The sequence below is a fragment of the Equus asinus genome, unplaced genomic scaffold, assembly GCF_041296235.1.
Source record: "Equus asinus isolate D_3611 breed Donkey unplaced genomic scaffold, EquAss-T2T_v2 contig_197, whole genome shotgun sequence".
Taxonomy (NCBI): Eukaryota; Metazoa; Chordata; class Mammalia; order Perissodactyla; family Equidae; genus Equus; species Equus asinus.
Window position 1 is genome coordinate 1,084,701 of NW_027224846.1, and position 57,175 is coordinate 1,141,875.

At 49.8% G+C, this 57,175-nt stretch overlaps 1 long non-coding RNA gene across 1 annotated transcript; it reads left to right on the forward strand.

Moving 5' to 3' along the window:
• The first annotated feature begins 3,837 nt into the window (after window positions 1–3,837).
• Window positions 3,838–30,043, forward strand: LOC139043289 (uncharacterized). Its single transcript, XR_011500385.1, has 4 exons — window positions 3,838–4,167; window positions 7,493–7,588; window positions 23,402–23,466; window positions 29,817–30,043. It is a non-coding gene; the product is annotated as an uncharacterized lncRNA (long non-coding RNA).
• The last annotated feature ends 27,132 nt before the right edge of the window (window positions 30,044–57,175 follow it).

A 57,175-nucleotide genomic window follows, 5' to 3' on the forward strand; every position in this document is an offset into this window, starting at 1 on the left:
AAAGGAATGCTATAGGGAGAGAAATTCCAAGATAATGGTGTCTATTGTGTTCTCGGTATAACAAAGGTCAAGGAGCTCTAGCCTTACCTCTTTTGTTCATCTTCTGTATGCAAGGGAATTAGTTTTTTCTTAGAAACAAAAATTACACCTTTTATATCACTTAAATATGGGTAGGGTAGAACATATCCTCGATTCGCTCCCTCAAAAGCAGGCACTTGTTGATAACTTTCAGTGACCTAATTTCCAGAGGTTTGCAGATATAGAGATGGCCAAGATATAACCTGTCACTGAAGCTTCAAAATTACATTTCTGCCATCCAATTTATTGCACACCTATCTCCTATTCGTTCCCACTTCTATTATTTTTGTTCAGATTTGAATAACATCTATTTTAACAAAATAACTCCCTAACAAGTCTTCCTGTCTTCTGTCTTGAATCCCTCTCACCTCTCACCCATTCAATCACACCCATTCATATTTCTATTATTAAATCCATCCACATAATTTCCTTGCTTAAAATATCACAGTTATACTCATCTTCTTCTAGACCACTGATTCTCAAACATTGGTGCATGTTAGAATCACCTGGATGGCTTGTTAAAACAGGTTGCTTCACCCTGCTATCAGGGTTCCTGATTCAGAAACTCAGAATTTACAATTTTAATAAGTTCTCATGATAGGCTGATGCTGTTGGTATAGGTACTACACTTTGAGAACCATCATTCTCGATGGAATCCAAACTCCTAGCAACATAGAAAATGTGCATGATTATCTCGCTTCTAACTACTTTTCCTGTAGCACCTTTTTTGAGAGGAGTTGTGTAGTGAGGATAAAAGTACACATTTTATTGTAGATCTGTGGTATTGTAGGCAATTTGCTTGATATATCACATAATATATCTTTCTTTAATTCTTACAGAATCGTTTGAGGTAGGTGGACAGTATCAACACATTTAGCAGAAGAAAATAATTGAGGCTTAAAGAGCTTGAATAACTCACCTGGGATCTTGAAGGTAGTGAGGGCTGGGCTAGGATCCAGACTTAAGAGCACGGGGCCAGACTAGGGTGAGGGGAATGAAAAACCAGAGGTGCAAAATTTAAGGAAGCACTCACTTTCATGTGCCAACCCTGCCCTTGAATGACCCTGAGAGTGAGTGCCTCCATAAATTTTGTACCCCAGGCACCTCACCTACCTTTCCCTAGTCCTGGCCTTACTCAGTACTGTCTGACTCCAAAGCCAGTGCTCTTTCCATTACATACCTTTTGCTGACTTTAATGTTCATCACAATCTTTTCTCTTAAAAAGTTGTCATACTCTTAGAATTACAGGATTTATAGATATTTCCGTATTTTGATATTTTTTCTCAAGAGGAATTTCTGAAGATTTAATTTCATAAATTTAATTCATCACTAAAAAGAATTATAAACCAATCTCATTACTGAAAGCCTAAATCCTTAAATAAAATATTAGAAAATATAATCGAGCACATTAAAGAAATGGCACACTACACTCAATTAGGGCTTTTTAAGTGTTTCAAATGGAAAAACTTCAAAGAACATTCAGCTTATAGTGAGGCAGAAATGAGTTCAAGACAGTCCAAATATTGGTATAAATTTTATATTGAATTATAATCAATAAAAACAAACAACAAAATTCCTGAAGCTTTCCTTCTTTTTAATTTTGTGGTTTAGTTCAAATTGCGTGAAAATTATCTGTTTCCTGAAGATTTGATGAAATTCCCATGTGAACCTATCTGGACGTAGAGCCTTTTTGGGTGGGTAGCCCTTTGAAATCTTTAAACACTATTAAAACCTTAAAAGAAATCTATCTTCAATTCTCAAAATGCTCCATTATCCTCGTACAAGTGCATGTAACACATGCTTTCTCTTCTTCCTGGGGCATCATTCTTTCCTTCTACATCTATCAACACCTGTCTTTAGACTGAGCTTGAATCGTCTCACCTGAGTAGCATTCCTTGTCTTTGTAAGGCTTATTGACTCCTTATGTCCCTAGTACATCCTACTTCTATTTCTATAATCACTTTTTATACTTTATTGGAATTTTTCTTTACTTTCCTGCTTATATCATTAGGCTGGAGATGTTCGACGGAAACGTGGTTTATTTGAAAGAGAATAAGATTTGGAGTTAGAATAGTATTGAAATTTGGGCTCTTCCACTTATTAGGGGGTCTAACATTAATCAATTTCATGCATAAAAATTATTAAAAACTTGGAAATAATGTAAGAAGATGACTGAATGTCCTTTCATTGGCATACCATAGCATCGTCTAACCAGCCAACCTAAGGCTTATTCATTTATCTAGAACAATGTATCTGTTTGACTTTATGATTTACTATTTGGTTAGAACCCAAACATTGTGCAGTTATATGTTAATCTGTAGATTTCTGTCCAGGAGAAAGATAAAGCAGAGATTACAGTTTTATTGACCTTTAGGATCTTAACCATTTTCTATATAACCTAACAACCTTGATCTAACATTCTTTGGTTGATGTTGTGTTGTCAAATGTGCTTTTACTGATAAACTATATAAACCCCTGTTTCCCAAAAAGGGTTTGTGATTCTTGGAACCACTTTGATCATCTCATTGATTTCCACAGTACTTAGTTGAATAAAATATTTGATAGAAGTTTATTTTGTATTTTGGAGGGTCATGGGCTTAACTTTTAAATATTTATAGTCACAGTAAACTCAACTCCCAGAAAAAAAAGGTAATGATGATAACGTCTACCCCCATAAGTATTTTTATGGAAAAAAATGAGTACATATGTATATTCATGTATTGTAGTCACTCAGTAACTGGTATTTGTAGCTGGTATTACTTCCTCCTAACATGGTGTATTGCACCCAATAGGCACTCAATATGTTTTTGTTGAATATACATATTGGTGAATACAAATACAGTTACCTATTGAATAACTAATTGCCTGATTATCAACAATGAGATGGGACAGAATAACCACACCTTGATCTTCAATAAGCCTAAATTTCTGGGTGTTAATTGACATTAAAATGCTGTGTTTCAGTCTGTTTTCCTAAATGTGAGCTACGTGATTTTTAACTTAAACTTTTTATTTTAAGGTAATTGCAGATTCTCATGCAGTTAGAAATAATACAGGGATATCCTGTGTACCCTTTACCCAGTTTCCTCCAATGGTAACATGGCACAGAACTCTAGTACAATGGCACCACCAGGATACTGACACTGATGTTCATTGCTGAAATCTTCCATTTCTTTGCTGAGGCTTTCTATTTTTTCATTTGACTCAAGTGTCTTCAAAATTGCTCAGATCTTCTGGCCCGTCTTTTTAATTGGGTTGTTGATTTTTTTGTTGTTGTTGAGATGTATGAGTTCTTTCTGTATTTTGGATATTAACCCTTTATCCGATATATGGTTTGCAAGTATCTTCTCCCGGTTGTTAGGTTGTGTTTTGGTCTTGTGGATGGTTTCCTTTGCCGTGCAGAAGATTTTTTTGACTTTGATGTAGTCCCATTTGTTCCTTTGGTGTTTCGTTTGCATTGCCCAGTCAGACGTGGTACTTGAAAATAGGCTGCTAAGACTGATGTCAAAGAGCAGACTGCCTATGTTTTCTTCTAGACGTTGCATGGTTTCGGGTGTGACATTCAAGTAAAAGCCGAGGGAGGAGGCTGCAGTTCCCCGAGAGCGAGCATAGCGGGGACCCTGCGTCCCTTTCAGCGCACCTTCCCGTTCCGCGAAGGTCCGAAGCGTGTGGGCGGGGCCGCAGGAGTTCTCCCAGGAGGGTGTCCCTGTCGCTGTCCGCAGTCCACCGCCCAAGGGGGGGCGGGGCAGCGACCGGGGAGCGTCTGGGCGGCGGCGCGCGCGCGAGGAGAGGAGCGCGCGGCTGCTGGGCCACCGTCCGGGGAGGCGTCGGCGGCGAGCCGCGCCTGCCTGCCCAGAGCCAAGCCCGGCGGAGTCCAGCCGCGCTGTGCTGCTCTCTCCCGGGCCGGGCTCGCTCGTCCGTTCCCCCGGCGTCCGTGGATTCCGCTCCGTGTCCCCGCTGGGCACAGCAGCCCGGGCCCTCCACAGCCATGGCCGCTAGCCTGAGGAGGCCCTCCTTCAGCTCCCGCTCTTCCTGCTCGCTGGACACGGACGACCAGGGCGCCCGCGAAGATGATTCCATCTGGGAGAGGTACCTGGGGGGCGTGGGCCTGGGGGCTGGTGGGAGGCGAGCGTGTCCCTGAGGAATAGGCTTGTGCGCCGAGAGGTGCCCGTCAGGTCGAGGGACAGCTGTGTGGCGCGGGGAGCGAGGGGGTCTCTTCGTGCGCTTCAGGCGTTTGTGGAACGGGCGGTGTGTGCCGGGCACGGGGCCAGCCTGGGGCTGCGGTGCCCGGGAGTCGGGCGCTGAAGTGGCACCCGTGGTCTTGGCTTCTTGGAAGGACAGACGCGAAGTCGATAAGGACACTGGTCTCGAGGCGTTCTGAGGAGTGCAGGTCTCCCTCTTTTCGAGGCTACGTTCCGTTGGGGTTTTCACGAAGCCTGTCGTGGGCCTGAAGCTCAGGCCGGTTCAGGGGAAGTGGCCTGTCGAGGGCCACATAATATTTGTGTGCAGAGCCAGTGCTTTCCAAAGGCCTTGACTGTGCAGAAGTCTACCTGTTAGGGGTGCAGTGGGGGCTGTCCGGGGAGCGTTGTGAGCACAGGTATGTGTCCCACACTTGAAAGTATGGCAAAGAAAGCATGAGGCTCGAGGGTGCTCCGTTCGTTCCCTCCTTCCACAGAAAGTCTGGAGAGTTGACTTTGGGACAAGTCCTTCCTTTCCTCTGGTCGGCGCGTGTTCAGTGGTCTGGACACTTGAGGAGCAAGACTGACAGGGTGTTTGACGTACTGGACCTCACAGCCTAGTTGGAAAGGACAGATAGGCGGCAACAAATTACCTAGGAGTTATGTGAAAGCAATTTTGTGTTGAGTGTTGAGAAATACGGCATTTCCTGTTAGACTTTGTGACTTAGGCAGTGATGTTGAAGCTGAGAGCAGATGCCTAAAAGAAAAGGAGGACTTGTGCGGGAGAGTGTTGGGACAGGGCAAGGGAGGAGTGTGGCCTGTCAGAGGAGCTGAAAGAATGCCCTGGAGACTGGGGCCACCGCGTAGGGACTGTAGGGTGGGGAAAACAGAACTTTTCGATTGAGGCTGGCGCTTTCTGTAGGTTTTTGGAGGCTAAGCGTGGTGATTCAGAACGTGGACTCTGGAGCCAGACTCTGTCAAATGGGTCCTGGCTGTGCCACCTATGGGCTGTGTGAACTTGGGCAAGTTACTGTACCATTCTGTGTGTCAGTTTCCTGATCTGTAAAACAGGGATGATTATCATACACACTCCATAGGTGAGTGTAAAGGTGAGAGGATATTTCATATCCGTAAAGTACTTCGAGCAGTGTCTGGCCTTTAGTAGGCGTTAGTAGTGGTTGATTAAAGAAATGGATAAACGCATACATAAGTAGTAAAGGCTTGGAGGCTGTCCCTGGTGAAACGTGTGAACTGGAATGGATTACAGCCAACTTTGTTTCCTTTCCAGCTTGCGGTGGCTACTGACCGCATCTGCAGCACTGTGGAATTAGAAATAATCTCCCTCGACTTGGCTGCTCTTGGTAAAACAATCTAATGCTGTCCAAATTATCCCAGGGAAATCAAAGCCTTTTCAGTAGCCTAGTAGGGTTAGGCTTATTTAATATGTATTGTTTATATTGGTTTGTTTAGTGTTTGTTGGTTACCTTTTTTTTTTTTTTTGCAAAGCTGCTGGGTTCAAAAAAGCAGATTAGCTATGAAATGGTTCAGACCCAGAGCAAAGTAGAGAGTCGTGTAAGCAGAGCACGCCTTTCCTTGACTCCCTGTTGAGAGCTTTTGTGATTCCAGCTGCTCTCTGCCTCAGACACGGTGCCCTCTGCGTGTGCAGTCATCTAAACAGTGCAGGGTCTGGGACTGTGGAGAATCCAAGGTAGTATAGTCATGCTTTGCTTAACAGTGGGGATAAGCTCTGAGGAGTGTGTCGTGGTCAGGCAATCTCAAGACTGTGCCAACACCACGGAGTTCCTAAACCTGGATGGCAGGGCCTCCTACACACCTAGGCCATAGGGGACTAATCTGATGGGACCCCCGTTGTTGACTGAAACGTCCCGATGTAGGGCATGACTGTACTTCCCAACTCCAAGGGCACGGAAGTGTAGCCTGTGGGGCTTTTGAAAAGCACAGAGACGCTCAAGGCCTACTCTGGACCCACTGACTCAGAATCTACTGGGATAGTTCCCGGCTTTAAAGACCAGACGTAGTCCTCCTCTGCAGACATCTCCTCAACGGTTTTTCACGCTGGGTTTTCCCTCATCTGAGAAAACAGGCCAAGAGATTGTGAGGATCCATAATTAGTGTTTTAATACATTTGGCAGGACTCAGTGTTTTTCACGTTCTGTGATACTGGGATCTGCATCTTCACCGTAATGTGTTAAACCTTTAAATCTTGTCCAAAAGTCGTGTCATTACCTAGAGAATCCTTCTGTGAATTCCAGGCAGATTGCCATCTTTCTGCTTCCGCCTCCTCACCTTGAAAATGGGGAGAATAACGGTAACCTGCCTTTTGGATGTGAGGATTAAATGAGACAGTTGGTGCAAAGCAGTCGGCACAGGATCTGGCACAAAGTGAAGCCTTCAATAAATTATGATTACAGTAGTTTTGATTTCCCTCCAGTCGGAACATGATTTAGTTGAAGTTAGTGGCTGTGTCACAGCTGTGTCTCAGGCTGGTGTCTGCCGCCCTGAGCTAAGCCATACAAATCCCTAGAATAACTTTTCAAAAGCCTGTTAGCCTCTTGAGGCTCCTACACTTCTTTATTTTAATTTATTTTATTTTATTTTATTTTATTTTATTGCAGTAACAGTGGATTCTAACATTATATAGCTTTCACACCCTTCTGTTCATGAGAGCAGTGTAACACAGTGGATGGCAGATGGCAACGTAGCGGTCATAGGACATGAGAGCTAGGAGGAGACACTCAGCACCAGCCACAGATAAATAGAGGAAGTGCTGGGTCATACAGCCGGCAAAGGAGATGGACTTCTTGCCCGATACATAGTTGGTAGCCATCTTGGGGACGGTTGGGAAGACATACGTCAGATCCATAACCGAGAGCTGGCTGAGCAGGAAGTACATGGGTGTATGAAGCTGGGGATCGGCACAGATGAGGAGAATGGTGAGGGTGTTGCCACTCACCGCAATCAGGAAGACCACCAGGGTCAAGAAGAAAAGAAAAAGGTGGGTGAGGGAGTCATCAAAGAGGCCTTCAAGGATGAAGTCTGCCAGAGAGGTCTGATTCCTCTGCCGCATCTCCCCTTTCTGTGTCCCTTGGGTAACAGGAAGTGGAAAGGAAGAATGATATCAGAAATACTGGGGCTCAGTATACCTCATAATATTACCTTTTGATCTACAAAAGAATTTTTGAAGAAAAATTTTTCTATTTCTAATTATTCAACAGGTCAAATTGTTGAAGTACCCATTTAGAAAAAGTGAGAACTTCAAATTTCTCTTCACAAACATGGTCACCCTGAAATTCTGGAATCTACTGGCCCCCGTAAGTGTCAAACTCCAAAACAATAGTCTCTCCTCTTTAAGAAAGAAATCTATACACACTTATGTATATATTTTATAAGTACATATACGCACAAATACGCTTTTATAAAATACGTAAACACATGTATACAGTTTCATATTTTTGTAAACATTTGTACTTTTATCCTTATGTATACAACAAATTTTCTATATATTATATTTATATGTATAAATAATACATGTATAGTATTTTTGCTTATTATAACAGTCAGAGTTAACTAGAGAAGTTGAACCACTAAGAGATTGATACATACGTAGACATATACATTTAATGGATTGTATGGAAATTTGGCCTTGTGCAAGTATGAAAGCTGGTTAAGCAGTCTGTGTGAGGCTGTTACCTTTGTGTCTGATGCTGGACATTGAAGTCCCTGTGGCAAGCAGTCATGAAGGGAAGATGGGTATGAAGTGTGGTAGATCAATTGCAGGCTGGAACCCACATGCTTCAGCTGTAACCCCGCAACATGGACTGAAATTCATGTCATTTCTTGCTGTCTCTGGAAATTGTGGTATGGTTATCTTGTGGAAGTCAGGGACCTTCTTCATGAGGCTGAACACACACACCTGGCCCAGAAGTCACAGATGCTAAAGGAAGGTTGAGGGCAAGGTAGAGCCAATCTCAGGCCCAGCTGCTGCTTCACAACAATGAGGTGAGCCAGCAGATCGCCAACTTTACATTCTGTAAACAACACAGCAGCTGCTTCCCTTCTGCCTCGACATCTCCCTGAGAATCTCTCCTGTGGCCCCCCTTAGCCAGAAACACACAAACATTGGAACTCTGGGAAATGTAGTTCATCCTAGCCCCATTGACACATTACAAAGCGACCAGAGTCCATCCCATGTCAACTTGGTACACATACACATCTCCTTAAAGCACACTTAATCATGAAAGAAACAGGACAAAGTCATCCTTCTGCCTAACACGTATAACTATCCTGCATACAACCAAAATCATGCCAAATATTCATAAAAAACAAGGAAGAAATGCCCATTACTATCATCCACAGAATGAGTCATCCTATCCAAGTGCCAACCCATTCTGTGGATGTCAGTTAGGACTCCTCCTCAGTCACTCCTGTTGATGCAAATGGACCCACTAACAAAGTAGTCATGGAAGACATGATGGAGGCTACACATGGGCTCAGCAACATGGGCTTCCACTCACCAAGGTCAATCTAGCTACAGCCACTGTTGGGTGCCCAACCTGCCAACAGCTGGGACCAAGATTGAGTCCTTGATATGGTATTACTATCCAGGAGAACAGCCAGCTACTTGGTGGTAGAGTGGGTCAACTGGATAACTTTCATCACAGAAGGGACAGTGCTTTGTTTTTATTACAATAGACACTTACTCTGGATATGGGTTTGCCTTCCTTGCGTACAGTGTTGCTGCCAAAAAACCACCTGTGGACCTATAGAATGCTTTACTCACCATAGTGGTATTCCATGAAACATTGCTTCTGCCTAAGCAACTCATTTCACAGCAAATGAAGTGTGGGAATGGGCCCATGCTCATGGAATCCACTGGTCTTAGCATATTCTCCATCTTCCTAAAACAACTGGTTTAATATGATGGTGGAAAGGTCTTTTGAAGACTCGGTTATGGCAACAGCTGGTTGGAAACACCACATATGGCTGGGACAATGTCCTCCAGGATGTAGTAAATACTGCTAATCTGCATCTAATTTCTGATGCTGTTTCTTCCATCAATCAGGTTCTCGGGACCAGGAATCAAGAGGTAAAAATGGGAATGAGTCCTCTCACTAGAAAATTTATAATTATGATCCACCAGGAAAATCTTTGCTTCCTGTTTCTGCACTTTTAGGCTCTGCTGGGTTAGAGGTCTTTGTTCCAAAGACAAGTGTTTTTCTACCAGATGACACAACAATGATTTCATTTACTGAGAGTTGAGCCTGCTATCCTGCCACTTTTGGCTCCACATATCACTGAATCAACAAACTAAGGATGTACTATATACTGGCTGATGTGACCGATCCTGAGCCGCAGGGGGAAATTCAGTTGCTCCTACACCATGGAGATAAGGAGGAGCATGTCTGCAATGCAGGAGATTTTCTAGGGAGCTTCTTTGTGGTGAAAGTCAGCGAAAGCCCATAACCACCCAATTCAGACAGGACTACTAATGGTCCAGATCATTCCAGAATGAAGCTTATGTCACCCCACCTGACAAGGAAACTGACCAACTGTAGACTAAGGGAATATGGAATGGGTAGTGAATGAAGGCAGCTATAAACACCAGCTATGATCATGTGAGCTGCTGCAAAAACTAAAATTTTAATAGTTACAGGCCTTTCTTCCTTGTTTTGATATGAATATTTTGTTCAAATATATTAACTAAATATTTTTGTTTTCATCCTCTCCTTCATCACCATTTCTAACATACGCTATAACAATATGGTTAGCTTCATATCTCGGTATTTAAGTTATATGACATAAAAGGAGGGGTATGAATCAGATAGGAGTAAATGAATTTTGCCTAAAAACAAAAAAAAGGATTTTGTATCCTCTTATGGGGAAAGGAACAGTGTGTTTTGTATCCTCTTCTTGGGAAAAGGTTAACATGTTTTTCATTGTACATGGAAACCTTTATCATGTTAGGTGGAAGGAAAACTCAGTATTGTCTTTATTTGGAAGTTAAGTATAGTTTAAAGAAATATGAATGGGTGCCAGGTTGAAACATAACAAAGCCATTGTACTTATGTACCTAAAAACAAACAGGATATGTGTCCTAGGTAGACTTGAGAGCCTTCAAATTACAGATCAGGCTGACAAAACTAAGATTATAATATTTAATCAACCAACTCTCCCAATCAGCCCTGTATCTAATTCTCATATGAATACTTCTCAAAATGAGAGTTGGTCGCCATGGTGAAGCCTAGTGCAGAATACTAATCTACACTGATCCTCAAAATATCCACTCTATCCCTCTTTGTGTTTTTCCTCCTAAAAGTCTCCCTAGCTCTCCGTGCATTCCACACCATCTACTTAGTTTTTAAAGTGAAGAACTCAGAGCTGAACGTATTCTTTAAAGTGTGATTTGACCATAAGAAAGAAGCCACATCTATTAACTCTCTCCATATTAATGCCACCTAGTATCATCATTTTGGCTGTCATCTCACACTATTTAAAATTCAGCTTCTTGTGGACTAAGGGCTCAACTTTTCTATGTTCCTCCTGATCACTCCAGCCCTAAGCAGACATCCACACATTTCCCTTTTACTAAAGTATTCATATATTTCCTATCTCTTTCCTCATTTTTTTTCCCATCTTTCTCTTTAAATCTCTGTAGCGTAACTTTTCCATCATCTGATTCATGTCCTCTCTCTTCCTGCCCCAGGTAGCTTTTCTAGTAATTTCCCATTCCGATTTGTGGCTCTCAACTGACTTTTTTTCCTCTGCCTCATCAGGCAGCTTTCCTCATGAACTGACCAGTATCACCGTCAGATTTAACGAATGAGGACATAAACTGACATTGTCAGGGTGTGCCCAGTTTCTAAAAAAGATTTCATGGATTCCTGAAACACCAACATTACCTTACCTGAAATTTCCGCTGCAGAGACTCGTGGGCAGAACAAGTATAGAAGTGAAATGGAGAGGGCAGGATAGGCCCGCGCTGACTCACACATTGGCTATCGGTCATCCAAACAAGTCTTTTCTGAGGTGCTCATCAGACTCCCTTCTCTAACCCTGGAAATCTCTATTTACTGGTGGAATGGCATAGACTATATTGTCCTCCACAGTCAGCACTGATTATGCTAACTATCCTAGTGACAGACCATCATCAAGAGCAACAGTGCATGTAATTCTGTAAGGCTCTTGCAAGGTATGCTCAGGTTTTGAGCTCCATCAGCACACGTCAGGATAGATTAAGTAACTGGACTTCCTTAACGTCTACTAGTTGGGTCTTTGAATCATGCAAATGCTTCTGCTGCCTCTAAACCTATATTTCAGATGCCTCTCCATTCCAAACTGGCCATGCAAGCTTAGGCAATAAGAATTTCAATTAATGTTACCTGATTAAGAAGCTACATCTAACACCAGCTTAATCATCAATGGGCCTAGAGTCAAAAGAAAATCTGTTTTGTGTTTTCTGCTATTTTGAATCGTTGAAGGCACTCTCTTCTTAGCTTTATACCCCCTTTTCTATTTAATAAAACCAGAATTTGCCTTTAGCACTGGTCTTTTTAGAATTAGCCCCTTCATGACTCCGTGAATGTTTTCTTAGCAGGAATGAGACTTGGTCTGAAACAAGGCAAATGTGAGGGAAGAGGAGTACTGTCTGTGAGAAATGAATCAAGCCCTAGTCCAGATGACCTATGATGATGTCACCTGAGGCAAATCAAAGACACTAAGTAGATGGCATCAGAGATTCCAACCCAGAGGACACATCCTGAATCTCTTCTGAAAACCATTACTCAAGATGCCAATTACACTTGTTGTATGCACGGAGATGAGCATTCCCAAAGGGCTTTCTTGGACTTAGTCTGTAGAGGTCAGGAGAACTAGTTATCTCGATGAACGTGGCTCTGAAGACAACATGGGGATATCTTCTCTAAGGGTCAATTAACCATGGAGAGAAATATTCCCTAGAGTCCCTGGCTTTTTTCCATCTTGGAACCAAGTTCTCTGTATTCTTTTTCTACCCAACACTTTTGAGAAGACAGTGAGAAAGATCTAGCCTCTGTTACCCACAGGACACTTTTGAGGTTTCCCCATGTGCCATATCATAGAAGAGAAGTCAAGGAATGGAAGCAGGAAGTTACTGCTAGCATTCCTCACTCTCGCTGTTGGTCATACTCCAATTTTATAGACTACATTAATATAACATGTGAAAAGATTTCAGATACAGAAGTAAAATAACATCATTAGCTATCAGGGAAATGCAAATCAAAACTACAAAGAGGGATCACCTCACTCTGGTCAGAATGGCTATAAATAACAAGACAGGAAACAACAAATATTGAAGAGGATGTGGAGAGAAGGGAACGCTTGTTCACTGCTGGTGGGAGGGCAGACTGGTGCAGCCACTGTGGAAAGCAGTATGGAGTTTCCTCAGAAAATTAAGGATAGATCTACCATATGATCCCACTATCCCACTGCTGGGTATTTATCCAAGGAACTTGAAAACACAAAGGCACAAAGATACTGGCACCCCATGTTCGTTGCAGCGTTATACACAATAGCCAAGACTTGGAAGCAACCTAGGTGCCCATCAAGGGACGAATGGATAAAGAAGATGTGGTATTTATACACGATGGACTACTACTCAGCCCTAAGAAAAGATGAAATCTGGCCATTTGTGACAACACGGATGGTTCTTAAGGGTATTATGCTGAGTTAAATAAGTCAGGGCGAGAAACTCAAATTCCATATTATCTCCCTCATAAGTAAAGGATAAAAACAATGACAAACAAACACATAGCATTGGAGATTGGATTGGTGGTTATCATAGGGGAAGGGAGGAGGGGGGAGGGCATAAGGGGTGATGAGGCTCACATGTGAGGGGATGGACTATAACCAGTTTTCTGGTGGTGAACATCATGTAATCTACACAGAATTCGAAATATATTATGATGTACATCAGAAAATAAATAAATAATTAATTTTAAAAAAAGAAACGTGACAGCTGCATCATGGTAAAGTCAGTTGTTCTCTTTGTCTGTCCACTTTACGTTACACCTAGTGGGACATCAATTGACCAAAAAAGGACTCGCTGCAAAGAACACCAGAATGCCTGAGACTTCCGTGCATCTATACATCAGAAGGTTGGTGGGCTAGAGCAATGGAACTAGGGAAGCAGCCCCCTACCCCTCCCAAGGCAGTGGCAATACAAAATGTGTATGCTGCCCGTGGTGGTTCTGGTGTCTTAACCTGAGGAGCACAGCTGCATGCATCAGCAGCCTGAGGCTACAGGAGCAGGCATGGTGCTTGTTGCATAGCCCCTCTTTGTCCCAGCAGTGGTGGGTGGTGCACACGATCTGAGGCTTCAGGACACACAGCAGTGCCAGCGACCCAGCTCCCTCTCTCCCTCTGACAGTGGCACTGGTGTTTCCAGCCGTGGGTACAGCATCCACAGCACAGATCTCCACAGCAAGGGTGGTGGTGCTCTGACCTGAGATTTCAAAATGCTCACCAGCGCGGGCCAGTGACCAGAGACTGCAGGAAGAACAATGACATTCGGTTTAGCCCTACCCCACCCCCACGATGGTGGGGGGCGCCCATGCCCTGAGACTGCAGGCAACACAGCAGTGCCAGTGAACTAGCCCCCTCCCTTTCCCCAGGCAGCAATGACTCTGACCCTGGTCTTTCAACATCAAGGTCTGCATTCAAAATGCAGATACCACTGGCAGAGGCAGTGGTGCCCTGATGCGAGGTTTCAAAAATCACACTTACCTACAACAACAACCAGAGGCTACAGGAGGAGAAAAGGTACTTCTGGCTTCACACCTACCCCTCCCACAGCAGTGGAAGGTGGCATCTTCAACCTGAGGTGTCAGGAGCCACAGCAGAACTTGTGACACAGCCTGCAGCGGCAGCACCTCTGACACGGGCTCTACCACCATTGGGGGCTGCATACCGGACCCTGGGCCCATGCAACACCCATAAATCCAATGCCCCTAACCCATGTGTTTCTCTGGCAGTTCTCTTTGCCCAGGCAGATATGCTTCTGTCTTGGGTGGCTGTTCCAGTTACCTTTAGCTAGTTAACAAATTATCCTGAAACTTGGCAACTTCCAATAATTGTTTTATTTTTCTCACTATTTTGTGGGTCAGGAGTTTGGGAAGGGTTTAGCTCAGCAGGTCTTCCGTGGGGACTCTCGTATTGTTGCCATCTGATGGTGTGCAGGCTGTGTCATCACCAGGCTAGACTGGGATGATCATCCAAGATGCCGTTTCTTCTTCTTTGTCCTCTTTTAAGCCTATTTATTTTTATTTTCAGTGATTATGAAGACACATATCTATTGAAGCTTCAGGTCATTAAACCAATGCACTCCAAATTCATTTTCTCCTATGCTGGCTGTGTCCACCATTCCCTCATCCCCTCTAACTTACTCTGTCTCTTTCCATTTGCCTTTTTCCCTTTAAAGTTGGAGAGAGGAATCAATTTTTCTTCCTTTGGTCTTACTTCCCTTCTGCTTTCACACACCTCTCCCTTCAGGACCTCACATTAGAACTCTCCACACACCTCTTCTCTTCCTGTGTGGCCAGAGCATAAGTGAGATGGGGGATACGAATCAACCTCTTTTGTTCTGGGTCCACCCCTTCCTGCCATGGCTGTTACTAGGAATATAGGACAAGTGGTTTTCCTCAGGGATGCAATCTTTTCACAAGAGGGCAGTGCTTATAGGCTACACAAAAATTTTCTCCTACAGAGTCATATATCTGCTAATGTGTCCAAACTGAGGATCATTGATAATATCCTTATAGAGAAGCCCTAAGCGTCTCTGTCCCACCTGCAGAAACAGAATCTTATATAAGAGTCAGTTTAATTTGAGAAATACCTAGACTTTCTCTATATTTTACTAGGAATGAGCCAAGTTTCCTAAGTTTGTATGCCAGGAAAGGGCAGGGAATAAATAATCTGTGAGGTCTTTCCTCTTCATTAGATTCTGTTTCACTAATGATTTCAGGAACAATAGAGTTGGGCTTTCTCTTTTTTCCTACATTTAATCAAATTGCACTTGTCCTATGTCTGATCAACTGTTAATGTCATGATGCTGCCACATTTTGTTTTGCTCATGAGTAAGATGGAAATTCACATACAAGTCCCATTACTCCTTCACGTTGTCAACATTTATATCAGTTGCCATATGAGTTAAAGTCACTACTTCTGCAGGTAGAATTGCATCTGGAGAGGAAAAGATGAAGTAAGTCCGTATAGGTCTGAAGTTGGACCTCTTTTTGCTCTTTGATGTCTTCTGCATCTGTCTGCCTTTCTATTCTTTTCTTAGTATTTGTCTCATATCTCTCTCATTCTCTGACCCTCTCTTGGGCTTCCCGCGTTTTTTTCTCCACAAGTTTTCAAAATGTAGTTCAGAAACATTTTTATCACTGTATTTGTTTTATGTATATTCAATGTGCCATGTGTAGCTGGAACTGCTGACATTGCTCCAGGATAAGTGAAGTCTGGAGAAATTTCAGCCTCACTCAACCTACTCACTTATGTATCCTCTCTTTCTCTCACTCTGTCATCTCACGTCTTTGCTACTATTTTCTGATTCCTGTCTTTGTTTCTGCTCTTACCCAAGAGCCCTTTAAGAAAGTGACCATTATGTTACAAATGATTAGATTTGTTCCCTACTTTGAGATATTAAATGAAATGCTTATGTGGCCTAATACATTAGATCCCAAATCTGACTGCTTGCTTGCTGAGCAACTGAATTAGATTCTCTAGGTTAGAAAGTGTGATCTATTTAACTATTCATTTTGTCAAAGACAGAGGAAGTGTGTTATAGTTTTAATTATTTCATCTGACCCCTCTACTAAATCCTAATACTTGTAGGAGTAATATGGGTTTAAAAACATTTTATTAAGTATACCATATATTCAGAGAACTGAACAAATCATAAGGGTACAGCATGATGAATTTTCAGAAAGTGAATCCATAGGGTAACCAGCACACAGATCAAGACAAACAATGTCACTTGCCCCCCAGCAGTTCTTATTATTCTGCTTTCCATCAGTGTCCCACAGGGGTAACTACTATTTGACTTTGAATACCATAGCTAAATTGAGCCTGGTTTTGAACTTGATAAATTTAGAATTGTACGGGCATACTCTTTTGTGTTTAACTTCTTTGGCTCAATATTTTGCTTCATGAGGTTCATTCCTGCTGTTGTGTTTAGACATTTGTTCTCGTTACTGAATAGATTTGCATTGTGTGCCTATCCCACAGTTTAATTACCCACTCTAATATTGATGGATATTTGGATAGTTTCCACTTTGGTCTGTTATAAATAGTACTCGTATGAAAATTCTAGAACAAGACCTTGGTGGCCAAATACTAGCATTCCTGTTGGCTGTATTCTCATTCTCAGCTATAGCAGATACTGACAAAGTGTTTCACAAAGTGGTGGTTGTTGTAATTTACTCTCCAACCTGCAGTGTATGAGAAATCCAGTTGTTCCACTTGTTCAATCTCCTTGCCAAAATTCGGTTGGTGTGTCTGTATTTTTTATTTTAGCCATCATAGGAGGTGAGTGACTCTATTTCAAATGTAGGTTTACTTTGCATTTCTCTGGTGACTAATCATGTTAAGAGCCTTTCATATGTTGATCAGCCATTTGGATGTTCTCTGTTGTGAGTGCCTGTTCAAATGCTTTGCCTATTTTCTATTGAATTGTCAGCTTTTTTCTTAGTGAGATTGTAAGGGTTCTTAATATGTTTTGCTCATGAGTTCTTTCTTCAACGTAAGTATTGATACCCTTTCTCCTCTGTAACTCTCATTTTTAGGCTTTATATGGTAATTTTTGATAACTGGAAGTTCTTAATTTTAATGTAGTGCAATGTTTCTATTTGTAGCCTGTATAGTGTTTTAATGTCCAGTTTAAAAAATCTGTCCTACTCGAAGCTCATAAATATTTTTCTATTTTTTCTTCTAAAAGAGTCTTTACTGTTATATCTTTCACATTTAGATTTTATATGCACCTGAAATTGATGTTTGTGTATGGTGTGAGGTCGGGATCAAAATGTATTCTTTCCATATTCACATCCAACTTACCCAGCATTATTTATTGAAAAGAACATCCTTCCCCCACTACATTGCAATATCATCTGTCTTATCTGTAGGTGTACTTCCAGACTTCTATGTTCCATTTGTCTATGTGTATAACGTTGTGCCAATAGCACCCTGTTTCAATTATTATAGCTTTAGTCTAGATATTTAGCAGTGTAAGTCCATCGCTTTTATTTTTCTTCTCCAAGAGTATCATGACTATTTTTGGCTCATTATGTAAGTCCCTCCACCCACCACCCATAACTGCTTTTAGTTTGATTGCCATTACATTGACTCTATAGAAAAATTTGGAGAAAATTGACATCTCTAAGTACACAGTCTTCCAATCCATGAGCATGTTGCAGCCCTCCTTTTATTTAGGTCTTTTAAATTTTTCTTAAAAATATTTTGTTGTTTGTAATCTAGGGGTCTTCTACATATTTCATCAAATTTAATCTTTCATATTTGAAGCTTTTGCTGTTATAGTTAATGGTATAATTCATAAAGTCTAATTTTCTGTTTGTTTATTATTCCCCTTTTTGTAGGGTCCTTGTAAGGTTTTGGTATCAAGATTTTACAGTCCTCATAAAACAAGTTGGAAAATTTTCCCTCTTACTCAGTTTGCTGGATAGCATTATTTAAGATTAGCATAAAATATGGAAGCTGTGGGCCAGCCCCATGGCCTAGTGATTAAGTTCCTGTGCTCCTGTTTGGCAGCCCAAGGTTTGCCAGTTCAGATCCTGCATGTGAACCTGCACACTGCTCATCAAGCCATGCTGTGGAGGCATTCCACATAGAAGCGCTAGAATACACAACTATGTACTGGGGCTTTGGCAAGGAAAAAAAAGGAGGAAGATTGGCAACAGATGTTAGCTCAGGGCCAATCTTCCTTACACACACACACAAAAAGGTAACACAGATTAAAGTGATGATCAATGTAAAGTAAGAAACTATTCTAAGAATTTAAACACATTTTTTTAAAAATACGGAAGTTTGGATCCAGACTGTAATTCTAAATTTTTGTGTATATTATGATATACATCATAATATGTTTCAAATTCTGTGTAGATTAGATCATGTTCACCAGCCAAAGACTAATTACAATCCAACAAGACACATGTGTGCCCAGCCACGCCTTTCACCCGTTTCCCTCCCTCCTTCCCCTCTGGTAACCACTACTCCAATCACTGTTGATATGTGATTGTTTGCTGTTGTTTTTGTCTTCTACTTATGGGTGAAATCATATGGTATTTGACTTTCTCCCTCTGACATTTTTCACTTAGTATAATACCCTCAAGGTTGATCTATATTGTCACAAATGGCCAGGTTTCATCATTTCTTATGGCTGAGTAGTATTCCATTGTGTATATATATACCACATCTTCTTTATCCATTTGTCCCTTGATGGGCACCTAGGTTGCTTCCAAGTCTTGGCTATTGTGAATAATGCTGCCATGAACATAGAGATGCATGTATCTGTATGCATTTGTGTTTTCAAGCTCATTGGATAAAGACCCAACAGTGGAATCGCTGGATCCTATGGTAGATCTATTGTTAATTACCTAAGGATACTCCATACTGCTTTCTATAGTGGCTATGATACGGACCCTGATATCAGTTTCCCCACATTAAACCCAGAATATATGGGTTTAAAATCACACTCATTCCTTGCTTACTCTCTGGCTTCCTGGCTCCATAATCCACTATCCTCCATGGAGACAGATACCATCAAGGACAAGCACCTGGATTATCTCCTCCCCGCAAAGAGATACAGTCCGGTGGGAAAGCTGCTGACCAGCAAGGTCACAGGCTTCCTCCTCTCTGCAAGTAGTCTCAAGGCAAAAGACAGGCTGGTGGGAAAGCTCCGACCAGCAAGGCCATATGCTCCCCCTCCCCTACCTAAAGCCCCAAATAAAAACCCTTCCTTTTAGCTTTTCGGGGAGTTTGGGATTTCAGCGTTAGCTGCCCTCTCTCCTTGCTCAGCGCTGTGCAAAAATAAAGTTCCTACTTTCTTCCACCACACCCGGTGCCAGAGATTGGCTTGCTGCGCAACAGGTGAGCAAACTCACATCAGGTTCAGTAACAAATCTGGCTGACCTTTCAGGGGACAGACTCATCTCCCGCGGTCCACTGAAACCTCAGATCTCCACCTGGGGAGGCAGTTTTCCTCCACTGCTCAGAGTCATCTGTCATCCTGGTGGGTCCCAACATGCAGCTCATGTTCTGTCCACACCGTGTCCAAGAACCAACTTTCTACAGTTTCCCGGAGCCCGAGCACAGTCTTCCTTGGCCACCCTTCCAGCTGGCAGTCTTTTTCACTGAAGCTGGCCCCTGCCCAGGGACAGGGCTCCTGTGCTTCCCCCACCTCACCAGGCCCTGCCCTCAGGCGACACCACATCCTGCTGGTACAGTGTCCGTCATCTCCTCTTACGCCATCCAGAGACCCAGTCTGCAAGTCTGGGGCTTGGGTCAGCTGCTCCTAAGCTCCCTGCAGCAATGAGAGAACTCGGGAAAACAAGCCTCAGGAGCCAAGTTGAGGGTGGTGATCTGAGGCCAGCAGAGAACCAGGATTGAGGGCACCCCAGCCAGCCACCAGCCACATCCATTCTGTTTTGCTGATGGTCTGAGACTGCTGCCCTCCTGACCATGCAGCTCCCTGCATGGGGGCTCCCCCTACATCTGCTCTCCCTCCTGCAGGCATTAGGTCCCTCCCCATCCCCGTGGACCCTGACAAGTCCAACATGGCTCTAACCTGTGTCCCTTCCAGGGTGGAGAGCCATCATCCATGTCTGCTTCATCCTGGAGAGGGACCAGTGCACCAGCGACTTCAACGAAAAGATGAATAATCAGGACATGCAGATGAAGCTCTTCAGTGGGGTCTCCATGGGCAGGAGGGGCCTTAGGGACAGTGGCGTGGCTACAAGGAGTGGGCCGTCAACATCAGCCAGCACTAGAGGCAGCTGTGCTCAGCCTTTGGGCCAACAGCACCCTGTGTTCTGATCACAGTGTGTGTGTGTTCGTGTGTGTGTGCATCGAGGTGGGTGTGCATCGAGGTGGGTGTGCAAGCCAGTCCTTTCTCTCTCTACACCACCACTGTGAATCGACCCCTCTTGGTCACTCTGCATCCACCCAGAGGATCCTTCTGACATCCCAGACCCTTGTGGCCCTGCCTCCTCCCTCCTCCACTCGAACCCCACCACCCACTGCCCTGGCCTCACAGAACACATTTAAACATCTCCACCATGACTGACACCCCTTTTCAGGCCAGCCACCTCTAGCCAGCACCCACTGGTGTCGTTCCTGCCCTCTCACTGTTGGTTCCTTCCCCCAACACCTCCTCAGCCCAGTGGGTCTCCGTCTGCCACCCTTGCTCCATGCCCACTTTCCTTTCCCTACATCACATCCTTCCTTTCCCAGCACACACTGAGCTCCGGGACAGCCCCACGCTCCTGACCCGCAGCTCTGCCCATTCCTTCCATGGTCCCGGCCAGGTGAAATCTGCCCTGGGAGCCCAACTCTGTGCCTCTCCTGCACCTGACCCCAGCAGTCAGAGGGGCCGAGGCTGCTGCAGAGCGCGGGCTGCTCCCACCTTCACATCATGACTGCAGATGTCAAGGCCCCCAGTGCCGACCATATCGTGCCCTGGCTCCCCTGACTCCTGCCTGCTCTAGGCAGCTTTTCACTCATCTGTCCCCTCCTCACCATCCACTCCTGCTTCCCTGTGCAGCACAAACCTTCACCCCAAACAAGGCTCAGTGCATGGATTGTACACACCGCAGGTGGACACAGCTCAGTGGCACAGGATGTGAGTGGAAGCACATATTGCTAGCTGGGAGAGCCCAGGTGCAGCTTCTGAGACCCAGACTCCCCCAGGGAGAGGCCAGGCCCAAAGGCTGAGAGGGGTAGATACCCTGGAGTGGACAAAAGCTGCACTCATGGACTCTCTCCTCTTGAGCTTCTGGGGGAGTTCGGATTCTAATGGGTCAGGCTGGGAAGATGGGGCTCCACCAAGGGGAGGCTAGGGGCTGATTCAGGGCAAGAAGGAGGAGGGCAGAAGGTCACGGGTCCCTGGAGGACAGGCACTGACAGCATGAGCCCCCTCCTCTTAATGTAATCCCCCCACAAGCCATCAAATGCAGGGACATCCCTCATGGAGGGTCTGTGGCAGGGCCGACAGAGCATTCCGGAGCCCAGGGACTTCCATGCCGTCCCATCCACAGAACGTGACTCTCTGCTCTCCAGGGCCAAGGGACCCCCTTTCATGTGGAGTCTTGAGATAAGGGAAACACCCCAGGAGCCTCAGCCACCCAGGAAGCTCCTCAGCTTGGGTGGCTCCCATCCCAAATAGAAAAAGGTACAAGGAACAGTATAGAAAGGACCCATAATCCCACCACTGATCTCCAACTCAACTCACTCCCAGAGATGGTCCTTTGTGTTTGAGAGGGGATCCAACTGGGAAATTTGTTTTTGGCTTTTCATGGCCTAACCGTCACCCTCCCAACTCTCCAGTGTCCTAGCTGGAAGGGTGAACCATCTAGAGATCACCTGGTTAGTTCACCTCCTGTGTTTACAGATGGCAGGAGCTGAGATGGGGAAGGAAGGAGGGGACTCAGGCCTGGGACCCTCCCCTCTGCACCTCAGCATCAGCTCTGCTCTGTCCCCTCACCCTCACCTGGAGAACGTGTCTTCACTTGATCCCCATCCTGCTCCTCCCTCCGCCACAGGCCACCATCCACCAGCTCCCTCGCCCAAACATGGAAGAACAGCAAGAACAACCACAAGAGCCCTTGTTTATGGAGTTCTTGCCCTGTGCCAGTAAGGAATGGATCCTCCCACTAACTAAGAGACAGCTTCCATCTTCAAGCCAGCCTACAGATGAAGAAAGTGACGCTTAGAGAGGTAGTCCCTTGGCCAGGGTCTCTGAGGCAGGAAGAGGTTAGATCTGGGCTATGCATCCAGGTCCTTAATTCCAGAGCTTTGCGCCAACCACTGTGCCTTGCCTTGGGACTAATCAGTCAAAAAGGGTACAATCACAAGATTGGATTGGCGATTGGGAGCATAGCATACATACCAGAAACTATGGAAATCATACTTGCCTAGTTCCATGAATTACCCAAAGGGAACACATCCGGCAACCGGTACCCACAAGAAATAGAACATGAGCTGCCCTTGAACGGCCACCTGATGCCCCCTCCCAGGTCCCTGCCTCTCTCCCCCAAGGGAAATCAATATTCTAACTTTCCATTTGTCTTTCTTGTCTTTGAACTCTATTGAAATGGAATCATACTGAGTGTCTCCTTCTATGTCGAGCTTCTTTCATTACGCTTGTAAGATTCATCAATATTCTTGAATGTGGCTGTGGCTGAACATTATTTCTGTATGGTATTGCACTATGAAACCTAACCCATTTTATTTGTCCACTCCACCACTGATGTCCAGTGAGTTGTTTCCAGTTTGAGGATATGCCAAAAGATGCTGCTCTGAACATCTTGTATAAGTCTGCTGGCCAACATAGGAACACATCTATGTTGGGGACATCATTGTTGGGTCATAGACTATGTGCACGTCCATCTCTAGGAGATACTACCAGAGAGTTTCAAAGTGGATGAAATAGTTTACCCTCACAGCTGTGTATGAGAGTTCTAGTTGCTTCACATCCTCATTAACACTGGCTGTTGTCAGAGTTTTTGATTTTGACCATTGTGGCGTACATGTAGGGGTATCTCGCCGTCATTTTAATTTGCATTTTCCTCACGAGTAATAATGTGGACACCCATTCATCTAATGATTCCCATTTGGGTATCTTTTTTGTGACATGCCTAGTCAAATCTCCTGCCCATTTCTTTTCATGGTGGATTGTCTGTGTGTGTCTTTATCAATTTATAGGAGTTAGTGACACATCCCAGAGTCATCTTTTGTCAGCTAAATAAATGGCAAATATTTATGCCCTTTGTGTCTGCCTTCTTTACTCTGTTAAAAGTTTCTTTAGACAAAAACAAGTTCTTCTTTTTAATACTTTCCAATTTATCCTTTTGTTTTTTAAGGTTAGTATGCCTTTTGTTCTATGAAATGCTTGCCTGCCCCAAGACCTTGAAAATATTCTCCTAAGGTACGTGGCGGACAAGGTATTTTTATAACTTCCATTTGTATTTAAAATCCACCTGGAATTGGTTTTTGTTAGTCCAGCCATTATGCAAAACAATATGGAGATTTCTCAAAACATTAAAAGTGGAACTGTCATATGATGCAGCAATCCCACAGCTGGGGCCAAACAGAAGACAACAGAATCTGTGTCTTGAAGTAACATCCGCACTCCCGTGTGCACCACAGCATTTGTCACAACAGCCACCATAGGGAATAAACTACAGGGCTTTTCATGGATGACGGGACAAAAAAATGTAGTCCATCTATACAACTGAATATTACTCAGCTTTAAAAAAGAAAGAAATCCTGCCTTTCCTGACAACATGGATGTACCTGGAGGACATTGTGCTAAGTGAAATAAGCCAGACACAGAAAGGCAATTACTACATAGTCTTACTTATATGTGGAATCTAAAAAAGTCAAACTCATAGAAACAGAGAGTAGAATGGTGGCTCCCAGGGAGCAGGGGTGTGAGAGGGGAATGAGGAGATGGTTAAAGGGTGCAAACTCTCAGTTAGGAAATAAATAAGCTATTGAGATCTAATATACAAAAAGATGACTATAGTTAATAATAATGTATTCTATACCTAAAATGAAGTAATTGATAAAATGATTAGATGATGCTATATCATGCAAATATTAAAAACTGTAACTGTGAAAATTGTATCAACATGGGGCTGGCCCCATGGCGTAGTGGTTAAGTTGGGCATGCTCCACATTGGGGGCCTGGGTTTGGTTCCCCGGTGCAGACCTACACCACTTGCCAACGGCCGTGCTGTGGTGGCAAGCCACACACAAAACAGAGGAAGACTGGCACAGATGTTGGTTCAGGGCAAATCTCCTCAGCAAAGAAAAAACATTCTACCAGCATGGAAAAATGTTTTCTGTAAATTGAAATGATACAAGAAGCATATAAAGCCACATCTAGGTTAAGATTACAGTATAAATGATGGACACATAGGAAGAAGGACTGGGAGAAAACAGGAGACAATGAGGCAAAGATGACTTCATGCGGTGGTAGGATTATTGAGAACTTATATGAGATTTAATCTTAAATTTAATGGCCCTCCCTCAGGCAAATATCAGAGACAAAAAGATTCAGCATACAGGGTTGAGAAAGCTTGTCCCTCATTCTTCCCTCCATTAATCACATTCTCAAATCAGCTACAGTTGAGCTCCCTTCAGGTGGCCCCTGTGTCTTCTTCGAAAGCTTCAGACAGTTTCCTGTCTCTGTGAAGAGAAAGGCTCAGAACTCCTTTGTTGAGGGGCAGCTCTAGTCCTGCATCCAACCGTTTGGCAGGTGCTGTCCAGGGGAGCTGGGGCTGAGGGGATATGGACCGCACAAAGAGAACAGTGTCCCCAGGAAGTGATAAGAGAAGGAAGAGTGAAAGACAGGCAGATGGTTCCAGCCCCTAAGAGCCCTACAGCTCACAGCTGCATACGGCCCCTCCCAAGGGGGTGTGAGGGGCACTGTTTGTCCATCTGTGCCCCATCCACTAGAACAGACTTCTCCTCTATCCCTCAGGAACAGACTATGGTCCTGACCACACGCAACCTATCAGACAGAGCAGAGGTACATGAGAAGAAGTCTCTGAAAGCCCAATGTCCTACTCAATGGACCCAAAGCACGATAGCATTCCTTCATTCTCCATGAGGGGGAAGGATCCAGGCAGGCTGCCCCACATGGCCTCCACATCGGATTCTTTCTCAATCCACTGCAGCCTGGCTTCTGTGCCACTGCACAGAAAGTGCTCTTGCTAAAGGAGTGTGCCCGACGTCCTAAGTAGCAAACCCAAGAGCTCCTCAATCACACTGCATCCCCAAGGAAACGCTCCCTCCTCTGGGAGACTTTCTCTTCCCCATCCCTCTCTAACTCCTCACTAATAGCTTCCAATCGGTGTCACTAGCTCGGCCTCTACTCCTTACCCTTCAGTGCTGGAAGCCTTCTCCAAGGTCTGTCTTCTGCCCTCTTCTCTCCTCACTATTTACTCCCCTGGGAGGCAGCATCTGTTCCCAAGACTTTCCCTCTCCACTGTACACTGTTCTGTCCAGTCCCAAAGACTCTACTGAGTTCCAGATCTATTTTTCTAACAGCCTAATGAAAAGCACCTTTAATGACTGCTTATCATGCCTTCCACTGTGCTAAGACAATATCCAAGACCATCTAACAAGAAACTGAATCTCAGAGAAGGTTGGTAAGTTGTCCAAGGTCATCCAGTTACTATTTGGGCAAGCAGGGACTTGAACATGTGACTTTGAAGCCTGTGCAAGTAGCACTACACTCTACTGCAACCCTAAAAGCAGATACACTCTCTACCTCCTCCTCGCTTCCCCCTCCCACCCAGCCCAAGCCCGCTCCTCCTCTGGGACTCCCCCATCTGGGCTGAGAACATCAGCAGCCACTCTTTGGCCTGTGGAGTCATGCTGGACTCCCTCTAGCTCACTCCGTCCATCGAATCAAGCCCCAAATCCAGTCAATTCTCCTCACATGTCTCCCCACCTGTCTCTCCTGCCCAAAGCTCCCCAAGTGGCCTTCATCACCTCCTCCCCCAACTCCACAAAATCCTGCATCGCTCACTCTCCACTGGTCCTCCAGCCTCTCCCACACTGCTTCCCTGGAAGCAGATCAAACTCCAGCCACCCAACATGCTCTCAGCAGTTAAAGCCTCCCCCCTGCCCCTCCTCTCTGCCATGGAACCTTTCCTGCTACCCATCCCCAGTCTACCTGGTAAATTCCCTGCCACCTCCTCCATGATGCCTTCTCTCCCTTCTGTTCCACCCTGGGAGACTTACCAATTCCCCTTTTGCTACTGTCACAGCACTTTCTGTTTGCATTCACTTATGGATTTAAGTATTGACTATGGGTACCTACCATGTGCGAGGCACTGCCCCAGGGATGGAAATAAAATGGTGAGCAAGATAAACACAGCCTGGAACAGACACAGTGCTGGGATACAGTCTGGCACAGCTAGTTTTTTTAACCTTTTTCTCCCACGAGAGTGTTATCCCCCCAAACATTATCCTCTGCACAGGCTCCTGCAGGAGACCTGTAGCCGAGTAAGGCCCCACTATCCATGCAGGAAGAGCCATCCTTGCACAGGATCCTGCAGGAAACCTGCCGCCAGCTGAGGCCCCACCATCCATGCAGGGAGAGGCATCCTTGGAAAGGCTTCTGCAGGAGACCGCTAGCTGACTGAGGCCACACCATCTGAGCAGGGAGAGCCATCCCCTGCACAGGCTCCTGAAGGATACCTGCAGCCAGCTGAGGCCCCACCGTCTGTGCAGGGAGAGTCATCTCCTGCACAGGCTCCTGCAGGAGATCTGCAGCTGAACGAGGCCCCACTATCCATGCAAGGAGAGCCATCCTTGCAGAGCCTCCTGTAGGAGACTTGCAGGGGCCTGAAGTCCCACCTTCTGTGCAGGGAGAGCTATCCTTGCACAGGCTTTGGCAGGAAACCTACCACAGGATAGCCACCACCATCTGAGCAAGGAGAGTCTTCTCCTGCAGACTCTAGCAAGAGACCTGTAGCTGGCTGAGTCGCAACTAACTGAGCAAGGAGAGCCATCCCCTGCACAGGCTCCAGCAGGAGACAAGCAGGCAGCTGAAGACCCATTCTCCATGCAGGGAGAGCCACCCTTGCACAGGCTCTTGCAGCAGATCTGTGGGGGAATGAGGTCCCACCATCCATGCTGGGAGAGCCATTCACTGCACAGCCTCCTGCAGGAGACCTTCTGTTGGTTGAGGCCCAAGCATCACAGCCAGGGGACCCCTCCCCTAAACAGGTTCCTGCAGGAGACCTCCCACTGGCTGAGGCACCCCCATCCGAGCAAGGAGAGTCATCCCCTGCACCGACTGTGGCAGGAGACCTGCAGCTGGCTGAGTCCACACTAACGGAGCAGGGAGAGCCATCCCCTCCTCCGGCTCCTGCCTGGGCCCTGGAGCCAGCAGAAACCATGGCCAGGGAGCAGGGAGAGCCATCCTCTGCTCTGGCTCCTGCTGGGACTGTGGAGCTGGCTGTAGCCACCGCCGCTGAGCAGGGAGAGCCACCCCCTGCTATGGCTCCTGCTGGGGCTTTGCAGCCGGATGAAGACACGGCCGTGGAGCTGGGAGAACCATGCCCTGCTACAGCACCTGCTAGGGCTCTGGAGCCGGCTGAAGATGTGGCCATGAAAACCAGGGAAAGCCACCCTCTGTTCCAGCTCCTGCCAGTACCCTGGAGCAGGCTGAAGGTGTGGCAAGGGAGCAGGGAGAGCCACCCACTGCTACGGCTCCTGCTGGAGCTGTGGACCCAGGTGAAGCCGTGGCCACTGAGCAGGTAGAGCCATCCCCTGCTCTGGCTCCTGCCAGCACCCGGGCACAGGCTGAAGACGCAGCCTCGGACAAGAGACAGCCATCCCCTGCTCCGACTCCTGCCGGCGCTCTGGAGCCAGCTGAAGCCGTGGTCACAGACCAGGGAGAGACATCCCACACTACCTCTCCTGCTGGGGCTGTGGAGTCAGCTGAAGATGCAGCTGTCAAGCATGGAGATCCATTCCCTGTTCCGGCTCATGCTGGGACCCAGGAGTCGGCTGAAGTTGCGACCAGCGAGCACGGAGACCCCTCCAGTGCAACGGCTCCTGCTGGGGCTGTGGAGCCACCTGAAGACATGGCCAGGAAGTGGGGAAAGCCTTCTCCTGCTCCGGCTCCTGTCTGGTCCCTAGAGCTGGCTGAAGTGGCGGCCTTGGACCAGGGAGAGCCACCCCCTGTTGAGTCTCTTGCTAGGGCCCTGGAGCTGGCTGAAGATGCGGCCACAGAGCAGGCAGATCCATCACCTGCTCAGGTGACTGGCAGGGCACAGGAGCTGGTGGAAGCCGCGGCAGTGGATGAGGGAGAGCCATCCCCTGCTCTGGCTCCTGCTGGGGCTGTGGAGCTGGCTGAATATGTGGCCATGGACCAGGGAGAGCCATCCCCTGCTGCAGCTCCTGCCAGGGCCCTGGAGCAGCCAGAAGCGGTGGTCTTGGATGAAGGAGAGCCATCCATGCTACGCCTCCTGCTGGGGATGTGGAGCTGAGTGAATGCGTGGCCATGAAGCATGGAGAGCCATCCACTTCTCTGGCTCATGCAAGGGCCCTGGTGACAGTGGAAGGCATGATCAGGAAGCAGGGAGAGTCATGCCTGCTCTGGGTCCTGCTGGCGCTTGTGGAGCCAGCTGAAGCTGCAGCCTCAGACCAGGGAGAGCCATCCCCTGCTACGGCTCCTGCTGGGGCTGTGGAGTCAGCAGTAGCCTTGGCTGTGGATCAGGGACAGCCATCCCCTGCTCTGGCTCCTGCTTGGGCCCTGAAGCAGCCTGAAGCCATGGACTCAGACCAGGGAGGGACATACCCTGCTATGCCTCCTGCTGGGACTGTGGAGTCAGCTGAAGCCCTTGCCGCAGAGCAGGGAGAGTCAACCCCTGCTCTGGCTCCTGCAGGGACCCTGGCGCCTGCTGAAGTCTCTTCCGCGGAGCAGGGAGAGATATCCCCTGCTCCGACTCCTGCCAGGGCCCTGGAGCCTACTCCTGCCCAGCCCTTTGTGGAACCCTTCCCGTGCTAAGTCTGGGCAGGAGCTCCATGGGGTAGCGGCCCATGGGTTGACAGGCACTAGAGGGATTGATAGGTCTAGACACCTGAAGACATCCGTGGCAAGTAGGTGCTAGAATGACCCGCACCGCACAGATTGGGGCATGGGGAGGCCCTGAGAGGCACATGGCTGTCCAGGGGGACATCACTGGCAAGAAGGAGGAGCCAGGTCTGACCAGCTCTGCGTCCCCAACGCTGGCTTCTGACTCGAGCCAGGCCTCCTCGGGGGCGGTGGGATGGGCTGTGTTGGTGCAACTGTGGATGGCCATGGTGTTGGGATGGGGGGTGAGCAGTCAGCAGCCCAGGGGGCCCTTAGGGAGGTCTTGTGTGAGCAGGAAGCCTAGGGAAGGGGACCCCAGGAAATGACCTCACTGAGCCCAAGAGAACTTGGAACCCTGGTCTCTAGGCACCCAGCTCCTAGAGACAGCCCCCAACAGCTCACTTGTCTAGCACTTGTCTAGAAGGAGTGATGTGGATTAAGGCTGCCCCAGTTAGAGAAGCCCAAGGTGACCTGGCCTACACGCCAAACTATATGACCTGGTGGATTTTTATGGTATGAATTAGGGCTGCCCCAGGGAGAGAAGCCCAGGGCATCCTCACCTAGATGCCAATCTATATGACCAGATTCATGTCTAAAGTTATATGAGCGCACAATAACCAGAACCCATCTGCACTGAAATCTTTTAATGAATTTTACATCATCTTTTCTTTTTCCAGTAAAAATAAGTCATGTACCCATGACTTATAAATTTAGCACTAACCCTCAACTCCAGGCAGCAGCAGAAGCTCCGACTGGCCATGGGTCCTGTCCCCATGCAGCAGCAGCAGCAGCTCTTCAGTGCCCATGGGTCCTGTCCCCATGCCTGCAGCTCTTCACTGCCCATGGATCCTGTCCCCATGCTATTCTGTACTATTCTCTAAATAAAAGAGCACCGCTGCCAGACCTTGAGAGTCCAAAAAATCTTTCTTTCGACTCCTCGGCTCACTGACCCTGCATCAGAAGCACCGTGTTTTCGTGTTGTCTGCCCATCTGATGGGGCTGCAGCCTCAGCAGAGCCTGCAACGAGCGCCCAGGATGCAGATGCAGGCTCCTGTCCCACTTGAGATGTCTCTGGACGTTTGTGGGGAGGGACACAAAGGTAACACAGGGACGCCCAGGGTGGGCCAATCCAGGCCAGGCCACTTGGACAGCACTATGTCCCCTCCCTCTGTGTGTGTGTGTGTGTGTGCGCGTGTGTGTGTGTGTGTGTGTATGTGGAAGGGTGGTTTGAGTGGACCACTGCGAGGAGGAGCAGGCTGATGAGGGGTTAGAAGCCTGGTGGGCTGGTCCCATTGCCAACCCAGCTCATGGCTGATTGGGTGAGACATGGTGTGCCGGGCAGCACCGTCTGCCCGAGGTTTCTCCCGAGCCCCTGAGGTCTATCTGTTTCATCCCGGGGAGAATTCTGCGCAGACACAGGGTGGTGCCTGATCTGGGAGCATTAGGTGCAGAGGGCAGAAGAAAGAGCAGGGGCAGCTGAGCAGGGCTCTGATGCTTCTGGGCTGGCTGTTGGTCACTGTCTTTGCAGAGGTCCACTCGGGAGATGGGTGTGGAGCTGGTGGAAGGGGACACGGAGTCCATCTCCCCGAGGGAGGAGAAGCTGTGCAGGAACACTGGAGTGGCATGTGTGGGGAAAAGGCCGGCGTCTTCAGGGACTCTTCTAAAAACCTCAGAGCCATCACAGGACTCAGCACGTGTGTGGGGAGAACAATCCTTTTCAGCAGCTCCTGCAGAAGAGCAGGAGACAAGTGGGGCCTCACGCCGGAAGCAGGGAGAGCCAGCCCCTACTCAGGCTGGTGCAGGTGCCATGCAGCCGGCTGTCCTCGAACCAGCTGAGCATGGAGAGCCTTCCCCAGTTCCTGCTCCTGCCCTGGCTGTGAGCTTGCTGAAGATGAGGCCTCAGACCAGGGAGTGCCATCCCCTGCTATGACTCCTTCTTGGTCTGTGGAGCCCACTGAAGACGGGGCCTTGAATCAGGGAGAGCCATACCCTGCTTCGGCTCCTGCCAGGGCCCTGGGGCAGGCTGAAGTTGTCGCCAGGGAGCAGGGAGAGCCAACCCCTGCTCCAGCTCCTGCTGGACCCCTGCAGTGGTCTCAGGCCCCAGCGTTGGCCCTGGGAGAGCTCCCTCTCCAATCCCCGTCATCCCCAGCTCCTGACCCATCCCTTCCACCTTCTCCCTCACAACAACCTCCCTTCCTCTCCCTGGTTACCCTCTATGTATGTTTAGCATTTTTTTATTTTCGTGTTTATGTCTTTGTTTGGTGTTTATATAAATTTTGAAATTAATTGATTTCTGTTTGAAGAACTCTGCGTTTTCTCCTTTTCAATTGTACAATTCCTGAGCGTTAAGTACAGTCACAACGCTCGGCCTTCATCACCACTGTCCAGTTCCTGAACATTCCCTCCACCACAAGGAAACCCTGTTCCAAAAACGCTCATCCCCCATTCCTCCCTCGCTCCCTGACAACCCCTATTCTGTGTTCTGGCAGGTTTTTGTAAATCTTTTCTGTATGTTTCCTATCAGTGGAATCATGCAATAAGTGGCCATCCTAGTCTGCTTCCATATTTTCAGAAGCACTGATCGAATTTTCATTTCTCTTTCTACTTGAATAGCATTTTTGCTAGCCTATAGGAGAGTCCCAATGGATTATGGAGTAGATGCTTAAAATGTAGCCCTTTTGGTAAACATGTGCATTAAGTCAGGCTACAGACCACTCTTCTAAGTGGGACACCAGAGCCCCAAGCCACACAGGAAATGCCTGGCTCTTCCCGTGGCCAAAACAAAAACAAGAAAAATGGAGAGAGCTGGAAAGACAAACCACAAACTGGAAAGCATTCCTCCTAAACCAAGATCAGAGAAAGGTGAAACCTCTCACTGCAACAAAAAACTCTTGAAAGTCATTGTTTTAAAAGGGACAGAGAGCAAACACATGCAATTCCCCGAGAGGCGAGACATAGGGACAGCATATGCCAGAGACGCTCGACCTCCCCCATGAGGACACGTGCAAACGTAAACACTGTGGAGACAGCATTGGTCACCACCAAACTGGAGGGTTCTGGTCTGGTGGCAACCAGCCCTGGCGAGAATTTGGGGAAGCAGAGGCCCCCGCAGATCCCTGGAGAGCAGGGGGAAAGGACACTGCTCTCTGGGAGAACAGCCTGCAGGACCCATCCAAGTTCCCCGGGATCCCACCTTTGCTGGCAGTGCGAATGCCAGGAGTGTGGCCCACAGGAAGTCTTGTACAGTGTGCGCGCAAGTGTGCACATGTGTGTGTGCACTTGTGGGTGTCAGGCAGGGAGGATTCCACGGCGTGTGCTCTTCCAGAGCCTGATCTGCCCAGGGTCGACACTGCCTGTCAGTCCTCTTCCTCTTGGTACTGTCTGTGGCGCAGCATCAGAGCTTTTGCAGTGCCCCAGCATGGAATACGGGCCGTCCCCAATTTTTCACTCTGAATCCTGCTGAAGGGAACATCTGCTTCCATGAAGCTCTATTTAGGACAGAATCCACGATGTTGAATTTATGCATCAAACTCTGTTCAGTTTGTAAGGTATTGGCCACAGTTTCCAACATCAGAGGCCTCTTTGAGCCTTGTTTGGGAAAGTAGGGGCACAGACACCCTGGGGCTGAGACCTCATGGACGGAGGGAGGAGCAGGAGCTGGGTGTGGGGGTGAGCAAGGTACCTGAGAGTGATCTCCCTGGTGGAAATTGTCCTTTCCTGCAGCCCCACACCTGGCCCCACCCAGGATGCAGGTGTCACGGGCTAGTTCTAGAGCTGGTGCTGCAGCTGGCTTTAGTCCAAAAGATTCCTCTGATCCCAGAACTGGCACCTGAGCTGAAGCTGGAGCTGGCTCAACCTCTGGGGTGGATGCACGAGCCGGTGTTGGAGTTGGCTCTAGCTCCATAGCTGGCACTGGCTCTAGCTCTGGAAGAGGTGTTCCACTCAATCTACCTTCAGACATAGTGTAGTCTGGCTGTGCGCGGGATATAGGTCTTGAGCTGGCTGTAACTCTGGCACTACAGCTCCTGCTGGAGCTCTTGCTGTTTTTGGCTCTGACTCTGGGGCTGGCTGTGGATCTAGTTCTGAATCTGACACTGAAGCTTGTGCTGACTCCTGAGGGGTGCTGGAGTGGCTTGAGCTGTGGATCTGCTACCAGAGCCCGATGCAGCTAGAGCGCTAGTGTTACAGCTGGTGCTAGAGTTAGTGATGGATCTAGCTGTGAAACAGGTGGTGGACTTGTTGCTGGTGTGATAGCTGGTGCTGGAGTTGGCTTTGTCTGTAGAGGCTCCTGGTTCTCATTCTGAAGCTGGCTTGATCTCTTAAGCTGGTGCTTGAGCTGGCTCTGGCTTTGGAGTTGGCACTGACTCTTGTTCTGGTCCTACATCTGGTTCTTGTGGTTTAGCTGTATTGCCCGTCCTAGCTCTAGCTTTGTAGCTGGGACTAAAACTGGTGGTGGAGCTGTTTGTAGCTCTGGCCCTGGAATTGGAATCAGGGCAGATTCTGGCACTGGGACATATACAGGCTGTGGCATAGCAGTTGAGCATAGAGCTGCCTCTGTCTCTATGAAATTGGTGTTAGAGCTGCTACCACAGCCTGCTCTAGCACTGATGTTGGGGCTAGAGCTGTTGCTGGAGCTGGTTCTTTCTCTGGAGCTGGCACTGGCTGTAAGTCTACTACTAGGAGCCAAGCCTGCTCCCACTCTGGAGCTGGGGCAAGAGCTGGCACTTGTGGGGGCTCTAGCTCTGAAGCTGGGTCTAGAACTGTTGATGAAGCAGCCTCTAGCTCTGTACTTAGTGCTGACTCTAGCTCTGGACTGGGTGCCAGGAATGGCTCTAATTCTGGAGCCAATGCTAGAGCTGGTGCTGGAGCTGGCTCTTCCTTGGAACCTTGAACTGGCTCGAAGCTGGATCAAGCTGGTTCTCACTCTAAAGGGAGCACTGGGACTATTCCCATGGCTGACCCAGGACGTGGGGGCAGAGCTTCCTCTATCTGTGGAGCGGTGCTATAGCTACTGTTCAAGCATGCTCTAGTTCATGGGAGAACACCAGCTCTGACCCAGCAACTAGCACTGGAGCTGAAGGTGGAGCTGGCTATATCTCAGGAGTTGATGTAAGTGTTGGATCTGGAGTTGGCTCCAGCTGTGGACCTGGCTCAAACCCCGGTGCTGAAGCTATTGGTAGAGCTCGTGTTGCAGGCACCTCTGGCTGTGGAGCTGGTGCTTCCTCTAATTCTGGAGCTAGTAATAGAACCGGCTCTAGCAGAGGATTGAGTGCTGAAACTGGTGCTCCAAGTGGCTGTGAGTCTGGAGCTTTGGTTGGAGCTGGCTCTGAAGACCACTGAAGTACTCGACCTTCTGCTGGAGCTCATGTGAAATTTGGCTCTGGTTTTGGACCTTGTGCTGGAGTAGGCTCCAGCTCTGGAGCTGGCACTGGGGCTTTCTCCAGCTTAGAATTGGGTGCTGGAGCTAGTTCTGGTGCTGAAACTAGCTCTAGAGAAGGCTCTCACGCTACAGCTACCTGGAGTCCTAGTGTGTTGCCAGAGCCGGTACTGGGGTAGGCTCCAGTTCAGTTCCTGTCATGATCTGTTCCTCTGGAATTTATGTTGGGTCTGATTCAAACTCTAGAGCTGGTGTTAGGGTTGGTGCTGGAGCTGACTCATAGGTTGATAATAGAGTTCCTCTCTCTCTGCAGTTGGTGACAGAGTCAGTGATGAAGCTGGTTCTAGCTTTGGAGCTGGTGCTAGAGCTAGTTCTGGAGCTGCTTGTAGTTCCAGGGCTTTGACATGAGCATCTCGTGTTGGAAGTAGTTCTAGCTGTGAGCTCATACTAGATTTGCTGATAGCGCTGGCACTAAATCTGGGAGTGGCACTGGAGCTCCAGCTCGGGAACTGCTGCAAGAGCTGGTGCTAGAGTTTGCTGTGTGTCTGCCTAGCTTTTCGGCTTGTGCCAGAACCGGCTCTAAGTCCAGATTTGGCACTAGAGCTGGTGCGAGATCTAGCACTCACGGTGTTGCTAGCTTTGGAGCTGGTGGTCATGCTGGTTCAGGAGCTGGCACTAGCTCTGGAGCTTGTTTCAGAGCTGGCGCTGGTGCTGCAAGAGGATAAAAGTTCACCAAGATGACTGCCTTTCCAGAACCACAAAACATCTTACTGCCTCCAGAGAAGCCCCAGCCCTAGAACCCCACTGCAGGAAACCTTCCAGGACTGTAGACTGTGTGTGTGTATCAAATACTATTCTGTTCTTCTCTTCCTTATCTTCTTAGCATGTAACATGACATGTAACAAAATAATTATCAATAATAGCTAACTTCACATAATAATATTCAAGTGGTTGAACAGCAAGGAAAAGAGTGAACTCACCCAAGGACTTTGCATCTGCCTTGGGGACAATATTTGTGTGTTTTGGGTTGTACGCAGGAGAGGTGGACCACGGCAGGAGGAAGAATGACCTTCTTCCTGTCTTTACTGGGAGATTAATACAGCTAAAGGAGATGTGAGTGGGTGCCACGTTGAGGGAGCGTGGGCTGTGATGGTCAGCCTGAGGTGTCAACCTGACCAGGCCACAGTGTGCAGCTGTTTAATCAAACTGGACATTTAGTCACATGTTGCCGTGAAGGCGTTTTGCCGACGAGGTTAACAGGTGCAATTAGTCAACTTTAAGGAAAGGAGATGACTGTCAACAGTGCGGGTGGGCCTCATCAGCTGAAGGCTTTCAGAGCAAAACCTGACGTTTCCCAAAGAAGAAAATCTGCCTCTAGACCACAGCATCTAGACACCAGAGGTGCTTCTAGTCTGCAAGCCTGGCCTGCAGACTTTGGACTCACCAGCCCACATGCTCACACAGGCCAGTATATTAAAGTCAGTCTCTCTCTCCACATGCCTATACACACATCTGTGTATGTGTGCACGTGCACGTGGGTGTGTATCCTGCTGCTTGTTTTCAGGAGAACCCTGTAAAATGCAACGCTGAAGTCCCTCTGTCCTTCCCTTTTCCACTTCAGAATCCCTGTCATTCGAGGGCCTTAGAAACTCAGCACCATAGGAAGTTTGAAGAAGAAGTGTCTGTCCACTCCAGACCTTGTACTGCATGTCGGGCGATCCCAGCACCACCGGGGAATTCTGAGAAAAGCCCGGCTGAGCCTTTCCTGGCTGAAGACACACAAAGGACCCCAAGGCACCTTACCTGCAACAGGCCAAAACGAGGAACAGAAAGCTCACCCTCCTGAGGGCCACCCGACAACATGGTCAGCACCCAGACTCCTGCAAGAGAAAAGCGATATATGAGGCCTCAGAAAATAAACCCAAAGCAGGATTTTCAGAATGCGGACTTCCACGCCAGAAAGTGATATCGACCCTGATATCAGTTTCCCCACATTAAACCCAGCATATATGGGGTTAAAACCAAAACACTCATGCCCTGCTTACTCTCTGGCTTCCTGGCTCCAGAATCTACTATCCTCCATGCAGACAGACACCATCAAGGACAAGCACCTGGATTATCTCCTCCCACAAAGAGATACAGGCTGGTGGGAAAGCTGCTGACCAGCAAGGTCATGAGCTCCCTCATCTCTGAAAGTAGTCTCAAGGCCAAAGACAGGCTGGTGGGAAAGCTCCGACCAGCAAGGCCATATGCTCCCCCTCCCCTACCCAAAACCCCAAATAAAAACCCTTCCTTTTAGCTTTGCGGGGAGTTTTGGGATTTGAGCATTAGCTGCCCTCTCTCCTTGCTCAGTGCTGTGCAAAAATAAAATTCCTACTTTCTTCCACCACACCCAGGTCAGAGATTGGCTTGCTGTGCAACGGGTGAGTGACCTCACTTCAGGTTCAGTAACAGAAGGGCTGTCAAGAATATGTCACCTTTCCTTTAACACCCTTCCTGGGGAAGTCAAGCTTTTGCCTATCTGTTGTGACCCTTTAGCACTCACAGTTGATACATGCTCCTTCCTGAACAGTCCTCTCCTTTCGTGCTAAATGTTTCCAATCTACAGTCAGTCAAGAGAAGAAAAATGATGGCCTGTACATGCCAGAGGGAGCCAGCGCCCTCGGAAATCATCATGAGCATGTGAATTTCTGCCATCACTTGTGTGGAGCGGCGGCTGCCCCCAGCTACACAGCAGCCAGGGCAAGGATAACTGGGGTAAGAGGTCTAGACAACTCCTTCGACAGCTTTCAGCAAAGATTTGCTGCGTGGATTCTGATTTGCTTCCAGAGAGGTCTGTGTGTTTGTGTGAGGGAGAGAGATAGAGGAATAGGGCAGGGAAGACGATTTCATGGTTTGAAAGCTGCTGGGAAAGCTGATTCCCACTAAGTGCAGAAAAGCCATTGGACAAAATCCAACGCCCTTTGTGATAAAAACACTCAGGACACTAGAAACTCAAGGCAACTCCCTGACACTGGGAAAGGGCATCTGTGAACAAGACAGAGCTCACAGACATCGTACTTCATGGGGAGAGACTGGAAGCCTTGTCCCTGACCTCAGGACAAGGTGAGCAAGGGCCACTCCCATCAATTCTATTTTACATTTACCAGAGGCTTTAGCCATGTCACATAGGCAAGAAAATGAAATAAAAGGCATCCAGATTGGACGGAGTGAAGTAAAACTCTCTCTATTTGCAAATGACATGACCATGTATACAGGAAATCAGAGAAAACACGGAAAAAGTTTTGGACCGAATAAACGACTTTAGCAAGATGGCAGGATACAAGATCAGAAAAACAAAACAAAACAACCACCTATCTATGGAACTACAAGTTGGTGCAGCCACCATGGAAAATAGGATGGAGTTTCCTCTAAAGATTAAAAATAGAACCACCATACGATCCAGTAATTCCACTTCTGGGTATTTACCCAAAGCAAACAGAAACACTCCTGCAGAGATGTCTGCCCCCCATGTTCACTGCAGCATGATTCACAGGAGCCCAGACACAGAAGCAACCCACATGTCTGAGCTATAGATGCAGAGAACAGGTTGTCAGCTGCCAGGGGGAAGGGGTGGTGGGTGGGCAAAGGGGGAAAGGAGTCAAAAGATACAAATTCCCTGTTCTAAAATGAAGAAGTCCTGAGGACCTAATGTGTATCATGGTGACTAGAGTTAGCAATAATATATTATCTATTGGAAAGTTGCTAAGAGAGTCGATGTTAAAAATTCTCAAGACACAAAAAAAATTTTGTAACTATATGAGGTTGAAACAGCACAGAAAACATTGTCCATCTTAAACTAGTTTTTCTCCGTTAACACAGGTTGTTGATTAATCAATCCTGGTGCTCAACAGCAGAGACAGCACTGTGCACGTGCCAGGCAGGAACCCACGGCTCCAGGTGGTCCCCGGAGACAAGAATCATCAGAAACGCTGCCACCGGAAGCAAGCAGTCCTTCAATAAGGACAATCTGGATTCCAGCAGCCCAAGTAGCTTGACTACCGATTGTAGGCTAGCCAGACAGCCCACATGGGCCCAGCAACTGCTTAGGGGTCCACAAGTGCTGAAATGTCACCCCAAATCTGCATCGGGGAGACAGATTGGAGAGATTTGCTTCCTGTCACCTTGTGGGCTGACCTTGCAATAAAGCTCTTATTTTCTCAAAAGCCAGGACCGTAGTCCTGGCTTCTATGCGCATCAGGCAGCAAGCCCTTATTCAGTAACAAGGCGATGGACTCAAACTAGACTCACGGCGGTAAGATTTGGGAATATACACATATATGGAATCATTATATTTTACACCTGAAACTAATATAATATCTCAATTAAAAAGTCAATTGTATTTCTCTACGTTAGCAATGAAAAACTGACAATGAAAGCAAGAAAATAGGTTAATTTACAATAGCATCCAAAACGATAAAATACTTAGTAATATATCTAGCTTAAGAAGTAGAAGACTTGTACAACAAAGGCTCCAAAACATATTTGAAAGCAATTAAAAAGGGCCAAAACACATGAAAAGACTGCCCATATTCATGGATCAGAAGACCTTATACTATGAAGATGGCAATACTGAACGGAGAGAACTGCACAGTCAATGCAATCTCAAGCAAAATCTCAGCAGCCTCTTTTGCAGTAACTGACAAGCCAATGCTGAAATTCACAGAGAAATGCAAGGGAGCCAGAGGAGCCAAAGCAACCTCGAAGAAGAACAGCATGGAGGGCTCACACTTCCCGACTTTAAAACTCATTGTGAAGCTGCAATAATGAAGACGGTGTGGTACCCACAGAACAAGAGACACACAGATAATGGAACAGAACTGAAAGCCCAGAAATAAATGTGCATGTTTAGAGTCAGTTGAGTTTTGATGAGAGACGAGACAGTTCAAAAGGGAAAGAATAGTTTTTCAACAAATGGGATGGAGACAACTGGATATTTACATGCACAGGAGGAAGTCGGACTCCTTCCTCAGAGCACTTCCAGAGATGGCCTCACAGAGATCCAACACCACATAGGAGGCAGAACTACACTACTCCTACAGGAAAACACATGGGATCACAACTTCCGACCTGGAGTTAGGCAATCGTTTCCCAGGGATGACACCAAAAGCACTAGCATAAAAAATAAAAGAAAGAAATTGCACCTCAGCAAAATTCAAAATACGTGTGTCTCAAACCAGAGTATCAAGAAGGCGAGAAGACAACCTGCCGAATGGGACAACACGCCAGCGAATCACAAGTATAATAAGAGACCTGCATGTAGAAAACATATTGAACACTTAAAAGTCAGTAATAAAGAAACTAATAACTCAACTTAAAAATGGGGAAAGGAGCTAAACAGACATTTCTCCAAAGAAGATATGCAAGAGGACAAAAAGCACAGGCAAAATGCTCAACATCCTTATTCAGAAGGGAAAAGCAAATCAAAGCCACAATCAAGATATCACCACCCAGCCACTAGGATGGTGGTAATTTAAAAGTAGATAGTAAGAAATGTCGACAAGGATGAGCAGAAATTGGAATCCTCATACATTGCTGGCAGAAATAAAACATGGCGCAACCCTTTGGAAAACAGCCCCACAGCTCTTCAAAATTGAGTTGTAGTTTCCATACGATGCTGCAGTTCCACTCCCAGGTGTGTACCCAAGAGAAATGGAAACATATGAAAAGTTTGAACATGAATGTTCATAGCACCAGGATTCACAAGAGCCAAAAGGTGGAAACAACCCAAATGTCCCTCCACTGGTGACTGGATAAACAAAACATTTTATATCTAGACAACAGAAAATTATTTGGCAGAAAACAGAATCAATTACTGATATGTGTTATAAATGCGGATGAACTTTGAAACCATCCTATATTAAAGGAGCCATCAAAAGACACATATTTTATGATCCCGTGTCTATGAAATGTCCGAGATAGACAGAGAGAGAGAAAGAGTAGATGAGTGGTTGCCTAGGGCCATGGGGATGGGGGAATGGAGAGTGACTTCTCATGGGTACAGGGTCTCATTTCGAGGGGATGAACATGTTCTACTATTGTGCTGATGGTTGCACAACTCTGTGAATATCCCACAAACCACTGACTTGTACACTGAAAATGGGTGGATTACATGGCATGGCAGTTATATGTCAACAAATCTGTTTTAAAAAAGAAAAAGAAGAGTAATTTTCTCTTAACTTTGGGATGTGCCTTTGTCCCATGATAAGTAGGACGAGGCACTGGCTACAGCCGAGTCCCAACCAATCCAAAGGATGTGGGTCACAGCCCCACAAAGCCCACCCCCAGGGAAAAGGGCAAGACATCCTCTGAAGGAAAGGATGGGGGATGCTGACCACAGGAAGAGGGGTGCAGACTTGCTCCAGCCAGCAGCATGGGCAGCAGCAGCCCTAACCCGACCCTTCACACTAAAGAAATTTTGCCTTGAATTTATGCCTCGATCTTCCCAAGGGAAAGCAGGTGCACCTTAAGGCATCACTCTCAGCAAGAGGGTAGCTGGCAGAGGACAGAGTGGAAATTTTATCTTTTGATTTTCAAAGCAGCTGTTCCATGTGGGAAACACATCCAAAGGGAGAAAACGTGAGTGCGTATGCTGTAACATTCTCTCTAATTCGATCAGACCAAGACACGGAGGTTTCCTTAGAAACTTGACCAGAACAGAGCTGGAGACGGGATTTTAAACAACAGGACTTGGAACTAGTGAACATGATTGACTCATTGGTGTGATATTCAAGGACCCACCAGGGAGAACACAGATCCTGCTGAAAGATGAATGAAAGTGCCCAGGGCATCAATGAACTCTGGTGAGAAGGAAGGAGCAGGACCTGTGCAGTGAGCACGGAAATGGGAACTTTCCATGACACACAGGCTGTGAGCGAGTTTCACTGGAACCACTTAGCTGAGAGCTCGGCCTCTCTCGTCTGTCTGTTTACCAGTTTAGACCCTCAAGGGGAAAAAACTATTTGTGTCCCCTGTTTCCTGGCTTCAGGAACATTTGCTAACTTAAGGCATCAGCTGTCAGAGCTGCAGGAACTTCTGGAAACCACTTAGGCCCTCCAGCCGAGCCCGATGTTACAGATGAGGAAACTGAGATGGAGGGAGGCTCCAAGGACACACTGGGAGTGTCTCTGACAGCTGGTCCAGAGCCAGTCTCCCTGGTGAGACATGAAAATCTCTGCTCCCTGTGCCAGGAGTGGGCTGATCGTTAGAACAAGACATTTTCGAAGAAAGCTGCCTGTTTACCATCAAGTGACCCCCAAACAAAACTTGAAAGATACCAGTAATTGTTCACATCATTTTAAAGAAACAAAGGGTGGTGCTTTCTTTTTTCCAAAGGGTAAAATATAGGATCATTTTCGTTGTTTCCCCAATGCAGAAATGAAACAGTCTACTGGACAGGAGACAACTCTAGGGCGAGTTGCCATTTTCAGTTTATCCCCACAGACGTTTGAACCCAATGGCTCAAGTCCTGACCCCTTTCTCCCTATAGTCCCTCACAGTAAACGCATCAACTCATCATAAATGAGCCGAAACACATTTGTCTCCTTGGCCAGGTAGCATCAACCTTCAGGACAGGTGTGCTCCTGCCACCAGGTTCCCATCCCTCCAAACAGGGCCTGGCACAGGGGTGGCAGCATGGTGCCGCCTTTGGTGGCAGGCAGCAGCTCTCTCACCTGTGGGCTCACCAGGCCAGGGCCGTGTCCTTCACCGAGGTGATGGAAGTCTCCTGCTGTCCCCGCAGACGCGAACGAGCAGCCCTTGGTGACAAAGGACCGGGACAAGGAGCAAAGGGCCCCGTTCCCTGCGTCTGGCCCAGAGGGCGAACCACAGGCGGGTCTCCGGGCTCAGAGGCCTTCTCTGCGGCTCCGGAGCCTCTTCTGCCGGCCTCTGGGCGCCGGCTGCCCCCAGACACGGGGCCGAGGCTTCTGAGGGGACAGGGCCCCACTCTCTGCCCCTCGCGCCGTGCCCACGGCCCGGCCCACCGGGACCCAGGACCTCTCTGCACACCCCACCCAACTAGGCCACGGAGCAGACAGTGGGGCCGGAACCCTCAGGAACGGCCCTGTGGGTGCCGTTGGCGGTGCGCGAGCCCGAGGAGGGCGGTCACGGGCATGCGCTTACCTTGGCCGGGTGCGCGCTGGGCCAGGAAAGGAGCCCGGCTGACCCCCGGGGCCGCCCGCGTCCTCTGCTGGAGGGAGGCCCTGCGGCTCTGAGCGCGTCCCCATCACACCCCGCGGGGAGAGACCGGCCATTGCCACAGCAAGCTGGCCTGCTGCAGCCCCACGACCCGCCCCTCAGGGGATGGTGGGGAAACAGAGGCCAGGGGAGGCAGGGACTGGCCCGGCCCATGAGCCTGGCAGAGGCCAGAGGAGAAGAAATACAGGCTCCTCCCCTTTGCATCCCGGCGTATGTGTCTCCATTCACTGGTTTATGGTTTATTCCTCCACTCATTCACTCATGCCCTCACTCACTCACTCACTCATTCTTCCAGATATTCAGTCATTCATGGCTCACTCACTCATTCAATCATACATCATTCATTCACACATTCACTCATGCCTTCACTCACTCATTTATCCAGTCATTCATTCATTCATGCCTTCACTCATCATCCATTCATTCGTTCAGGTAGGAATTCATTCTTTTAATCATTCAGCCAGTAGCCTCTAGTCCCCGCTTGTGTGCCCAGCACTGTAACTTCACCAGGGAGCAAAACCCAATATGGTTCCTGCCCACGCGGAGCTCAGGTTTTTTGTGTGACACGAAGAAAACATCCGAGAAATCCCATGCTGGGCGCTCGCATCTTGGGTGACCCTTGATCCCATGTACAGGACAAGAGCCCATTACCACGTTTCCTACAGGCTGCAGGCAAAGGCGGGCCCTGAGGGCAGCCATGGCTCAGGGAGGCCTGAGGGAGATGCCCCATGGGGGCTGAGGGTCTCTGGGCTCAGGGTGAGGAGGCAGGTGGCGCAGGGAGGGAAACGGGGCTCCTGGGCCAGGCTGCTGAGAGGCGGGGTGAGTGGCCACCTGGAGCCGCCACGTGGACTCTGAGCTTGTGTCTTTGCCTCTGTGCCTCTCCCTGGTGAGAAAAGCTCAAACCGTCTACAGCACCCAAGGAGAGGAGAGACAGGGACAGCGGGAGCCCTGGCCACCACTTCCCCTCACCCCAGTTAGAGAAATCTGCTCTGGCTCCACCATCGGCCTGGGCTCCCCTGGTTCCCACGAACCCCCTTCTCCCTCAGCCCCAGTCCTCACCCACAGAGAGTTTGGCAGGGCCAGCTCTGCACCTCCTTCCTCCACGGGGGTCTCTGAAGTCCCCCAAGACGTGCTGCCCATGCCACCGCCCTCAGCCTAGGCACTCATCCGAGCTGGAGAGGTGTGCACACCTCAACTCTCAAGTGTCAGGGGTCCAGAGTCCCACAAGCACCAGCAGGCTCCCCTCCCACCCTCTGCAGGCCACAGGCCCCTGGTGGAAGAGAGGGAGCCAGGGAACTCACAGATGCCCACTGTGGCCTCCCCACTGGGCAGCATGGCCTCGGGGACCAGTGTGGTGTCCAGAAGAAGATGCAGGGTCTGGTGGGGCTCGGCCCCTCTGAGGTGACAGAGGAGGCCATGGAGGTCAGCAGAGAAGGCTCTGGGGAGACAGGAAAGTCATGGCCCCCACCCCAAGCTGAGGTCACCATTTGCTGATCACCAAAGAGGATCCTGCCCACCCACCACTGGCCCCTCCTGGCAGCATCTCCCAGGCTGACCTTTAGGACCGCATGGCCACCCTGGGCCACCTTTCTGGATGTGGAGACACTGGGTCTGGATGTGGGGACATGTAGGGCCCTTCCCAGCCCCAGCTAAGAGAGGGGACCTTGGGGAGCTCGCAGATGAGAGCAGAGCACTCCAGCCCCGGGACTGAGGAAGTTTTGATGCCACTCTGTGAGTGGACACTGGGCAGAGGTTGGAAGGAAACACACCAATATATCTGTGCCCACTGTAAGCCGGGCAGGGGGCAGCCGGGCACCACTGTCACAGTCACGGGTTGGCTTAGTGAGCGGAGCTTGGGACAGGATTATGGGGACTCCCAGCAGGGGGAAGACATGGGCTTTGGCTTTTCAGCTTTCCTCGACGCTATGCTGAGCGAGGGGCCGGAGCCCTCCCTCCATCCAGAGAGGCTGCCTGGGAGGGGAGCCCAGCAGGGTTGTGGCCAGCGTCAGCCCCACAGAGGGCAGGCTGGGGAAGAGTGGCCGGGGCTGTCCTGAGGGCAGTGGAGCCCTGGTGGAGCCGGACACCCTTTCCTACGTCTCAGAGGTCAGCTAGCTTTTTGCTTTGTTTTGTTCTCAAACTAGAGGCAGCAAAAGGACAAGCTTAATTGTCTCTCATCCCCTTTCCATACCTTCAGCATCCATATCCACACCCTCCTAGGAAGCCTGCTCTCTTGGAAGGAAAGGTGGGGGCTGGGGGCTGAGGCAGCCTCTGTCCTTGAGGCTGATGCACCAGGAGTGGCCTGGAGAGGAGGCAGAAGCCTGTGGCCTGGCCCCTGGCATCTGTTGGCTGCCTGGTGGTGAGGGAGTTTGTGGCTCTCAGTTCAAGGAGGGGGAGGCTATGAAAGTCAGAGGTAGAGGGCGGCCACTGCCCTGCAGTCAGAACAGTGCTGTGGGCATGGCCACTCATGTGTTTATACATACACACGGAAGCGTGAGCGTGTGCTGTGCCCTCCACATTAGTGTGTGTGTGAGTACATGCGTGGAGAGCCCAAATCTGAGCTCATTCAGTATGTTGAGGCCTCGGCAGCGTTCTCAGCTGTGGGGCACATGTGGAGGTGATGGGGAGGGCGGTCCTCGCAGGCAGCACTTCCCCACCCTACTTGACTTTGGAACCCTGCTCTGTGAAGGGGGCAGAGGTGTCCCCAGCTGGGGTCTGCTGTGCTCTCCAGAGGACTGGCAGTCCATGCAGCCCACCCACATGGCTTGACATGCTGAGCTGGCTCTTCAGAAGCATCCAGTCCTGAGGACACTGTTCACAAGGAGAGGTTTTGGGTGCTGGTGCCCCCTCTCATGCCTGACGAGGGTCCAGCAAAGTTGGAGATTGCCCCCTGGCCGTGGGTGATGAAAAACAGGCCAAATTCAGGTCCCAAGTGACAGGCCAAGCCCAATGTGTTTTCATGTCAACTGCCTCAGTTTACCTAGTCAGAAAATGGTCCAGAAAACACCGAGCACGGGTGGCTCCAAAACCGGGGGAAAGATGGGCTAACCACAGAATCGCCTTCCTCTCCCTCTGTGCAAAACTCACTTCTGCTATCCTGAGATGGGAGTCAGTGGATGCTGGATGCACAGTGGGGCTCTCAGAGGCTTCTGCCCTGCCCAGGGCCTTGTCTTGGTGGTCTGGCCCTCACCTGGCATGCCCCGTGTCACCAGCAGTAGCAGTGGCACTCACACCTGTCCTAACGTCTGGACAGGGGAGAAGTGGGCAGCCTTCCATCTTGGAAGGGCCCTCATGCTTTCTTTCTTTCTCAAAGAAACACAAAACCCTCGAGATTCGTGTAGCGTATGACAGACTGAAGAAAGCACCTAATGACCCCCAAAAAAGACAGTACATTTTGCACTGCGTAAAGTGTTAATCAAGATGGAGAAAAAGTCACGTTGGCCGAGGGCTGCCTGATGTTGTGCTGATCCTGGGCCACATCTCAGCTCTAACCTTCTCCAGTCCAGGGTGGGGGGAACACGGGCCTGGGGCTGGGAGGAAGGCTGAAGAAGCCTTTCAGTGTGGCACCCAGCATCCGAGAGGGGACACATCCCCAGAACGAGAGGAGCTGTGTCAGTTACCTGAGGCTGCATAACAAGTTCCACCAAACTTAACAGCTTAAAATGATTATTCACGTGTCACGGTTTCTGTGGGTTCAGAATCCATGAGCAGTGGGAGGAGATCTGGCTCAGAGGCCCTCACGAGGCTGCAGGCATCTGAAGTCTGGGCTGGGACCAGAGGATCTCCTTCCAAGGTGGTCTCTCCAAAGGGCTGGCAAGTTGGAACTGGCTGTTGGCAGGAAATCTGTTCCTCTCCACGGAGGTCTCCCCATGTGGCTGTTGGGTGTCCTCAGATTATGGTGCCTGGCTCCCTCCAGAGCAAGGGACAATGTGGGAACCAAAAGGACATTTTACTCCCCTAACCTCAGAATTCAGGCAGCATCACATTCACCACACTCCAGCATCGTACCGCCCAGCTCTGGTTGGACATGGGAGACCACACAAGGGTGTGAAACCAAAAGTCAAGGTAATCGGGGGCCATCTGTCAGACTGACTCCTATGCCCACCATTCCTCCCAAACCTCTGGCGGAGGCGGGCCTGGGAGTCAGGGGCCTGTGGAACAGGACAGGGCCTTGCTGGTGGCAGGGGGAGGATGAGGATCTGGATCCCTCACCACGGGGCCTCTTTCCCTGTCCTGGAGCCCTGCTGTGGACGTCACAGCCTCAGGAAGGTTCCTTGGTGGTAGAAGGCCAGGAGCTGATGCCTCCAGATGAGATGCCCTGGGCACAGGAGGGAGGCCCCCATGCCCAGGGTCCCGCCCACAAGTGCTCTGGCTTTTGGCACCTGCCATTTGGCGGGTGGACACTAGGGCTGCGCAGGCAGGACAGTGGTCCTGGACCTTGGACACCCTTCACTGCCCCTCTCTGATGTTCTCTGTGGAGGGCAGGTGTGAGCAGGGCAGGCTGAAGACCCGGGTCTGCACATTCCCACCAACCTCCATCCCCACCCCCCGCACCCCTGCCTGCAGGAAAAGAGGCCCTGGAGGTAGAAGGGAGTGACAGTGGGGGCTGAGGCTCTCTCTCACCACCCTGAGCCCAAGAAACTTCTGGGTGCTGTGAATGCTTTTCTTTTTGGGGTCTGCACACTAAACACCCCCTCAGTCCTTCAGATACCACATTGGAGCCAGGATGTCCACGGGGACTCTTGATGGTCCCCCAATTCTCAAAACGGTTACAAGGCCTCCAGGTCCTGACCTCTCTTTCCCACCACTCACTGACAGTCACAGTCACTCGGGCGGTGCTGGGCCTTGCACCAGGTGCTAGGGACCCAGATGAACCTGCCATGGTGCCTGCCTCTGAGTTGCTCTGGAAGGTGTGAAGACACAGAAAGGAGCTATCCCAGGGAGTGCAGTGCCAGGCTAGACCACAAGGGGATGCTGCTCCAAGGGGAGGGAATGACCACTGTCTGGGAGTAGGGGGCCCACCAAGAAGCCAGGACACTAGGGTTGAGCTTGGTAAGATGGGGACCAAGCAGAGGGAAGAGCAAAGGCACAGAGGGCCAGAGGGAAGCTTGGCTGGAATGGAGAAGTGGGCTGGGGGAGGGAGGAGAGGATGGGGCAGGTCGCGGATGAGGCTGAAAGGCAAGGTGGGTGCTGAGGCTGGCCAGGGCCCTCACCCTCCTACAGGCATGGGGAGCCACTGAGGACCTTCGCACAGGGGACCAAGCTTAGCATCTGAATGGCGGGTGTGGATTCTGAACAGGGCTGCAAGAAGGAGGAAGGGGGACAGGCAGTGCAGGGATCCTGGCCTCACTTCTCAGGAGAGCTGCCCATGGCTGGTCAAGCATCTTCCCAGTGCCAAGCCGGGATGGCAGGGACAGTGGTGGATGTGGGGGACTGGTGGGTATCTAGCCAGGCCTGAGAGCAATGACCATGCCCCTCCTCCAACAGGGGTCTGATCCAAATTTGTATTTTGATGTTGTCGGTTTGATTAATCTTAACTATTACAGCTTTGGCTTTCTGAGTCTTGTTTGGGAAGACAGCCTATTCTCCATGCTAGAAAGATGTCCTATAATGTCGGTGACCACTTCATCTAATCCTTTTATTCTTTCTATTTAGATTTGGAGAGGACTTTTAGGAGTGGTAGGAGAACAGATGGTATATTGATTGATATCTTGCCAAACAAATATCTGATTCCCTCCAATAATTTATTAGTTATTAAGAGACATTATGGGCGGGCCCGTGGCTGAGTGGTTGGGTTCACACGCTCCACTTCGGGGGCCCAGGGTTTCGCTGGTTCGGATCCTCAGCGCGGACATGGCACCACTCATCGGGCCACACTGAGGTGGGTCCCACATGCCACAACTGGGAGCACCTACAACTAAAATATGCAGCTGTCTACTGGGGGGCTTTGGGGAGAAAAAGGAAAAATAAAATCTTTAAAGTCACAAGCTGCTTAAAAGAAAAAGAGAGAGACAATATTAAGAGCTCCAGTGCTTGGTAATTCAACTACCAATAGACCATGTGTTCCGCGGACTGTAAAACGACCTAGGATTCAGCAAGGTGGTGTCACCTGTGACCTTGGGGGAACAGCTGCAGTGGCGGGGTGGAGGGCCACCAGAACAGGTTCAAGAGAGAATGAGACAAAGTAGAGAGCGTGTGTACACACAGGTCTTCTGGAGGGCAATCAGTTGTTCTTCTCAACCGATCAGAAAATGTGTGTTTGCACATTTTTAACAAATGGCTGGAAGACCGCCAACCTTCCTGGAGAAGATTTGAAAGGAGACTCGGGAACCGCTTCTGGGTTTAAGTTGTGAAGTAGGAGGGCTTTATGGTCTCCGTTGTTTGGGCAACCAAAGAGAATCAATTCTTATCATTCACTGATTTTGAATTTGTGAATTCACCTGCTCACTAAACTTTTTGGGTCAATCCAAACCCAATAGTCCCCGTGCTTTCCCTGGGAACTCCTGGGCATGCACAGAGCGGTACAAACTTGGAGTTCCCCGAGGCGCACGTCCCACCTGAGGTGGGACAAGGCGACACTTTGATTTCAGCTCTCATGTCAATGAGTGTGCTTTTCCTGATGAAGTTAAGGCTACGTTTTTCCCCTTCTCTGCTTTTTCTTGGTGATTTGCTCTTGACAATGGCCTTCAAACATCGTGCTGAAGGGCTGTCTAGTGTTCCTAAGCACAGGAAGCCGGTGACGGGCCTTTCATGGGACAGGCTTGTGGTAGATGAGCTTCCTTCAGGCCTGAGTCATAGAGGGTGCTGTTGGCTGGGAGCTCAACTCATGAGTCAATAGCCTGTAGGAAATCAGGGGTCTTTACAGAGACACACAGAAAACAAGGTTGTGCATTGACAGGTTCACAGACGTGTCATGACCAGAGGCTGCAGAGACCTGACCTGGCCCTTCCCCCAGGAGCACTGGTTCAGTCTTGCTCCTGTGGGGTCAGCCAAGAATTTATAGAACATAACTCTTCCCAATAAGGAGAATCCACCATAACACAATGGAGATACTTTCAAACCTCTTTTAAAAATTATATCCAAAGAGCAGGGAATTTCTCACCAATTGTTGGATTGTTATCTTTCTTTTGAAAGGACAGAATTTTAACATCCTCTGCTAGGATGCATAGCTTTGATAGCCACTTATAAAAAAAAAACTCAGCAAATTTGGGACAATTGTATTTCTGCCAAAGAAAATGTGTATGGTGGCACAGGCCCGGTGGCACAGTGGTTTACATCGCATGCTCTGCTTTGGTGGCCTGGGGTTCTCTGCTTCAGATCCTGGGTGTGGACCTACAGATGGCTTATCACACCATGCTGTGGTGACGTCCCATGTGTGAAACATAGGAAGATGGGCACGGATGTTAGCTCAGGGCCAATCTTCCTCAGCAAAGAGAGGGGGCTTGGCAGCGGATGTTAGCTCAGGGTTAATCTTCCTCAAAAAGAAACATGGTGTACAGAATACACAAATGAACGTCCAACAATATTTGGCTCTGGGGAGGAAAGAGAGAGGAATGAGAACAGTGACTTCAATAGTGTCTGTAATATTTCTTGAACAATGAAGTCTAGAGAGTACGCTCCATTCAATCGGAGCAAAGAGTGAATGGTTTGTGTGATCCTAGTGTCCTTTTACCAACCTGAAAATGAACGTGTGACTGTAGCTGAGATGAAACAACACTAGTGTCATAACTGACGATGTGCTAGCACACTTCCGTCCTCTGATGGGCACGTCGTGATTGGTGGCGATGTCACTGAGGTCGTCACGAGGTCGGAGCACGCTGTTTACCACCTGTGGAGCTAGAGCCGGCTCAGTCACCAGCAGCAGAGCTTGAGGTCCCTCGACCTCCAAAGTTAGAGCCACCTAAAGCAGCAGATCTCACACCCGCTGTGGACAAGTGACAGCTCTGACAGCAGCTGTCGAGCTCAGTCGGGGCCAGCTACAGAATTAGAGCTCGCTCCAGCTCCGGAGCAGGAGCCCTTTCCATCGCCAGTTCCTACACCAAATCTGGCAGCAAGGCCGAGTTCGAGTCACACTCAGAACTGGAGCCGTTTGAGAAGCAGCTCTGGCACTGTGACCTGGGACAGACCTCGCTCCAGCCCCAGATCAGGTGCGGCTCCTGGGCCCCTCCCCCAGCCAGAGCTGGCGGGATCTTCAGCATCAGCCACGGCAGGGGCTCCAGCACCACACCAGCTCCAGCAGCGTCCTCGCGGCCAGCAACTAAGGCCCAGCCAGCTCCAGCTCCACCCCGGAGCGGCCCTCTCCTTGTCTGGGAGGGAAGTAGTTTTCTTCTCTTTTATGTGTTGTGGGTTTTGATGTTTAATGTGTTCAAATTTAGATTTAGTAAAACTTAATGTTTTCGTCACTTCAAGGAGTAGAACGCAGGGCCATGAAGTAGCTCCTCTCTGCTGTGCGCCGTCCCCACTCTGGAGCTCCCCATGGTTTTCGTCCCTCCAACAGAACCCCTGTTCCCATTAAGCAGCCATGCCCCGACCCCCACTCCCCTAGCCCCTGATGACCCGCTGTCTGCTTCCTGTCTCTGTGCCTTTCCCTCTCCCTGCTGTGGCCATGCTCAGCACAGAGGACTCTCCCTCTGCCCCTCCCCCAGCAAGACGAAGACCTCTGCTGATGCCAGTGTGCTCAGCGCCATGACCTCACTGCCTACTGAGACTTTGTCCTGAAGAAGCCCACCTTCACCTTCACCAAGGAGGTGTGGTCAGGCATGGAGCCAGCTCTGCCCTCCCTCACATGAAGAGAAGGGACTCAATATTGCCAAGGGCACCTTCACAAAAGTCTCTAGTGCTGTTCGGCCACTGGGCCACCCTCCCCAGGGTCTGACTAGCTGGGTAGCAAAGCACTTACAGACGAGGGTGACAAAAACACAGTGGGCATCTTCTGTCCATGCCGCTGGCCCGGGCCTCCAGGGAGCACAGTCACTCTGAACATCTCCAGCTGCAGGAATGATGTCAGCCAGTCACCAGGCTGTCCTGGCCTCCCATGGATCACTGGCAGCCTCAGGTGCCTTCAGCTCTCTGGTATCCAAAGGGCTAGCAGACCAATGGCAAGGAGTGCTGCCATGGGCATGAAGCCATGCCCAAGGAGGGGAGGGGGACACAGGAAACCAGACACGTCAGGAGACCATTGTGGTACACATGCATGCTGGGGCGGGGACACCTACGTTTGCTGCCGGCAGGGCTGCTCTGTGTGCCTGGCCAGGAACAGGAGGCCCGGCTGCCCTGAGGCAGAGAGGTCTGGGAGCCCCTGAGGGTGGCCCCGCCACACACAGGGGGGCAGGAGGCCAGGGCCGTGTCCACGCTGAGCAGGGCTGATGCAGTTCCTGCGCAACCCTCACGGGACAGTTGGGAAGCTGAGGCCAGGGGAAACAGGGACTGGCCCTGGGCCCGCGAGGTGGGCAGAGTCCAGAGGAGAAGCGAGGCTTCCAGGCCCCTGGGCCAGCTCTAGTGTCCCAGGAGATTGGCCTTGGGAAGGAGAGCCCCTAAGATCCTGGGGGACCTCTGTCCACGCCCTCCCATTGGGGGCCCTTTCCTTTGGGCATCCGCACCTGGGCGCACACTCACTCTCACACTCACACACACTCTGCCTGCCCAGGGTGGGTGTCAGGAGGGGAGTGAACACTGGGGAGGTGACAGCCGCAAAGAAGAAAGAGGTTGGAGGTGGCTCTGCCATGGCCCAGGGGTTTCCAGCCCCCTAGCAACATGCCCATATCTGTAGCATGAGGAGGGGTAAGCCTGACAAGGTCTGGGGTCCTGTGTCCACCACTCTGGGCACCTGGATGGAGGATGTGACACCCCCCCAGCCCCCGCCCCCAGTGTGGACAGGGCTAGTGGATAGAAGGCCTGAGGTTACTCCTCCGTCAATTGAGGAGCCTAGAGGAGTGACTCCAAGGACCCCACAAGCTTGTAGAAGAGTCTATTGATCTCAGTTGTCGGTCCATGACCCACTGTGCTCCGAGGCCTTGGACAGGGCCTTCTGGACCCTCGAGGCCTTCCTGGGCAGAGGGCAGCCTGAGCTGTAGGTGGGCTGGGCACCTGGCTACTGCAGAACGTGGCAGAGCACAGGACCCCTCCTCTGGAGAGCAGGACCGAGGCCATCCTTGTTGGAGCCTCGGGGTCCTCATTTGGATGTGGAGTGGAGTCAGTGCCCTGGCTGCAGTGAGGAGACCTCGTGGGGAAAGTGCACACGCCGCAGCCAGTGCAGGGAGAGAGGGAGCAAGAGAGGCTTTGCAGGTCCCTCACATCACCCCCGGAGCCTGCACGGCCTTCTCCTTTGCGCCCTGGGCCCTGGTGGAACCGCTGCCTCCAGGCCCCGAACGAAGGTGTGTCTTTCATGGCCTGCTTTCCTGCCTGTTGCTGCAATGCTGGGCCTGACCACCAGGGGCTTGGTGGCCACTCGTGCCCGTGCTCAGAGGAGTAACTGGAAGAGGGAAGGCACACTCAGCGGTCCTTCTGGGGGTTCCCCTGGCCAAAGCAACAGGTACCTTTCATGATTGGCGCCCATGGCCACAATGGGAGCTGCTCGGAGGTGGAAGGGGGCTCTGAGATCATCCCCTTCTTTCAGCTGCTGTGGGCCCTGCGCTCACTCTGGGAAGGCGCGGTGTGAGCCTGGGGCGGTTCTGAAAGCCCTCACTCAGCCCGTGTCCTCCAGGACCTCACCGCCTGCAAGGGGAAGGGACCAAGTGAGGAAAGCAAATCCATGTGGAAAAGACGCGCAGGTGCTAGAGGGCAAGGAAGCAGGGTGCTGGAGGGAGGGCGTGCAGCCCTAAGGTGGGTCAAAAGTCCTCTGAGCGGACATTGGTGCCACAAGCAGAAGGACACGAGGAGCCAGACCTGCACACAGCCGGGTGCAGTGTGCCAAGGGAAGCTCCGAGGGCCAGACACTCGGAGGCACAAGGGAATCTGGCCGAGAGCAGGTGAGAAAGGAGCTAGAGTGGCTGGAGAGAGCTGGGGAGGAGAGGAGGCTGGAGGGGAGGAGGGCAGGGCCAGACTCAGGCCTGGAAGCATCTCCTCGCTGGGCTGGGTGTGAGCATGACCCTAACTTAGTACTCATAAGAACAAACAGGCACCACCTCCTCGTTTCTCTCCCAGGATCCAGGCTCAGCTCAGCTAGGAACCTCTGCCTCCAGGTCTCCCGGGAGGCTGAGGCTGCAGGCTCAACGGAGGCTAGAGGGGTAGGGGCTGTCTTGGACACCACTGCCCGACTATTGGCAGGACGCCATTTGGATGGATTTGGGAGTCTTTTCCGTCTGGGAGCCGGGACCCTCTACTAGCTCTTTGCACGCAGGCCACCAAGCGCAGCTCAGAATATCTCGTCTTGCTTCTCCTGAACAACGGATCAGAGAGACAGAGAGAAAGACTGAGAGGGACACAGACAGAAAGCCAGAGAGGAGAGACAGAGAGACAGAGAAGAAGAGACGGAAATGGAGAGAGAAAGAGACAGGGAAACAGAGACCGGGAGAGACTGAGAGAGACAGAAAATGACACAGCCACACAGAGAGACGCAGAGGCCCAGAGAGACGCAGAGAGAGAGAGAGAGAGAGAGATGGAGACAGAATGAACACAGGAGAGAGGGCAGCAGGCAGAAGTCACAGACATGTCCTGAACTCCGTCTTGGAAGGGACATCCCGTCCCTTTGCCGTATTCTACTGGCTGGAACCCAGTTCCTTCCCCGTGAGGAGGCCGGATCACATAAGATGTGTGGCTAGGGGGTGGGAACACTGGGAGCCATTCCGGGGTCTCCCACGCACAGAGGCGGACAGGAGGCCGTTGGACCTGAGTCTCAACCTAACAGGAGGCCCCGGAAGGTTGTGAGCCGGAGGGAGATGATGTCTGAACATCATTTCCTGTCAACGCTCCCTGGGGACACTGGGAAACAGGCAGGAGGGGAAGTGCCTTTCCCAGATGCCAGAGCAGCCCCAGGTCTGTTGGAGTGGTCTTGTCTGTCCCGCCCAGCCCTTTGGGGAACCCTTCCCGTGCTAAGTCTGGGCAGGAGCTCCACGGGGTAGCGGCCCATGGGTTGACAGGCGCTAGAGGGATTGATAGGTCTAGACACCTGAAGACACCCTTAGCAAGTAAGTACTTGAACGACCCGCACTGCACAGATGGGGGCATGGGGAGGCCCTGAGAGGCACATGGCTGTCCAGGGGGACATCACTGGCAAGAAGGAGGAGCCAGGTCTGACCAGCTCTGGGTCCCCAATGCTGGCTTCTGAATCGAGCCAGGCCTCCTCGGGGGCGGTGGGATGGGCTGTGTTGGTGCAACTGTGGATGGCCGTGGTGTTGGGATGGAGGGTGAGCAGTCAGCAGCCCAGGGGGCCCTTAGGGAGGTCTTGTGTGAACAGGAAGCCTAGGGAAGGGGACCCCAGGCAGTGACCTCACTGGGCCCAAGAGAACTTGGAACCCTGGTCTCTAGGCACCCAGCTCCTAGAGACAGCCCCCAACAGCTCACTCGTCTAGCACTCGTCTAGAAGGAGCAGCATGTTTCTCTGCTGTCTGCCTATCTGCCGGGGCCGCAGCCTCAGCAGAGCCCACAAGGAGCGCCCTGGACGTAAAGGCAGGCTCCTGTCCCGCTCGAGACGTCTCTGGACGTTCGTGCGGAGGGACACAAAGGTAACACAGGGACGCCCAGGGTGGGACAATCCAGGCCAGGCCACCACTGTGGTCCCACTGGGACAGCCCTACGTCCCCTCCCTGGGTGTGTGTGTGTGTGTTACTGTGTGTGTGCGTGTGTGTGTGTGTATGTGGAAGGGTGGTTTGTGTGAGTGGACCACCGCGAGGAGGACCAGGCTGATGAGGGGTTAGAAGCCTGGTGGGCGGGTCCCATTCCCACCCCGGCTCATGGCTGATCGGGTGGGACGTGGAGTGCCGGGCAGCACCATCTGCCTGAGGTTTCTCCCGAGCCCCTGAGGTCTATCTGTTTCATCCCATGGAGAATTCTGTGCAGACACAGGGTGGTGCCTGATCTGGGAGCATTAGGCGCAGAGGGCAGAAGAAAGAGCAGGGGCAGCTGAGCAGGGCTCTGATGCTTCTGGGCTGGCTGTTGGTCACTGTCTTTGCGGAGGTCCACTCAGGACACGGAGTCCAGCTACCCGAGGGAGGAGAAGCTGGGCAGGAATAGCGTAGTGGCAGGCGTGGGGAAAAGGCTGGCGTCCTCAGGGACTGTTGGACAAGGATCAGAGCCAGCACAGGACCCAGCTCGTGTGCAGGGAGCACAATCACATCCAGCAGCTCCTGCACAAGGGCAGGAGACAAGCGGCGCCCCAGGACGGGAGCAGGGAGAGCCAGCCCCTCCTCAGGCTCGGGCAGGAGCCATGCAGCCGGCTCTCATGGAACCAGCTGAGCAGGGAGAGCCATCCCCTGCTCCGGCTCCTGCCAGTGCCCTGGGGCAGGCTGAAGCTGTCGCCAGGGAGCAGGGAGAGCCATCCCCTGCTCCAGATCCTCCTGGAGCCCTGGAGCCCGCTCAGGCCCCAGCATTGTCCCCGGGAGAGCTCACTCTCCAACCCCCATCATCCCCAGCTCCTGACCCATCACTTCCACCTTCTCCCTCACCACAACCTCCCTTCCTCTCACCCCTTAACCTGTATGTCTGTGTAGCCGTTTATGTTTCTCGTTTTCTTGTCTTTTTTTGGTGTTTATGTAAATTGTAAAATAAATTTATTTATATTTTAAGAACTCTGCATTTTCTCCTTTTCAATTGTACAATTCCTGAGCGTTATGTACAGTCCCAATGCTTGGCCTCCATCGCCACTGTCCACTTGCTGAACATTCCCTTCACCACAAGGGAAGCCTGTTCCCAAAGTGCTCATCCCCCGTTCCTCCCTCACTGCCTGACAACCCCTAATGTGTGTTCTGGCAGGTTGTGGTCAATCTTTTCTGGATGTATGCGATAAGCGGTGTCATGCAATAGGTGGCCATCCTAGTCTGCTTCCATATTTTCAGAAGCACTGATCGAAAGCAGCCATGTGAGGAGCTTCTTGTGGTCCACATGCGTGCTGGGGCGGGGGGACCCCCACGTATGCTGCCGGCAGGGCTGCTCTGTATGCCTGGCTGGGTACAGGAGGCCCGGCTGCCCTGAGGGAGAAAGGCCAGGGAGCCCCTGAGGGTGGCCCCATCACACCCCGGGGGGCAGGAGCCCAGGGCTGTGTTTGTGCTGAGCAGGGCTGATGCTGTTCCTGCTCAACCCTCACGGGACAGTTGAGAAGCTGAGGCCAGGGGAAACAGGGACTGGACCTGGGCCCGCGAGGTGGGCAGAGTCCAGAGGAGAAGTGAGGCTTCCAGGCCCCTGGGCCAGCTCTAGCATCCCAGGAGATTGGCCTTGGGAAGGAGAGCCCCTAAGATCCTGGGGGACCTCTGTCCACGTCCTCCCATTGGGGGC